This window comes from Conger conger, chromosome 8 (genome assembly GCF_963514075.1).
Source record: "Conger conger chromosome 8, fConCon1.1, whole genome shotgun sequence".
NCBI lineage: Eukaryota > Metazoa > Chordata > Actinopteri > Anguilliformes > Congridae > Conger > Conger conger.
In genome coordinates, this window is record NC_083767.1 from 50,997,841 (window position 1) to 51,069,929 (window position 72,089).

The 72,089-nt window shown below is 42.4% G+C and overlaps 3 protein-coding genes across 5 annotated transcripts; 2 read left to right on the forward strand and 1 right to left on the reverse strand.

The window, feature by feature from the left end:
• Positions 1-938: 938 nt before the first annotated feature.
• Positions 939-30,780, reverse strand: poc1b (POC1 centriolar protein B). 3 transcript variants are annotated; one of them, XM_061252108.1, is made up of 12 exons: positions 30,732-30,780; positions 28,899-28,983; positions 28,606-28,777; positions 27,954-28,133; positions 27,202-27,309; positions 26,078-26,193; positions 25,555-25,688; positions 25,043-25,111; positions 24,666-24,818; positions 24,078-24,155; positions 2,430-2,636; positions 939-1,534 (listed from the first exon to the last, which is right to left on the reverse strand). In XM_061252108.1, exons 3-12 carry the CDS (start codon positions 28,749-28,751, stop codon positions 1,391-1,393), a joined length of 1,335 nt encoding a protein of 444 aa, XP_061108092.1. In that variant the 5' UTR covers positions 28,752-28,777; positions 28,899-28,983; positions 30,732-30,780; the 3' UTR covers positions 939-1,390. The 3 variants fall into 3 exon arrangements, with proteins under 3 accessions (XP_061108092.1, XP_061108091.1, XP_061108090.1); XM_061252107.1 differs by lacking the exon at positions 30,732-30,780 and adding an exon at positions 29,867-30,039 and having other exon boundaries at positions 2,430-2,633; XM_061252106.1 differs by lacking the exon at positions 30,732-30,780 and adding an exon at positions 29,867-30,039.
• Positions 30,781-30,870: 90 nt separating this feature from the next.
• cep41 (centrosomal protein 41) lies at positions 30,871-37,039 on the forward strand. Its single transcript, XM_061253103.1, has 11 exons — positions 30,871-30,989; positions 31,555-31,618; positions 31,901-31,948; positions 32,742-32,803; positions 32,988-33,045; positions 34,026-34,149; positions 34,898-35,067; positions 35,201-35,268; positions 35,534-35,648; positions 36,166-36,375; positions 36,750-37,039. The coding sequence occupies exons 1-11, from the start codon at positions 30,957-30,959 to the stop codon at positions 36,866-36,868; spliced, it is 1,071 nt and encodes a 356-aa protein (XP_061109087.1). The 5' UTR covers positions 30,871-30,956; the 3' UTR covers positions 36,869-37,039.
• Positions 37,040-39,695: 2,656 nt separating this feature from the next.
• Positions 39,696-48,229, forward strand: tes (testis derived transcript (3 LIM domains)). The gene is made up of 7 exons (XM_061252102.1): positions 39,696-39,901; positions 41,897-41,982; positions 43,644-44,106; positions 44,736-45,176; positions 45,686-45,901; positions 46,243-46,401; positions 47,350-48,229. Exons 1-7 carry the CDS (start codon positions 39,875-39,877, stop codon positions 47,539-47,541), a joined length of 1,584 nt encoding a protein of 527 aa, XP_061108086.1. The 5' UTR covers positions 39,696-39,874; the 3' UTR covers positions 47,542-48,229.
• The last annotated feature ends 23,860 nt before the right edge of the window (positions 48,230-72,089 follow it).

A 72,089-nucleotide genomic window follows, 5' to 3' on the forward strand; every position in this document is an offset into this window, starting at 1 on the left:
CCTTTCAAGGGCTGTCAATCATGCCCCATCCCAGCCCAGACATCTCCACCCCCTTCTGTTGCCGTGCAACACTCAAGAGCTCTGATCTCGGGGTCAACACAATCGTCCATCTTCCAAGTGACTGAAGGCCTTTCTCTCTTTATGTAAACCCTCAGTTCCACAAACAGGAGATGACTGAATGATTGTTTGCATCAATCACAATGCCGGCAATGTTGTCAGTCTCTCCACCCAGTACTGTGTGAATGTCTCCAATAGGCTAGCCAGGGTAAGACTCCAGAATATGGTTACAGCAGGGTGTGATTCAGGGCAGAAACAATAAAAGTGCAGTCTCCCAGGGTTTTGTTTACTGTTTACTTACTCTCCCCAGGAAAAGGACCTTTATATGGACTGTCTCACCAATCAGACAGAATGTTCTATAATATAATTACAATTTAAAATGTCTGAGTCATAATTCAGTCCTCACATTTGAGATCATGCTTTTCATGTTAAAACAATATATTGTTATTATATTATTCATACCCAAACATAAGTGAGTATCTCTTATAACAAAGTTGAAATTAATTCCAAGTACTCAATGGACAGAGTGATGAGGCAGCCATAAAGCATATTATGCGAGTTGAGCTGGCAGAAAGCCCGACTGCTTTCCTGTATCACGGTGTGCAGAAACGGACTGTGTGTTCTGCTGTTCAGCGGTGCTCCGTCAGCAGCGGGCTCTGACGAGGAAGAGCGAACGCGATGGGCCACTGGCGCGAGGAAGGATGTGGTACAGAGAACACACATCTCCCACAGGCTTTGTGTCTCAGTCCTACTGCTTCCGTTCAGCACCCACAAGAGGGAGGCCACGTTTCTGTGGCTGCAAACACAACGGCACGCTGAGGACTCAAGAGCCTGGAAAAGCAAACACGCCCAACACAGTCGTATAATAAATTTGTCACATTTTATTCATTTATGTACAATTCAAATAAAAACGGAGACAGACGAGGACAGAGGAGAAGGCGGGGATCCAGATGACGGGAGCGGAAGGGTCAGTCACGCTGAACTTGGAGCGGATGCAGAGGAGGGAGGGCGAGGTTACCCGCCACTGTACTGCAGCCTTGAGGAATGTACCCACCCCCCAGCCCCCGCTGTCCAAACCAGGTGCGCTGTTTTCATAGCTGCAGCTGTCTTCCAGGAGGAGTTGATGAATTTTGGGGTCTCTCTCAGACAGGCAGAGGTGGTCCAGGAGGAGTTGATGAATTTTGGGCTCTCTGTCGGACAGGAGGCGTCTGTTTTGGTCCTGCAGCTGGGTATCTTTAAAAGCGTGGATAGATTACGTGTGTAATGGGTGATCCCCAAACTGAGCCGGTGACCTGGAGTCTGGACCACCGCGCGGGCAGGCCGATAAGAGGCCCTACGCAGAGGAGCCCGGAGACGCATTCTCCGCCGCTCGCTCCTCCACCCTCCGCGCCTGCACTACCATGCGTGCCTGGTTGTCCAGACACTCCTTCAGCTTGTCCTCTGTCAGGGACAGACGCTCTTCCAGCACGGCCACAGTCTGAAAGAGAATCAGACCCATTAGTCTTGTGCAGTGTTACCCAGCAAAGCACAGCATACAAGAACACATTTAAGATAGGTCATGGAGACCAGTTAGACAATAAACTGATGTAATAAAGCTGGCTCAAAATGGGTCCTTGGGGAACCCCGTATAGATCTGAGTGGGGTTTTCTCTTGGCACCATTTTCTGGAAGTTGGGGGAGGAGTGGACCTTCTAAAAATCACAAGAGAAGTTATCGCTCCACTTATGCTGTCAGTAACACCACTGCAAATCAACTGAGCTATTCAGAGCTAGCCAATGTAGCCAAGAAGTACCAGGGTCAGGGGGGCCTGCCGCTCACTCTTTCTTTAAGAGACATAAACCAGAGCTGGAGAGGAGGGGGAACTAAACCCACGGGCCATTACGGAAAATCCTGTCAACGCTGGACAGCACAGGCCTCTGAAAGCAATTTCTTTTCCCTTTCAGATGTGCCAGATGTGCCCCTCAGCTGGGTGCAGAAGGCGGAGGGGCTTCCGGACCCAGCATTAATGATGGCAGCATCAGTCACCCTCTGTCTCCGAACAGCTACACCGCAAACACCACTGCACTCAAGCACAGCACAGCCACACAAAGGCTGAGCTAATACTGAGGCCGCACGCACAAAAGAATACATAAAAACATGGCACACATCCATGATCTGATATATCCGGAGCCTTTGAGGAAAACAAAACAATACCAAACAAACCAGGAGGAAAGCAGAAGTAGAATCCCGGCTGGCTTAAGATGATATCAGCAAGGCCCGGCTGCCTAAAGAAGAACAATATCACTTTTCCTTTTAAGAATGATACAATCATGCCCCCATCTCCCGCTTCCTGTCCTGCATGGGGGAGGGGGAGGGGGGGGAGGGTTGACGGACCTGCGTCAGGACGTCCAGCTGCTGCACAATGTGTTCCAGAGTGGAGGAGAAGCCGTGAGTGAAGCCGGACCTCTCCTCCAGGGCATAGGTCCGGCCGTACGCATGACCCTCGTCCTCTGCCAGCACCCCCGACTCCACCGAAGCCTGGCCACTCCCAGCGCTGGCTCCGCCCCTGGGCACGCCGTTTCCATGGCTGCGGCCGCCCTGCTGCACAGGACAGACAGAGGAAAAGGCTGAGTACGGGCAGCCCAGCGGGGACACATTCCTTCCTGTTCTCGGCGTCTCACTGAGGTGACATTTCCTCTCAAACGGATCTCTAATCAACTCTCAGAACTCTCAGTTTGACAGCACTAAAGTTTATACTGTCAACATCCTGCTTTTTTATCATCGCCGTGACTAAAACAGGGAGATCTGTCAGACTCAAAATAATGGTAATGTGCGCCATCTTAAGAGAAACAAACTCGTGTTTTGTCAAAAACGAGACAATGTCAAGACATGAAATTAACAAAATATGTTTATTTAGAAATGCATAACTTTCTTCAATTACTAAGACTGAAAGGGAAAATGTTCTGCATTGTACATTATATTTTAGTATCCAGCTGGAAAGTATTTTACTCCTTAAAATCAAGGCTGACCACATCAGTTTCTGGAATATGTCCAAACAAACAGAACAGTTGCCGATTGAAGGTTCTCCGGTTGACATGGTGTGCAACTTCTTTGGAATACACACTAGACAAAACAAAATGTGGTTTAGTGGTTACGCTTTTCCACAGTGGACTGCCCGTTACATTTCAGATGGGATGCTACTATTGGGCTCAAAGGCATAGAACCTGACCGTAATTGCTTTATTACATTGCTTTTTTGTTATGCATATATTCTCATGAAATGTGAATTCCATAAATGTCTCCCTGTACATGAACATCAGCTAAACTGATAATTGAACCGTTATCAAATTTGAAAGATGAATTACAAATGGCATAACAGCCGCTCGTTTTAATTATCAGGGCCTTAGGGCAAGTCCACAGGTACACAGACATGTGACATTGGGTATTTTACTGTGGCCGCATTTTCTGTCGTTTGCCTGTAACTTCTGCCTTGAGTGGTTTTGGGTGAGGGCAGACACAGGCCATCCTCACACCAAGTCCCATGGCAGTAAATTCTGTCACTGGCAGGGTGGAATGCTCGTTCAGACACCGTGGCACCAGAAAGGAAACCATTGGGGGCCTCAAACAATAGCCCCAATGCGCTGGCTTACAGCAGGGGGTGGATGGACCCATCAGTGCCTGAAGGGCAGCTCCAGCATAAATGACCCATCAAATGCAGGGTGCAGCCACACCCTCCATCATCCTGCCACACGTGGACTTCACACACACCAAAACCTTACAACGTTTATCTGTCTAGCTTCTGAATACATAATATTATCCGGTTAGTATTTTTTTTTTACTTTCCTTCATATTCAAATTCAATAACATGCAAATCATTATCACATCATTACATGTAAAGGCACAGAGCATTAATTTGTCCATATTCAGTATAAAAACTGTTTCTGGATCTTTTCCTTTCCTCCGGACACAGACACGGACGGACAAACTGAAGCGTGAGGCTTCCGAGGTCAGCGGGAATCTGGAGGAGTGTCGGATATGAAAGAGGGAAGATGTCACACATTCCAGGTTAAAGTGTGCAAAAAGAGCCCGCTCCTCAACCCCCACAGCTTCCTGTGCGGTGTCAGACATCCAGAGCATCCCGGACCTCAATCCGCCGTTTTTTGGGGGAGTGGGTTCAGGGTCCCAGCTGGAGGTGAACAAAGATGTCACTGTGTGAACGTGGACGGACACATCTGGAAAACATCTGCTCATCCCATTTGCAGTCAATGGAGCGGACCAAGGTCATTTTTCCTCTTCAGGGAAGTTCAAACGCAGCCAGACCACAGCAGCTGTGGCCCTGCTTTGCCCTTGTGCAAATCAAGCCCCCTGGCAGGGACAGCTCAGTCAAGGTACAACTTAAAAGCCACTTAATCAAGGGACATTTTAAATGAGCCTAATTACAGGATGCTGCAAAATTACCTTAATTACTAGTCAGCTTAAAATAAGTGTAATTGCACGACAGTTTAAAGACAAATGTAACTGCTAGTGCTAAAATAGTTCAATTGCAGAAAGGTTTAAAATGGCTAATTATGTGACAGTTAAAAATAGGTTTCCTTCTCGTACCCCACAAAACAAGATGTCCTACCCATGGCTGATGTGAGTTCAACAGAGCCAATATTAATAAAAAAGAATATGAACAACTAGGAAGCCTGTTACGTAAGATTTAAGGGTGCGCTTTTTCAGCCGGGCCTGGTTCAAATGAGCTGAAATTTCCAATTTTCTGTCTGTGTCGAGTAGAAGTTTGACAAACATCAGCCAGCTACTTATGTATGGCTATAAAAATAAAAATAAACTACTTGAGCAATTCAAATTCAAACAAGTAAATAGGTTTGGCTGAAAGACACGACATTGGCAGGGTCAAATAATTTGTAAAATCGTGATTGTAAATACTATACAATTTATTTTATTTGGATACATCTCCCACTGACTGGTTTTCTTAAGTTGGAGATAGCCGTATAAAGCTTTGGGGGGTCTTCAGGGCCCTGTCTCCAGGCCTTGCATGGACATGGGCTCGTTCGTGGCGTTGGCGTTGATGAGTCAGCCGACTCTCGCTGTGGTTGCCGTGCACTAAAGCACATGCAGGTGGGTTATTAGGTGGGTAAGGACTCCAGCCCACTCTGGCCCTCATCAGAGCACTGCACCATAATGTATTCCTACGGGTCCAGCAAGCTCTAATCACACACGCCATCTCGTCCCAGCCTTTGAGAATGCTTATGAGACGCTCGTAAGGACATGGGGGGAAAAAAACATTATCTTTGAATTGACTCTTTATGCACAAATGGCCAGAATAAGGCATTGATGAAGGGCCACACTCATCAGCTTCTCTTTGTGTCTTTTTAAGGACCGTCTGCTCCAATTCCCCATCAACGCTGATTTACAGGCCCAAAAAAGGGGCTGTTGACACAGATCCAGAGAGGCTGATGCACTTTAGCAGACGGCCGTCTCCCCAGCCTGTAATGGAGGTAAGAAACAAACTCCTAGTCACAGGATGCCGTGTGAGTCCATTAAGTACTTTTCCCCTTAGTGAAATGAGAGGAGGTATGAGGGCCATGAAAGATTCCATTCATCAGGTTTTGTTTTTATCTCTCTTCGGCGGATCCAAATCCGGTTCCTGTTCCTCAAAGTACCTGTTAAAGCTCTGCTAATGGAGTTCTTAATGGTCTCCTGGCTGAGCGGAGAGCAGTCTGAGATTACACTCCATCCGACTCTCCCGCTTAAAAAAAAAAAAAGGGAAAGGATGTGTTTCCTGGTGAAACAGCCAGGGCCTTTCAGGGTTGTGTTCTCATCTTTGCTTCACCGAGTCAATTTCGACAGCAGTCAGCAATAATGGAAGTGCCCAAACAAAAACAAACAAAAATCTGACAAATCAAACACATAAGACCCAGGAGTTCAAGAGGCATGGCAAATGAGATTTATCAAAGTGTAAGGTTTGTACACTCGCTCGACCAGGTAGACCACAGGTGCTGGAGACATGCAAAAGCCCAAAAAATAAATCAATAACCCCGCAACACTCCTGCTGCGTTCGCAACTTTTACTGATTGAAAAAAATTACTTATGAAGGACAGAGAAGTACGAAGCAAAAGTAAAATTTTTCAATCAATAAAAGTTGCAAACACAGCAGGAGACACAGTGTTGCGGATTCCTGGTTTTACTTTTAAATGGGATTCATCATGAATGATAATTAAAATGTTTCAGTTTCAGCTTCCGACGTGTGCGTGTCCAGATCGAACCGGCCGGTTGCCTTAGTAACTCGCAGCAGTTGCTGCACAGACAAGTGTGTTTTAGAAAGTGGCAGGAAGCAGCGGCAGAGATCATGTGAGGGAGTAAAGAGTGAGGCCGCTTCCTCTGTGGTCAGCAGCACTCCCTCACCTCACACTCACCACCTGCACTGGAGTCACCGTACGCAAAAATACTGCATCCCAGATGTCATAAAAACCTTTCACGAACCGCCCTCTGACTAAGCCGTTCTCATTGTGATCAAGTGAACACCTTTAGTGAGTACACTGAGCAGAGATTAAAGTAGCACTGTGGCCCTGCAGTCAGTGCTAATGCGCAGACAGTCCAACATGAAGGTCAAGACTTCCCTAATTCAGGGAGTTAACTTGCTGAGGCAGGGATTCTTAGTCTTTCTTCGCCCACGGCCAAAGAGCAACCACATCTTCTGTGACCCTGTCACTTGCTAAAATACAGCCTAACGTATGCTCAATATATACAGAAATAACATGTTTTTCACAAGTATCGGACAACACAAAGTGTACGTAATGAGCCCAGTGCTCAATTGGTCCATTTAAGAATGAAACGTATACTGCATGCAGTCAACTTTCTCCCCCTCAGGGGAAACCATCCCAGGACCCAGCTGTGAAATGACTGGTCTAAGGCCTAAACAGTGAACCATCGCTGGCAGATGGATGAAAGTAGCGTTTCCACTATATGCTGCAAACAGCACAGACGGAGGGGGCATTTCTATGGTAATGACAGTGTTTGCTGAAGGGGACATCCTTCCAATGGGGCTCTGAATGAGGGAACTCCAGATAAGGGGGGAGACGCTGGGCTATGGCGTTCTGACCCAGTTCCTGGACTGAGAGTGACTCTATCATGTCCGTCACGCAGTGCAGCAATGAGTCACCCCTATCCCTTACAGACCGCAACACCCCAAGCCCTACAAACGCCACTGGTACACCACCTACTGAGAGCAAGATCCAGAGTGTAAATTAACACGTCCACATTTTTACAACAGAAATCTGTACATTAAAAAACATGCATTTTAAAATGGCATTAAAAAAAAAAAAAAGAAAATATAATAAATGAAGTCTGCAGTCTTTTACATTAGCATTAGCGAGGTAATACTGTTAAAAAAGATATTGGCACATAAAATACGATAAGATCACATCTTATGCAACACACATCAGCTTCGGCATTCAGAGGCAGACAGGTAATCTTCTGTTCTCCTGTAGCATGACTCACTGTGATTCAGTCATTCATTAAACGCAATTTAGCTCAAAATGTTCATTTATTAAAATGTTCATTTACAAGTCTCTGCTCTGTCTCACGTACATGTTTGTTTGTTCCCTCTCCGGTAGGATGCAGGGTCAGAGAAGCAAGCAGGTGTCATCTCTTGCATAGCTCCAGAGGAAATTTAGGCAGTTATGTAAAACATCATGCAATGCTGAGTCACAGCAATAAAGCATAGATTAACCCTTGCAGGGTATGACATGGCAGGTTGGAGACACAGGTTTTCATTGGCATAGTTGATCGGCAATTTACTCCAGGATGACCACAACACTGAGACTTAGAGGAAAGTGTTGGCACTTATTTTCAATGATTTCTTAATCACAGAATGCAATAAATTTGCACTTGGCTTTAATGATGCAAAATAAACATAAGAAAAGGTTTTCATTGAAAACAATAAAAACGCACACAAGGGGACTGAATGTCCACCACACCTATGCTCTAATAACAAATAAAAAGGCTGTACCAGGACCCAACAGTTGAGATTTAATATGGAACCAGCGGATATAACTATTGTTGATGCTGGCCACATTTAAACTGCCAATTGTACATTACGGTTCCAAAACTTAAACACTGGCTTTTAGACAATGTACCCCAGCAAAGATAGTTGTGTAGGAAAAGTAGCTGATGTTACGGACTGTCAGAGTGGTAGGATATGAATTGTGTACTCTGGTCTTTGGTTAGAAATGTTGTTGTTAATGACTAAAGTGTACATGCTGCAAATGTCTTGCTATATAATTCACGCACATGCGCACGCACACGCAAACAGACACACACACACACACAAACAATATGTTATTTTAATTGTGCAGGTACATCAGAGATGTAACCATGTATTTGTCCATTTGAAAGTGAATTGTCAAATAAACTAAACTAGTTGGATTCAGACCTACTGGGAGGTCCCTGAGGGAAGAATCTCCTAATCTTGCTGTGGACAAGGAGAGATGCACCGGAGCTGATCTCAGGTCAGCCGGCACTGGCTCTCTGTAGCAGACACAACCCGACACGCGGCAGCAGAGGCCTAATGCATGGGCACAGGAAGCCATTAACGTGGCATTACACGGCGGATGTGCGGCAAGAAATTACATTTCGCAGGCCTCCGAGAACCTTATGTCACAGCCCTCCCTTTGGGTAATTGATTATTACTGCCCTCTTTCCGCAGGGGTGGGGGGAGTGCAGAGGGCACAGAGTGCAGCAGGTTTGTGGGCGAGAGGCACTGCAGTCGGCACAGGAAGCAGGAGATCCAGCTGAACACATTTTCCGCAGTGTCGCAGCCTGCAGTTGGCTCCTCCGTAGCACACCGGCTCGTATATCTGGTCAGGGTGAGGAGTTTTCTGGGAGTTTTGCGAAACCCAGCTGCTCGGAGGACAGGTTGCTTGTCCTCACTCCACGTTGCAAAGATAAGCAAGTCACGAGCTTGTGTAAGGGAATAGGAAGTTCATGAACTCAGTAAACTTCTGTTCCAAAACGCAGACAGAGAGGGCACTGCAATGTTCCCCAGTCTGGCTTCAGTGCACGCGACTGAATATTCAGCCGGTTTACAGTGGATCCAAACAGGAAACACCCTGAGCCAAGCTGCTTGAAGTTAGCCATTTGTCCAGCAAGGCTATCTCAGGTAACAAAGTGACATGGGCATTTTCAGAGCATAGCCGTGTTGTTAAAAAAATAACCTGCTCGCAGCAAGACAAAAAGTGAACCAACAAGTTACAGGTATGAGCCCAGCTGGGGAAACTTCACCCAGTGACAGAACTTAATCTTCACACCTCACAAACTGTACAAAGGGAACATCATTACCCTAATCTCTGGTTAATATTCAAACGACAGCCATTGTGCATAAATCATTAACACAGATATCAATAAAAGTGCTTTGAAAAAATGAGTCTCTGTAGAAAGGGGAACGGAGCCAGTGGAGGAAGGGAGAATCTTTTTCCATTGTTCCGTCTACCACTAATCTTGTGTCAACAGAACGTGAGGGGCCGGTTTTCCAGTGATCAGCGGACCGTTTATCTGCACAGAAACAGATAAGAAAGGCATTACCTGGCCACCTGATTGACTGCCTCCGAACACAATGTTCTGGCAAAGCCACGCCGGGCTCTGTTCACTCATTCAGCTGACACTCGGCAGAGAGGTTCTAAATGAGGAGCTTAACGATGAGGAGAGTTTAAAAACAGAGCAAAATGCCTGAAATTATGGGGGGTAAACTGTATTAAAAAACTGTGTAAAACTGCATTTACTGCAATTACTATTAATTAATTCATTGCCCACAGAAAACAAAGCCGCCACTAAAAATCCAGATCAATGTCTAGTAAATCTGAATACAAGTTAGGTATCTAAATGTGTCATAATCCAAATGTGGCCTGCATAGGCTGAGGGTGGGATGTGGTTGGGGCCTCCAAAACTGACAGGGGGAATCAAAAATATTAGGGCATAGGATTTTCTGGGGTGATGGGGCCTAATGTGAGAGCTAATGTGAGAGCCAAAGTCCCTCAGGGTACCCCTGGTTGGGGGTGGTGGTGGCAGGCAAACCGCTGAGTTCTGAGTCTCTTAAAGTCTGACTAAAATATTGCCCTTTCTACAACAGACAAAAGGCCTGATACAGGGCCCTTCCAACACAGGTCTTGGGTATGCTGGTTTTTGCTGTTGCTCGTAAAGCACGTAAAGTAGTTGATTGCACAGTTGAATCGCCTCACCAGGGTTCTGGAGCCTGAATTGGTCGTTGATTGTAACTGTTGTTGTAGTTGACCCTGAGGTCCACTAGGCCTAGTGCTGGGGAGCCCTTGTCTAGTACTATGGTAACTCATCCTCTGTGAGAGGAAACTGACCAGTCCTGGCCTAGGATCTCAAGGGCTGCAGTTTCATATCCTGACAGGCGATACTGCTGTTATGCAGTAAAGGATATCGTATTTCCAGTCCTACGTCCGAACACGCAAAACCCAGGTTACATAAGGACATTCGAAATGCGACTAATCACTTCAACCGAACCAGGGGGAGGATGAGAAGCAGCAGAGATCAGTGACACCTCCAGGTCTTCTGTTAGAGCGCTGCCTCCCCCCGCTGGCTGCCGCGGGGGGTGGGGGGTGGGGGGGGGATGACAATGGAACAGCAGCAGCGTGACAGGGGGCGGAGCAGGGGAAAGGTCCGGGCCATTGATTGGCGGGGCAGGAGGGCAGGCGGTGAATGTCACCCGCTCTGCTGGCGCACAGAAGCCCCGTGCGGCGCCGTCAAAAGGCTCAACGCCTCCGCGGCGGGAGGCCTCTGTTCTCGCCCCGCACGGTAAATATAGCAGCAGACCTGTTTGTTATTTCTCTCAGAAACGCCGCTCCGGCCTTCGCCAAAGGCGGGCGGGCATTTCCTGAGTTTGCGGTGTTGGTTTTCAGAGCGATAACAATTCCATCTCCCACCTCCCAGTAAACCAGGCCACCTGCATCTCCCTATTAAAAAGGTAGGAGCATAAATTACCACCTCTATAAATGTATGTTCCCCTTTTATTTCTCCTTCTGTATCGTTAAGCTTTCAGTCTTATGACAAGAATGGAGCGGATAAATACAATGCATTCTTATTAATATACAAATGGGACATTGGAGCACATTACCAACTATAGCCTCGCAGATAAAGAGTAAACCAGGTCTCAGAACAAGCTTTAAAAAGACAAACGAGCCACAGGCACTTTCTCTGGTGTGTGCCAGGCTCTCTGGACAGAGACCAAACCGCTAAACGGAGCCGGCACATCCGCCAGCGCTCATCGAACATTCCGGACATGGGAAGCAGCTGGAGGCCGTCTCCGGGACACCGCTGAGTGGAGCAGGTGAGAGCGCTCTGCTGGTATGCAGCCAGAATGTCAGCCCCTGTATCGCATCCAACTGACCCTCCCTCTATGTCTGCGGACATCGCTGTGGTACTAGACTGGTCCCTGGAGTTTGCCAACAGCAGGGCCTGCATTAGCAGGCTTCACCTGTACGTTCTACCTGGATATGAAATAGCCAGTCAAATATCTGCTTTCCACCGTGTTCTTGGACCAAAGCCAAACCCGGCTCAAACTGAATGTCCCAACGCAGTACAGTCATGCTTTAGTAACACCATTGCAAAGCAGGCCTGTCACCGACTTCTAGTTGTGTGCAATGGAATGATTGTGCCATTACAATCTTTGTGAAAACACATAAAAATTGCCCACGTTTTGCACTGCAATCTCTCCTGCATATACTTCCCTGTTATTGCTTTCAGTTCCAAAGTGCACTGAACTTGTGTTGTCATGATGAGATCATGCCAATAGCATTATCAGCTGTCATAAGGGCCTGCACCAGAGTGGTTTTGAAGGCAAATCATTCCAGACTCTTCCATGGCTCAGAAACAGAGCTGAACTCACTGACCCAGTGAGGCCTAATGCACTGGGGCACTGCAGGTTCTCAAAGCCGTTTCAGCTTTGAATTACCACAAGCATGTGTCAGCGGTAAGCTGATGCGCAATTTGGTTTAGCAGACGTAGGCCGAAACAATGAAACGTTCAGTTTCCCACGGAAAAGCCTTCCCTTTTTCTGGTGCAAGCTGATTAATGCAAACACAAACCGTTAATTGGCCTCTTTTCTTAGAGAGGGCTTAAAGACAGGGCCTCTTTCCCACCTTTGTGTTCTCCAGAATGTCCACAAACTGCAGACATGGGGAGCGCTGACTGTAAAAGGACCTGCCATTGTTATGGAGAATGTTCCAGGGAATTTCCAAGAAATAACATTAACCGTCTGAGCAATATACAGACAAATACCACTTGAAAGCATAAACTTCATTTATAATGCATATGCAGATGAAAGGTGCCTTTATTGCTAAAAATATCCCCAGGCATATTAAGCACAGTGCATTTGAGTATTATAATAAACACTGTTAGTATATAAAGCAATGACAATATGTTACTGCATTATACAAATATACAAAAAACCCTGTTTGGAGTACCTTACTATGAAAAGGAATTATTTTTGCCATTTACTATAAAAGTGTATTTGTCTATTTGCATTCACCACTTGTAAATACGAAACAGCAGAATTAACAGTGTTATATAAACGTTATACAAGTCCGTTACTCTGTATAAATGTATGTGTAGATTGATAAGTACTCTTACAGAGCCGATTTAACACTGCACAATTTGCTGTGCATAACACCGCAGTCTAAGTACTATACTGCAATTAAGAATTAATTGTGCCTTCATAATTTGTGTAGGAGCGCCTGCTGTTCCTTTATCCACAAGCCCCCTATGGAAGGTATGAAAGCACAGTGGAGAAAAATGAAGTTCTGCTACAGAGAGGAAGTTCATTATACAGTGAGCAGCCAAAGCAGTCTGAGCACCACCACCCCTCCCCCCCTCCCTATCCGCCTCCAGAGAGCTGCCTGACACATTGGAAAAGTGTCAGAGTGCCTTCGCCCATCAAATACTTCTCAAAAGGTGAGAAATGCTACCCCCCCCTCCCCCACCCCCGCGACACCTAATAATAGCCCCCTGGGGAGCAAAGGAAGGCAGGGGGCACTTCCTAAATAAGCAGATAGCGCACAATCGGCAGGAAGAGGCCCACCGTGAGTGTGGCATCTCAGCCATGTGATAAAGCATCAGCATGAATTCTGACACCCGGCTTCTGCGCCTCCCGCCCCCTCCCTTTGACTGACAGATGGATGGGGGTGTGAGAGCCGAAACCACCCGATCGCCTTCTACCTCCTCCTCCTCAGGAAAATGGAGGCACATTCCTGAGGACTTCAGTGAGGAGGTGAACTGATCTTGGATCATTAGACAGAGGTGAAAGGTCACCAGGGGTCAGCAGAGGGGAGGGGAAGATAATGACAGTGTGGAAGGTGAGAGAACACTCTAAAGTGTGAGCAAAATGCTGCCATTTGCTCCCACTTAAAAAAAAATACAGGTTACACTTTTAGTTCAGGACCACTGTTGCCACACTTTTCTTCAATTCATTACAAACAGCATTGTAAAATATTTGGCAGGCCACCAAAATACAATTGTAAGCCACATTAAAAAAACATCTTAAACGGATTTTAAATGTGCTTCAAAATTGAATTAAAATAAGATTGTGATGCGGTGCAGAGTTGGGATGGTAATGGATGCCAAACCCACCAAACCAGATGTTTATAGCACAGGACAGCCACTTCAGAACACTGTACAACTGTTTTGCAGCCATTACAATTTGAGATTTGGCGGGTGAAGTGCACCCATATATATAAGTACAGAGTACAAGTACAACCAACAAAGAAACACTTGAAGTGCATTATCATTGATTTTTATTATTTTTAATACATCAGAAAACAATATCAACTTTATTTCACATTATTTCAATGTACTATAAGGGGCCAAATCCATTCAACTTCTCTGGTCCTCTTTGCCATAGTAAAATGAATAAAATGTAATTTAAAAAGCTAGAGAACGCATAAACTAGGATATTCCTATGTTACTCTGCGCCAATAAATGGTGTCTATCAAAGCATAGAAATGGGACAGAAGTTGGTATCGGTGTGTTACGTTACATTACATTAATGGCATTTGGCAGACACACTTATCCAGAGCAACGTACAGTTGATTAGACTAATCAGGAGACAATCCTCCCCTGGAGCAATGCAGGGTTAAGGGCCTAGCTCATGGGCCCAACAGCTGTGCAGATCTTATTGTGGCTACACCGGGATTAGAACCACCGACCTTGCGTGTCCCAGTCATTCACCTTAACCACTACGCTACAGCCGGTGTTAACTGGGAGGACACACAGCCAGACCTTTCTAACTTTTATTATTGGCAAATTTAGATAAATTTCGGTAATAGGAAATAAAATGCATATGCCGTTCACGCTGTGGGGCACTCCTAATTTTTCAAGATTTTAAGAGGAACACCAGTGCTCCCTGACAAAAACCTTAAAGTAGAACCTTAGAGAAGTAAATATTCAAAAGCCTGCTGATGAGAGACAGAAAAACAAGACGAAAACCATCACTCCATTTTATTCTCTCCTGCATTACATTACACTACATGGCATTTAGCAGACGCTCTTATCCAGAGCGACGTACAACTTGCTCCACGACAATTCCACTACTCTGTTGCATGCCCCACACTTCTGCTCAGCAAGGTAAAGGGGAGCTGTAGTGTATTCTGCAACGGAACATACCAGAAAAAGAAGACTCATGTGTCATGCCTTTCAGTTCACAGCTGACAGTGTGATTTAGTGTGTGGGGTAACTGAGGGAAGTTATGTAAGATAATCTCACTTTGTGACTGGAGTTTGTATTTTTGCTTTGCGCTCAAACTCATAATTAACTGAAGTGGCTCCCTTCAGACATCTGACAGAAAGAAGAGCTTCATTTTGTGACTGAAGAGTCCTCTCTTAGCTGATTGGATAAATAAAATGCTTGTCGCGTGGATCTGCATATATTCAGGCATGGCATGAGCTTCTGAACACAGATGTTTCAGAAAGTACCATAACACTCTTTCCTTTACAAAAACACACAAAACCAGCCACCAGTGAGGATCAGAACAAATTACCTCCAAACTAATTAAAGCCACGGAATATTGAACCGGGCAGCATATTACTGATGAAGGCCAACTCAAAGCCTTAGAACCATCATAATCGCTATAGTTATTTGTGTTTCATCGTCACTCATTCTATAATCATTCAGCCGTCATTGGAAGTAGTGAAAACATTATCTACAGTAATAACACGTATTACCTAAATGTAAGGACTGCACAGGCTATTATTCTGTGCTAGAGATTAAGGTGGAGCTTATCTGCCAATAAGGCTACTTAAAATGCTATGGTAACCCTATGTTCTTTGTACCTAGTAATTACTTTGTACTAACATGTTCCCATGAATAATTTACTCACAGTCAACAAGAAATGCTACTTCTAATTTTGAAAACGTGTGATGCTGTTAATTCATAGAACATTCCAGAATGGAACATACAGTGCTCCTAGGGTAGAGAGGCTGTGTCACGTGTCACTATGGCCTTTATCTTGATGTGTGAGTAATGTAATCTTCATACATCTTTACAGCATGCATCCGAGATTGGGGAAGAACAGTGACACACGACTGACTCCAGTGTTACCTCAGTTCACCTCACAGTGACCTGTAATGGTCGGTTCTGTGGACTGCTGTACAATCACAACAGAAGCACAATACAGAAGATCCAGAGCATCCTGTGGGGCTAAGGCCGCAGGGCCTCCTAATAAGAGGAAATGCTGTCAATTTTATAATTTTATTTTATGTCAAGGCATGCAGAGAAAGATCAAAAACATGTGACCCCCCCCCCCCCCCCGCCCCCCCCCCGCCCCCCATACCTCCTCCCCCAGGATAAAACTGGCTTTCCCCCAGCTGAATTCCATGAGAAAATGCACCTAATTTGATTCCAGCTAATTTGATTGATCCACTGGAAGCTAAGACTTTGCTGATCGGCTTGCTTTGCACACATCCGGAATGGCTCTCTTTAACCTATGCAAAACCCTTCAATAACTGAACCTTTGAAAGATACTCACATTACAAAGCAACACTTGAGGAAAAGGGGTTAGAGGACAGTCAAATGATCGGTCTGCGGTCTTTTGAAGTACAGCGTACAATGCCCCAGAAATGGCACCCAGAGAATCTATAAATAAAAACATCAACGGGGTGGAAGTAATTAAAAAGCGTGACTTCCTGTTAAAGGACCGAGCTCTCCATCTCATGCGCCAGGGAGTCACATGGAGAAAAGCACCGTGAGAACGATCGATGGAGCCACGGGCCTGCCTCACAGAGCAGGTTTATCTGATATCTCAGTGCGTACTGCGGCAGCGGTCTGAGAGCAGGCTAGTGCTTATGCAGGTACTCTATCAGATCCTGCTTCTGAAGAAGTGCGACTACAAAACCTTCCATGTTGGTAAAAGGTTGTCGGAAATGCATCGATTTATTCGGTACGTTTTGATGTTATTCTTTTCCAGTCCAGGCCCTGGTCCATGTAAGGAAGCCCTGTTAACTGTGAGCACCCTTGACCAGTCATCGATGCTCAGTGACCAACACTATCAACAGGAATGGATCTAGAAAGTACTTGAGCAGGGGGAAAAAAAATCCCCCCCCCGTGTGCCTGTTGTACCCCATCATCTCCACCCAACTGACCGGTAGTTCCTGAGCAACTTTCACACTGTGCATCCACGAGAGCCAAAAATTGAGGGATGCACCAGATGTATATTGAAGAGATACCAGGAGTACAGTTACGCAAAGGCCCCTGGGAAACAGTCTGAAGGCACACAGCCGGGGAGGAGACAAGCAACTGTGAGCGACTGTGAGCAACTGTGAGCCTTCATATCTCTGGCTGACCTAACTCAGAAACTTCTCCACATTTACCCAGAAGAACCTGGGCAACAAACCCTGGTGCCGACATTTCATCAAAATAACTTCCTGGAGCTAAAGAAAATCTGCCACGGTAACAGGAATTTGTGTATGAGTGAGCTGGTAAGAATGCAAGAACCCTGCATATACATGGAGGACAGCATCAGGCAGATAAGAGTATTTGTGTGTATACAGAGAACAGCAGGGCTGAGGGAAATGTTGATGGATGCATGGAGGCTGCCATTCATGGGTCTGAAGGACAGAAAGAGGTCAATCTCAGGTGAGCCAGAGAATACCGGCAGAAGAATGATTCAAAGCCTTCTTACTGCAGAGAGGACGGCTGTTCTACCAACCCCTCGAGCTTAATGGACAAACAAACCATGCTGCTAACAGCAGGCCACACACCTCTAATGGACACAAGGGGTCCCTATGAACCCTAAAATCATATCTGTAAATAGCAATGGCTCAAGGCCAACTTTCAAAAGTAAACAACTGAGTACTCTTGGGTGGTGTGTCCAGTAAAAGCACTGGGTCCCCAGGCAGTGATGAGCCTCAAGGCTCAAATAAATCCTGAGCGGGCCAGTGGTCCAAGAGAGGGCTGAAATTCACCTCTTACTGCACAACAATGGCTTCTCTGGCCAACTGGTTTTAAGCAGTCGGCCGATGCCAGCTTTGTGGAGGAGTCCTGCAGTGCAATGGCTGCACAGCACAGCTGCTGGACTGCACACTGCACAGACTGAAAAGGCACAGGAATACCATTGTAATTAGGGGAAAACAAGTTCCAATGATTGAAATTCACCACAAGAATCATGAAGAGTATGGATCTGAAGCATTCAAGTCCCTGAGGCAACGCACAGGAAAATGAGACTAGTTTTACTTTCCAAAAAAAAAAAAAAAACCCTGCGTGCAGACTGTGAAGCTGTGTAGACCCGTGTTAAGTCTCTTCAAATGAAGACCCTTATCTAGAGAGCTTTCGCTTGGGCTTCTGACCAAAGGGAAGCAGGGATTGGTCATTTGATCTCTTGGATACTGTCCTATGGTCAGAGCTCCACATCTGTAGCTTCTGTCCTCGGTGCAGCATGTGCAAGGCCCTGGGGACATACTGCATGGGCTGGCTCTGAATGGAGGCTAGCTTCATTAAGAGATAATTATATTTTCAATTCATTTTTCTAAAGACAGCATCAATTTATGAACTGAGCAGGCAGTTCTTACTCTTTAAATAAAACAAAGCTACAATCGGTTATGACATCCTGTTAGAAAGAGTCAACACAAAAGCAAGTGAAGTACGTGAGTGAGTGAAGTAAATTCCTGTGAGTGAAGGACAAACACACAACAGGAAGTACTTTAACATCTAAATATAATATATAAATAGGTCTATTACCTGGACATAATGTCAAAAATCCATGGCCACATTAGGGCTGCACCGGGGCCCCAAGAGAGTGAAAGACACGGCCTTAAAAAAACAACACATGACCCCGCACTCCCTATCCGAACATCCCTGCTGGCCTTGGTTGGCGACAGAAAGGAAGTGGTTGGCAGGTGGTGCTGATTGATGGAATAACGGGTCAGGGGCCACAGCATTCCCCACATGCCTGCCAATCAGCTGTGAGGACAAGCTGACAGCACATGGTATGTGGTGTCCATGGAGACCAGAGGCCTGAGGAAGCAGCTGGGAAGCCCTGGGAAAGGGATGGAAAGAGGGCTGGCATTCCACACCGGACACAGGCAAATTCCAAAGGCCAGGAAGAAAGATGGACTGACAGACTGAAGGGAAGCAAGAAAGAAAATGACAGCCAATAAAGTCCTGAGCCATTCCAACAGGGAACACGAATGCCCTCCGTCCAGAATAGAAATACACGACTTCCTGAATCCTAACAGGTGCGCTGGCTTACTGCTCCACTGATACAGCTTGCCCTTTGACCCCCTGGGTGTTTGGTTACTCTGACCCTCAGCTAACTCCAGAAAGGACATGGATTAATTTTCCCTCCATTTCAGAGTCATCCATACTGGAACCTGATTTAATGCACTTTCCTGGACATAAAATAGATTAAAATATTTTGCTATTCCACTTCCTGTTGGTGTAAACTATGGAGTTCCTGCATACATTTTTACTTATTTATTGACTTTTTGTACAATTAGCTATTATACAAGGATACCAGAAAACCACATTGCTATGTTCTGAACTATACCTTCTTTTTAGAAGTCACTTAACTCTCCAAATTGTAATACATATGTAAATCTGAGTCCTTTATTCCAAGAGCTTTGAAGCAGCACCTCCATTGCTCATATACAGTGTGCTAAAAACAAAAGATTCAAATGACATTAATTGTTATTTTTATTTTTTATTTTTTAAACGGCAACTACATGGTCCCTTTAAGAAAGCGGAACGTAAACAATGACAAACTACCAATACTAGCAAACAGGCCATAGCACCTGGAATCTGTGTATAGCATAAATTTATACACGGTAATTACATAAGTATCAACTTGAATAAAACTGTGTCACATTCATGCAAGGAATCACTGTGTAATCTGTGTAAACTGCAATGCAGTACTGATATTCAGCATAGTGTTACGCTAACATAAGGAAGCTTATTGATGATTTTAGCTTGGCAGCTGAAACCAATGCAATTCTGTTTCCCCATTAAAAATTCACACTTGCTTGTAAAGACGCAGTTTGGTAATGCAGCTGAGCGATATGTACAGCCGTATAGAGAAGGCTGGAGAGACAGGAGGATGGAGACGAGAGAAAAAGAGCACATCACATCTCTGCCTGTGAATTCCCTGATACCTGTAACAGGAAGTCTGCTATTTTTAGCCCGCATGTAGAGTCGCTGTCAGTGTATTTTTAGCTGCTCCCAAAGGCAGAGCATTATACCGCTGGATAGACTAAATGAGAGGGAACAATTATTGGCGTACAAAGACCATGCTGGCTCACAGTAAACACAGTTGAGCCACTGGCTCCAATTTACTGCCCCTTATCTGAAGGTCTGAGGTCATATCTATGTACAGAGCAGGAAATGATAGTACCATGCAGTGTCAGTTGGCCAAATCCTTCCCCACGTCCATATACCACCTCTGCAGTGAATCGCAGATGTACTGTGGTAGACACTTCTCAGGCTAAAGTATTTATTTCCTGAACAAGTCAAGCCATCAATGGATGGTCTACACCAAAGAGGAGGAATATACTTGGGAATGCACATAAACTGCACTGAGCAGTTCACAAAGCAACGGAAACTGAAGTTTAATTACAGTTTAATTACAAGGCAGGGATCAGGGATCCATAGACCTATACAGTCCCTTCAAAAAGTACTGGAACAGCAAGGTGAATTGCTTTGTTTTTGCAATACAGTGAATGCATTTTGGGCTGAGAGAAAAATATGAACACAAGACAAGAGTTCAGAATTTCAGCTTTTATTTCCTGGTATTTACACCTAGATGTGTTAACCTACTTATAACATAGCAGCTTTGGTATCCGACGACTCAAATTTTAGGTGAGCAAAAATATTGGAACAGAGAGTATAAGTAAATCAAAGTAAATAAGTTAATATTTGGTAGCATATCCCTTGCTTGCAAAAACTGCATCAAGCCTGCAACCCATTCAGCAAACTGTTACATTCAAAAAATTTTATGCTTTTACAGCCTCTTTCAGATGTTGTTTGTTCCCGGTTTTTTTCCCCTTCAATCTCCTCTTCAGGAGGTGAACAGCATGTTTGATTGGGTTAAGGCCTGGTGATGGGCTTGGCCACTTTTCCTCCCTAATGAAGTCCTTTGCTGTGTTGCCAGTGAGTTTAGGGTCATTGTCTTGCTGCATGATGAAGTTCCTCCCAATTAGTTCTCCGTAAGCTGGCAGACATAATGTTTTTGTAGACTTCTGAATTCATCCTGCTGCAACCATCATGAATTACATTGTCAATTAAGATTAGTGAGCTCATTCCAGAAGCAGCCATGCAAGCCCAAGCCATGACACTTCCTCCACTGTGCTTCACAGATGAGCTTGTAAGTTTTGGATCATGAGTAGGTCCTTTCTTTCTCCACACTTTGGCCTTTCCATCACTTTGGTAGAGGTTCATTTTGGTCTCATCAGTCCATAAAACTTTGTTCCAGAACCTTAGTGGCTCAACTCTGTACTTATTTGCCAATAGTAATCTTGCCTTCTGATTCTTATTACTGATGAGTGGTTTGCATCTTGTGGCATGACCTCTATAATGCTGTTCTCAGTCTTCTTCAATTGGTTGATTGAGATACCTTCACCCCTGCCCTATGGAGATTGTTTGTGACGTCACTGACTGATATTTTGGGGTTTTCCTTCACAGCTCTCACAATGTTTCTGTCATCAACTGCTGTTGTTGTTTTCCTTGGTCGACCTGTTCGATGTCTGTTGCTCAGCATTTCAGTGGTTTCTTTCTTATTCAGGACATTCCAAATTGTCGTACAAGCTATTCCCAATGCTTGGTTTATCTTTTCTAACACAAATGCAGTCTTCACAGGCAAAACCCAAGGCTAAAACCAAGAGTAGAAATCCATAACTATATATTGTTTAACCAATCAATCAACAGGACACATCTGGGCAACAAGAAACACCTGTCAGTCACATGTTCCAATACTTTTTCTCACCTAAAAATTGGGTGGTCTGATACAAAAGGTGATATGTTCTAAGTTGTGTAACAAATCTAGATTAAAAAAAAAAAACACCAGGAAATAAAAGCTGAAATTAGATCTGTCATCTCGTACATATTTTGTCTTCAGTGTATAGCAAAAAGAAAAGAATTGACCTTGCTGTTCCAATACGTTTTGAAGGGACTGTACATTCAGCAATATGGCCACTGCCTGAGTAGAAACTATACACGTCCCTGTTTTACTGCCGTTTTACTGCCATACTTCGTCTTTCCTGTGTGCTATAAAACTCCAGACCAGTGTGTACGCCTGGCTGCCATGACTCCCTGTAAGGAAATGTCACACGTCAAGCTTTAGAATGAAAGCAAACCTCACCTATCTTTAGAGATTTCCGTCACAGAGTGTCATTCAAGATCACCTGGTATCTGCACATCAAGGCCATTTAATACACTGCACTGAGCTCCACAGGATATGGCCCGGGACACACACACACAAACACACACACACACACACACACACACACACACACACACACAAATTACTCTGTTAATTAGTGATACAGCCCGGCGGGGGAAGTAATTATGTGAAGGAAGACCCAAGAGACTCCACACGTGAGCTTGCCCTCCACAGCAAGACTACGATAGATCTGCATTCAGAGTCACTGACAATGCACAGTAGTTCTGCACGTTTTTAAGATCACTCAGAAACCGAGAGGCACCCCCCCCCCATCCCCACAGCAGAGGAAGCACACCAGGGAGACAGTTTGATGGGCAGACCGGATGAGACCCCCATGACAGGCATTTAAATGCCATAGCTGCCCCTAACCCCCCCCCATGTTGAGAAGAGGGTGCAGCATGCTCTGGGGGGCAGCCAGCACATCGGGGGTCCTATTAATAGGCAGCGCCCCCCTCCTGACGCAGAGCCCCTCCAGCCTGTGAGAGCACGTGCCTGAATGGAACTGCAGGAAGGCATGCCCCAGCGCCAGCCAGGCAGGGAACGCAGCCAAAAACACACGCCAGGTCCCAGGGCCCGGAGGGGCCCCTAAACACAGGCCACACAGGGGCCCACACGGCCCAGCTCCCCGCTCCTCCCCAGTCTATTTTTACAGTCTATTCTACAGCCACAATGTCGGCATTTGGTGAAAACATGCACCATTTTGGGCCATTAATACCGCCAATGTGAACATTACATTGTAGTGCTGAATGGTTTAGTGACAAGGTGACTGTTGTCAAGACACCACTTTGCAGGACATATGTGCAGAACACCTGTAATATAGAGGGGGAGATTGTGATCTTGGACCAGGTTGGTACATTGCGATCACAGGCTGCACAGAACAACAAATTGTTTTCCAGGACATTGAAAAAATGTCCTCATTATGTAAGACTTTTCCATGACTGGAATTCCAGATTTTCCAGGATGTGGGAACCCTATCATAATCCAGTTTTGTTGGATATCAAGCACATTTGTGTTTCTGAGCTGGAATGGGGTCAATAGAAAAGACCTGGCCACCTTTTGGCCTGATTGTATCTGTAGTCATAAATGAGTGCGCCTGTGCATAGCGTGTATGTGCGTGTATGTGCGTGTGAGGCAGTCCCTAGTCACATGCATGGCTGACCACTGACACCACCCTCTTCTCGTGCTCTTAGGTATGTAAGCTCTACTGATATAATTGACCTTTTACATACAGTGACCGGTGAGGTTTATAGCCAGACTGTTTCATGCATCGCAATATGTATATTCATTGATGACATGCATCACAATCCATTCATGGCAAGTGAGCAGAATCTCATTTAAGTCTTCATATCACCATCAGACAATAATTTACCTCAAAAATGAGACATATAATAACTCTCAAAATCACATCATACTCATATATGTAAATGCATACACAGTTGTATTACATTACTGGGGAGTGAGATTTTCGGTTGTTGAATCAGCCCAAGAACACACAATAAAACACAAAAAATGTTAATGAATGGATTAAAATGGTAAGCAAACAAACCCACTCAGGGCCAGCTTGTCAAAACTATCTAAAAGGTCTGCAGCACCCTCTGGCGGATACTGTTGGTGTTTTAGGTTAGTTCATACGAAGACCTAATTCTATCACATCCATGCACATTACAGATTGGGTAATTCTCAAGTGGGTTTAAATGTTGATTTCATGAATGTACATCCCTATGGTGTCCAGGATATTTGTTGTGTATGTAATAAGCATGCCAAAAATGAATAAGGATACACGGTGTCGTTCATGTGAAGCAGCATTCAGCTACTTTAGTGCAAATAGCTCCCCCTTGTGGAGAATCTTCAGCCTGCGAAATGTGAGTGAGTGTGTGTGTGTGAGTGTGTGTGAGTGTGTGTGTGTGTGTGTGTGTGTGTGTGTGTGTGTGTGAGTGTGTGTGTGTGTGTGTGTGTGTGTGTGTGTGTGTGTGTGTGTGTGTGAGTGAGTGAGTGAGTGAGTGAGTGAGTGAGTGAACTGCATAAGTGACTTATCGTGTTGGGGAAGAGAACGGGGCTGAACAGAGGGTGTACACGCATGGGTTCAGAGCATGAGAGACTTACCGTGTAAGGGAAGAGGACTGGGCCCACCTCAACGATCTGCGGGTCTGCAGACTGCGTGTCCGCCACCGTGGGGCTGATCTGAGGAGAGGGAGGGGGGTGAATAACCATACAGCAGGATGCCAAAATGGAGCAGCTGCTCACAGACCACACCATCACACCAGGAAACATAGCTCTCACACTGGGCTTCCCCACTGACATCAGCAGGACATCGGGCAGGAGTGGGCTTTCTTTTCTGTTTTATTGGACAGAAAGCATACTTAGTTCGAGGGCATTCAGTGCAAAACCAAGCTCAACAGCTTCAGTGGTGGCTCAATATATCACAATTATAAAAGGCTTAGCTGACAAAAACAAGCCATTTGTGGTGCCTGGCTCCACGGACATAATACAATTTGATTAGAAGAGTCGAATAAAAGCCCTTTGAAGATTATTGAGCGTGTTCAACTTTTTTTCCTAATTCTTTGTTCTAGCAGCCAAAGAAGAAAATGTATACAAATCGTGTATCGGTTTTAAGCAAATCTACTTTGATGTAGTGGGGTTTGATCCATTTCCAACGGAGAGCGATCAGAGGAGGGCGGATTCATGGCTCACCTGGATGGAGCTGGATGGCGCGCTGTGCAGGTGGGAGCTTCTGGGAAAGATGTCGTTGACGTGCGGGGACGGATCTGGGTTCAGCCGCCTGCGGTGCCCCTTCAGGACCTCCTTGTAGTTGAACACGTCAAAGTTGGTCCGCCACAAGAGAACCTGGAAGAAGCACTGCGGTGAAAAGCCAAACCTGTACAGACAGCACTGCGGTGGAACATGGCCAGATGAACCACTGGGGCTCTTTGGAGGGACTGAGCCCTCACTCATTCCACAGGGAGTGGAAGAAACAACATTCATTACAGTCATGTCTGCAGGTAAGGTAAAATTGCTTCTTGCAGCAGTCCCGTTTCAGTTACATGGTGTGATATTTTCTCCCCTCTTACCTCAGAATCACTGCCCCCAGAAGCGAAGAGATCACCCCGGCGAGAAAACTTCACTGTTAGGACGGGACCCTGAGGAAGAGGACTGCCATCATGATCATCAACCTCCAAAGCTTAATAATCACTGAACAATTTGCCATTCAAAACCATGTAAAAAAAACACTTGGCATGCTGTTTAGATGGATAATTACTAAGTTTGCTGACACAGCTATCTTGTAAGAGCCTTATCATTAGTACAGACAATGGGCTGAGCTGGCACAGATAGCTTTTGTTTGACTTGATATTAGGACACACTGGAATTGGACCTAGCTCTACAGTAGGACAGGGGTATAATGAGCAAGTCTGGTTCCAGCTCTAGAGTGGGAAACTGGTACAATGAAACAGCTTTGTGTATTCATCAACAGAATCAAATCCCCTTGAATCAAATAGTTCAGAGGAGTTAGTCAATCTGTGCATCAGTTACTTGTGAAATAAACATTTGGCAAGAGTCCATATTGACAACACAGTACCAGTACCTTGTGCCCATGGAGGGTATAGATCAGCCGGCCCTCAAGCAGATCCAGGATCTTCACTGTGCTGTCACTGGAGGCGCTAATGAGGTAGTTACTTGATGGGTGGAAGGAAAAGCAATTGATCCCCGCACTGTGAACTGATCCAGAGCAGGAATTCAGCATCTTATCACTAATCAAAATGTCAAGAAGTAAAAACAGAGCCATTCACCAATTATGCAGTCAATGCTGCCATTTTGGAGCCATTATATGTGCAAAAACCAATGGCCGTTGAATGTTTTCCATTGGTCAGTAAAGAAAGAAGAATGTTGGAAAATATATTCATAAACATAAGATCATGGACAAGTGTTTAAATTCAGTTAAGTTCTGAGCAAAGTGCCTAAGTATTTCACATTTTGTGTCTTAATTCCTTTAATATGCCACACAAACAGGGATGGATTAATGCACACAAGAAATCCCCAAAGGAACAGAAACAGTGCTGAAAGGCCTCCAATTCTCCCTATAGCCCATGTTTTTGGCTGGTCAGTACCTTGGTAATGTTGCAGTAGTTTGTTGGTGCGTATATCCCATATTTTCAGCGTGTTGTTCGACCCCGTAGAAGCAATGCAGGTGCCGCTGGCATTGAAATCCACAAATGTCACAACTCTAGAAAATCAGTAGTGAAACAATTAACATGGACATGAAAGCTCATTTGCTATTTCATTCACAAAATGAAGGGCAACCGTAATGTACGCATTGCAAGCAGTAACTAAAAGAATGATGACCCATGCAAAACAGCTCATAGGTGTATTAGATATAGGAATCACCCAAGCGTACTCATCTCATGAAAAACATTGGAGCAAGTAATCATTCCTATTCAGCAGCTGTTTAAAGACACCACATGTAAAAACATAATACTTCACTTCTGAGATTATTAATTATTAATACAACACATGCACACATAATGCAAAATAATTGTGTTTTTTTGCATAATAAAATAGCTAAAGGCATTTTGAGCCACTTTCATATGTGATTACATACATTCAGATTCAGCAAGAAATTGTAATGCATTCCACTTCATAAATTAATCTACTTCATAAAATAATCTGCTTGGAAGTCTACAATCTTCCAAAACAGATGGTAGTCTTACAGACATATTGTGCCAGACTACCTAACAGCGCCATCTCATGGACATTCTGATTATACACATACATTCTGGCACACATATATTCTGGCACACTTCCAGCTGATTAAAGAGGAGCAGCTGTGCTCAGATTAGCAGATACTTCTTGTTTCCTGTTTAAACCCCAGTCTGTCTGCATGTGTCAACACCACACCATGGACAAAGGAAGTGATGTAGCCAACATATTAATCCTCAATCAGATATGCATTATGTTCAACCAAAGGCAAACTCAGAAAAATACAATCCAAAATAAGTGCACAGGGACCTTTGTCTTGCGTTTACTATTTTGGGGCTTTAAGGAAATTCTATGCACATACATCTTAGACTATGTGCTGTATTACGGACAAAGCCATCATATATAAACTGAATGTCCCCAGATTAAAGCATGGAATTAGTAGGAACAATATAAACATGTCACATGAAGTAGACAAGTTTCATCCATTAATTCTGGCAATCCTCGTGCTGCCACATGATTAAAATCCGGCCCCTACCCTTCACTTTCGGTAAAGGTGTTGATGCACTGACGCGTGTTGGTGTCCCAGAGGCGCACGGTCTTGTCGTCACCGCAGGAGACGATCAAACGACCGTCCGGTGAAAAGCTGAAAAATGAGAAGGTATGAGATCACAGAACCTGCTCTCCTTCAGGCCAGCGGGAAGCCAGAAGCGGTCCACCACAGGAAATAAATCCTTGACAATTAATAAACAACATGGCGTAAAAGGGGACAAAGCAGAATTCATTGTTACATATATTTTTATGTGGTGCATTAAACAATGGGAATATTACAGGGCACAGTGTCATAGGGCACATAGTATCATGTAGAAACAAAATAATCAATAATAAATGTTGATGTGGATAGGGGTCATTGCTAAATGACTAGATGGAAATGCTATAATGAAAGTAATGTGAAAGGAGGCAATGTTGCTTTAGTGATGGAAAAAAAATAAGAATTCTGTCTGTGCTACTCATTCTGCATAGGGTACATTTAACAGGCAAAATGATGGGAAACCGTTCTGAGGAGTTGTGGTGTCAATTCAATTGAATTTGAAGGCAATCGGACATATCCAAGTTCATCAGCACACCATCGCTGCACCCAGCATTGCGTTATCCTGATCATACGACCTGATATGATCAATAAATAACCTTATTTGACAGAAAATAACAAGTGGTATAGCTGATGGCGCACCAGACTAATCGCTAAATGAGTCAGAAGAAAGCAGGACGGCCTGGAGCTGGGGCTCTTACCGGGCGCAGCGGACCCAGTTGGTGTGCTGGTTGAGAGAGAACAGGAAGCGTTGCCGGTGCACGCTCCACACCTTCAGGGACTTGTCATCAGAGGCGCTGACGAGTCTCTGGCCATTATGGGAGAAGCTCACGCTGCGCACTGGGGCCAGGTGAGCCTTGAACACTGTTGATTCCCCGTTACTGGAAGAAACACATGCCCATAAAAGACTTGAACAAAGAGTGGGAATAAATATGCATTTTGGGCCATTCAGCTTTGGTGCCACACATATAAAATAGTGTAAATTTTAGCAGTGAATTAAGAAACCCTGACCTACTTCAGTCACAAAAGTTACATACTACTCTTTTCTGTCAGCACAATTCCAAATCTGGAAAGAAAAACGCTCATTCAAGGTCATCCAAGAAAATGTCTTACAATGTAGTGTAAGTATGTATGTATCTGAGATTATCTGAGAATTTATACACAGTTCAGGGAACAGTTTCCAATTTATACAACAAATTTGACTTATTTTCAGGTAGAATCTTTTGAAAAGTGCTACATACATTGGTGATGATGCACGTAAAAGATATCATCACCAAATTATCCAGCTAGACACTGTATCATGGTTCATCATATTTAGCCCAGCAATATCTTTCCAAGTTTACCATAACTCACAAGCGGGGTGTCCACAGTCGGACGGTTTTGTCTTTGGATGCAGAAACCACCAGATCACCACAGGGGGAAAACTGGACACTTGTGATGGCATCACGGTGTCCAACAAACCTCAGCGCCTTGGCCTTGGGATTCAGGTTCCAGATCATGAGGTTTGTATCCACTGAGCCTGTAACTGTAAATAGAGAAAGATGAGAATGAGATTGAACAGGGAACTGTGTCAGTCTTGGCAGAAGCCACATCATTTTGCATGGGGTCTAAGTAAGGGATACGATGCTTTCTTAGAGCCAACATACCCACTTGGTTGTTGTTTGGACTGAAGTCAGCAGACGTGACAGCACCCTTATGACCTTTAAATTGTCGTTCCAGGGAAGGATCCTCCTAAAACAACAACATTTTCACCATATTGGTTTACCAAGTCATATATTCAGTTAGTTAACCTTACCTTGCTGTACGGTGCCGACTCGTACACTAGCTATGACGTTAGTTACATGACATCTGATTGAACAGTAAGGTATCCAATATGAAGATCGAATAACATTCAGTTCGGTGTCAGTGTAAAATTCACAACTAGCAATGCCATTAGAAAAAGACGTACACACTTTGTCGAATGTACACATTGAATCTGCAAGCAAACTGCTGTCTAGTTATACACACGGGACTGTTGTCCATTCATACAGGTTAGCCATATAGCGTTACAAGGTTACAGCTACGATATTGGAAAGAAGTTAGAAATCCTCATTCGCTTGCAACTTCTTTTCAAACATTTTTATTTAGGAAATTGTAAGAAGGTGGTTAGTTTGTGGTAACGATAACATAAAACGTTATGCCTTTCTAAGATCGTAGCTAACATTGTTCCAATAATCATATTAACATCTCGCTAGGTAACGATTGCATGCTCACAGAACTGGCAAAGTGTGGATGCTAACTTAGCTAGTTAGCTAGCACTTGTTAACTTATCTAGATAACTTAGTTTGCTAACGTTAGTGATCTAACATACAGACGTTTTCCAAATTAATATTAACACTGCCTAAGTAGTTCGTAAACTGAAGCAATTGTATTTTGGTTAGGGCTAACAAGTAGCTAGCTAGTTCAGTGGAACCAAGCTAATTTAGCTGTGTTTATCATCTAAATCCTCTTAAGGAGGCCTGAGCTAACTTCCTATAATGCTAAACTGCCTGCATGGATTTTAAAATGGAAGTGAGCATAAGTCAAAACTAGGCCAAAAACATGATATCGCTTGCTACAAAATATTTGTTCTTACCAAAACAGATGCCATTTGGTTGATGCACTATTTATTTTCATCGCACGGACTGGAAAATCAACAAGGAAACCATTGACAGCTCTCCCAGTCAAACCGAGCGCGCTTTGGCTTTCTCAGACTAGACTAATAGAACGCCAGACACTGATCGGGCTGTTCAACTTTGGCTTGCACGCTCTAGCTTGAGAGCGGCTTAGTTAACAATAGCTGTAAAGTTAGGGGCTTTCATATAGGGATAGGTTGTTGCACCTGCACCTTTGTGTATATTTTGGAGATAGATTAATGAGAGCGCTAGCGATCTAGTCTTCTAGCCCCATTAATTTCCCCCATTCATACACAAAGTCAATATGGCTAATATTTAACTTACCTAGCAAGATAACAAACAAGTTTGGCTAAATGATGTCGCAACAATGACAGCAATCGCTAATATAGCTAGCTATAGTGTTAATTGTAATTGTATGCATGTTTTGTGTACTAACTAGGAATCTAAAATACTGGTTAGCTTGCAGGCTTACTTTGCTGCTATATTTTATGTGTACATTTGCTATTTCGTTTTGTACATTAACGGCGTTTGGCAGACGCTCTTATCCAGAGCGACGCACAGTTGATTAGACTAAGCAGGAGACAATCCTCCCCTGGAGCAATGCAGGGTTAAGGGCCTTGCTCAAGGCCCAACGGCTGTGCAGATCTTATTGTGGCTACACCGGGATTAGAACCACAACCTTGGGGGTCCCAGTCATGTGCCTTCACCACTACGCTACAGGCCACCGTTAAATCATCAAATATTCACTCCTCCAGCTTCTGCAAATATGTTCTGTGAAATATATTTTACCAACAATTCCACAGCTTACTTTGTTTCATAATTTACCTTAACCACTACGCTACAGGCCGCCCACTTCGAGATATGTGGTGTACAAAGAATGACTTTTTATTGTGATTTAAAATGGTGGAAAAGAATGTGCGTATGAGAAGGCAGTGTCAGGTGCTGCTAAGCAACCTGGTCTGAACATGATTGGGCAGCATATATGGTCAATCAGCGAAACGTTTGTTGACGCCAGTCATGTCGTTTATTTTTGTGGTTTAATTTGAAAAGATGTCCACTGCAAAAAGTATCGGCAAAACGGAGGTGAATGGCGAATAATGATGTGTTTTTTGTCAGTGTATTTCATATGATAGTCAGTGAAGCCTCTGAATAATTAGCTAGCTAGCCTAACGTGGGATCGGTAGTCTAAGTTAGCTTGATTACCTTTTAATGTCAGTTAACTTATAGTTAGCTAGCTACGTTAGCCCGCCTAGGTAGAATAAACCAACAGCAGCTACTAACAAAGCTAGTTTGTGGGGGTACGCTTGGACAATTTAAGCATTCCTTCATTAACATTTGCTAGCGACGGCTAAGTAGGATCAAGTGCACGATCGGAAACCCCCAAGCATGTAAAGAAGTTAAGTTAGCCAGCTAAATGTGACAGGCTACATAATCAGTGCATTGTGGCGCCACTTCAAGATAGTTCCCCATACCACCACCAATAATAAAAAAAAAAACGGAATAACGTTACCTTACACCTGGATTTTTATTAACAATGTTGTGTCACAGTAATAGACTTAGATTGTGTTATTTTACTTAATTTGTTGTTGTCCACTTCATATAAGTTACCTCAATCGACATTTATTCTTATTATTTGTTAACTTTACAGTACATGAAAAAGAAAGTTCCGCGGAACCCTAAATACCATCATGTGAAACCAAAGGTTGACACAGGTATGTTAATATTCAAAGACGTATTGTCAGATAAGGGCCACACAAGAAGAAAAATCTTCATGTGGCAAACGAGCTGTACTGAACCGATACAAATGCATGCATGTAGCATTGGTTAGAAAGAAATGTCTCAATTTTACTGCTCAAGACATGTCAAGCTATATTGGATCGTTTAAATCAAGAATCAACATTCTTTAATGGTTTCCAAAACGTGTATTGTCTTGACACCTTACAGCATGTTATAGGGAACATCCATTAGAATTACATTTGTTTTTTGTTCAATAGGCTGCAGTCTGATAAGGTACATGGAGAGAATGGAGGAGCTCAAGAAAAGTAAGTCTAGTTTAATAAGAATGCTGTTGGGAGAAATTGATGGTGCATGTGAGAAGTGTCACTTCAGTTATTGTGCAAGGAAATGGGGCTTTAGAGATCCCTAATTTCAGTGTGAATGCCTTTACAATAAGAATGATCCACATTTTATTATTTCTCTAACCCAATGATCCTTTAGAGGCAAGGATTTTGTTTTTTAATAATAGGTAATATAATGCTTTGCCTATGCATTGGAGACATATTTCAGCTTGGAGGCATGGTTTGGTTTCTATTTCCTTTCTTAGGCAGCCAATAAAGCGTTGTGCTGCTGGTTGTGGCTTCAGCATTAAGACCTTTCCCAGGACAACATTCTTGTCATGTTGTCCCAATTTCAAATTGCAGAGAAACAATGATATCTTAATAAGGAATAAGGGTGTTTTGTTGCTCACAGACACTCTCTTGCTTGTCAGCCTTATGGTATTAAGGTAAAGGAATGTATGTGTGAGAGTTTGTTGGAGAGATGGTGAGGACATTAATGGATGGACTTGAAATTACCTGTGTGTTTACTCCATGTTTTTTATGGAAAACAATTCAACATGGCTGTCATTTCTGTCATTTTGAATTGGGAGATGGCCAGTCTGCAGTCTGTGCAAACTTGTACATACATTTTCCCAGTGGAAAAAGCCACAAAATAAACAGAAAAATGTATTATGCGACTTTGTTCCATATAATCTCCTTGGTGTCAAAGGGGAAAACGTGTTTTGTTGGGCTGGAAAATAGATTAAACCGGAGAAAAATTTATGTTGCTTTCTTTTAGATTACCGATATAGAAAGGGTGAACTGTTCAAAAGGCTCAAAGTGTCAACATTTGCTCAGCTGGTAAGTTTTGAATATATAGGAATAAAGCTTATCTGTGTGCTTTGTAACTGGTCATGTCAAACTTCTAGACATTTGAAGGAAATAAATTATGTTGTTACTACGATAAATGCTAATTTGAAGCAGGAGAAGTTTGCAAACAGTATCTGTAGGTCCTGTCCGATTGTTCTCATTTAAAATGTTTTAGGTAATACAGGTGGCCTCAGTGTCGGATCTGACTGACATGGCAGGGGAAGAGCTAGAGGGTAACAGCTTTCTCTTATCACATCTATTCAGAAAGGTTTTGTTTTGTAAATTTGGGGGCAAAGTTGCCCTGGCTACAGCTAGACTGTATTTCTGACTGTATTTTACATTTGAATGTCCTGTCACTGTTTAATGCTGCTTTATGAAATACACAATTTGGAAAGATATACCGTATTGTGCAAAAGTCTCAAGCACCCTGGATTTTTTAAATATAAATTTGGTTTATTTTTTTCTGCATTAGTGTGTCAGTATAAAAGGGCAAACATTTCTAAGCATCAATTTTACCAAAAAATGAAATGTTAGAGTTTTTTAAGCAAATACTTTTCTGATAAAAATCTGATCACTGCTGTCTGGGATTACCAAGAGTGTTAAAAGAAAGTGAGACAGCCAAAGTCTGCAGAAGAACTGTGGCAAGTTATCTCATATGTTTGAAACAATGTCCAGCCGATTGTCTTATAAAACTTCAGGACAATATATCCAAGAGAATTGATGCAGTTTTAAAGGTGAAGGGTGGTCAGTAAACAAAGGTTCTAAATATCACAAAATTTACCATTTACTGACCAGTAAACAGGAATCAAATCAATATCTGTTCTGACCACACATCACCTTTAAAACTGCAAAAATATAAGTAAATTGGTTGGCAGGTTGTTCCGAACATAATCGAGAACTTCTGCCACAGTTCTTTTGCATACTTTGGCTGTTTCACTTTCTTTTAGCTCTAATGGTAATTCCAGACAGCCACAATCAAAAATCATAAAAGTGGTATATTGCTTAATAGGTTACTTGAGTTTATGTTAAATTCTCTGTAACATTTCATTTTTGGGGGAAAAATTAATGCTTGGAAGTCACAAATTTGCTCTTTTCTACTAATTCAGAAACATCAAAGACAAAATTTATATTAACAAATCTAGGGTGCCTTTGCACAGTACTGTATATAATAATCACAGATAATGAGCAGACATGTGGGCTCTCCATCCTGCAGAGAGTGTATCAATTCTGTCAGAGACAGACACGGACCGGAACAATAATTCTCCAGATGGGATGGCAGTCCTTAGTGAGGACTGTGAGTCAGAGTTTGGGCTCTCCCCAAGGTCCACACTGCAAAGGTAGCGCTATCAAACTCCACCCACCATACTTGCTCACCATGCACTGAGACAATGGGTCTCATGAAGAACATTTTCGTATTCTTATACATTTCTTGTACTTTCTTCGAATGAAGGGCTCATACGAGTGTGCCGCGTAAAATTCACAAAATGCACCTAACTTCAAGCTGTTCGACATGAAAATGTCCTTTATAACACAGTATATACAGTACTGTTGGTGGGCTCCATTGGATAGATAGCCAGTGAGGTTAACTGATGCCTGCAGTTCCTCATTTTTGCCAAAATATAATAATATGGTAGAAACATTTGAGGCGCGATATAAGCAATGCAGTTGCTGACTCGTATTTGATCTGCAGTGCCTAGTTTGAAAGTTTGTTCTGAGGTTGATGCGCCAGGCAACTGCGCTGACATGCAGGCTCTTTTTTACATGACAGGTCCGGACCACTCGTAAATTGTGCTCCGACTTATTATTAAAAATAAGGGAAAATTGAATGATCTTGCATGAGGCCCATTATTCTGAATCTGACCATCTGTCTGTGGGAGCATTTGTGTCACACAAAACCACCATTGTCATGTCAACAAGTTGGTTTTTCACTGTGCTAATTACCCCTCCTATACATGACTGAGTAAAGGCTGAAACTCAATACAAATCTGCAGACGGGAGGAAATTGCAGGGTGTTAATTAATTGCATAGGGAATGTGGATGCCCTCTTTGAAACCAGGTGAAAATGGTGTACTTGTGGTTAAACAGTCTGATAAGCGGCGTTGGAGAGCTGGACATGGATAAATACGGACGGAGACATAGAAAAGCCGCACCAGTACACAGCCCCAGAATCAGCGAACAACCCTACCCTGACTGTCCCTATGTTCTACTGGACGTGCGGGACAAAGAGGAATATGACCAATGCCATATTATCAGCGGTAAGGGCGATAACATCAGCCATGTGGTGATGGGTGTAGGATTAGCCAGTTAATAGAAAAATGATTTAGTGCTGTTTATGTGAAATTGCTTTAGAATTTTGACTTTGCTGTAATATTGCACTGCGTTTTTCAGCATACAGTTACCCAATTGCAACTTTATCTCGGACAATGGACCCATATACAAAGGAAGTGCTGGAATATGTATCCTTAGACATACAGCTGCTTTTTAATTTATTCCTTGTCACCACTTTACCAAGAAATATTGCATAATATTTAGTGTTATGCATACATGGTGTGTGTATATGTGCATGCATTGACAAATTATGGACTGTCTAATATTACTGTTATTACTTGACCAGGAAAGAACTATTAGAAATATATGTATATATTCCGACTTCAAATGTGATACCGGAGCACCATAATGCACTGTTCATCTTGAAAAATAGACCACCTTAACGAACAACAGAAAAATGCTTCTGGAAAGATAATCATTTTGTATGATGAGGACGAGAGGATAGCAAGTATTGCTGCAACTACCATGTTTGAAAGAGGATTTGAGAATGTATTCATGCTCTCTGGAGGTGAGGTCTGATTCTAAACAGCTCTCATTCCACAGTATGAGGATAAGTCACCATGTTTCAACAGCATGTTAACATTGGGATGGGTTACCACATTTCAACAGCATTTTAGCATGCGGATTAGTCACCATGTATCTCCAGAATGTTAACATCGGGATGGGTTACCACATTTCAACAGCATGTTAGCATGAGGATAAGTCACTATGTTTCAACAGCATGTTAACATTGGGATGGGTCACCATGTTTCAACAGTAGGTTACCATGCTGAGCATGTTTCTGCTAGTTCTGCTTCATGACCCAAGAGAATTAAGAATTAATCAACCTAGCTGGTAATATCAATTTGACTTAATCAGGATAATTTGATGATTTATCAGAAATTACAAAATTGTTGTCATAACATAGCATGTTTATACTAGACTTTGTTTTGTAGGGGTTTCCTAATCCTAAAATAATTTGTGGTTAAAAAAAAGTGCGCAGGATGCGTTATAAGCTTATTAAGCGTGGATTCTAACTCTCATAGGGCTGAAGGTGATCGCTCAGAAATTTCCAGAGGGCATGACGACAGGCACTATCCCATGCCTACTGTCTCCCATGGCAATCCGGAGTCTGAGACGCAGCCAGCTTGGTCAGGGTTTATCTCCTGCTGAGAAGAAGTGCCGATTCTCCTTCCAGGATATCAGAAAGATCCAGGAGCTCCAGGAGGAGATGCTGGTTCCCTCGTCATCCAGTGGTGAGTGACCATTTACACAGAGCAGATGTGTAAGCTTCATTTCAGTTGCTGCATGTTACCAAAGTATTTTAACTGACAGGCATTTCCTGACAGCAAATCAAGATGACATTCATACCTAAAATTTAAACCTGGGTGAAAATCCGGTGCTGGAACCACTCTGCTGCCATACAATAAGGAAATTGTATACCATGTTTCACCACGTGACTGTTATTTAGATGAGTTCCACATTCAGTGCAGATTATGTCATTTATGTGGCAATAGAATTTCATCCAGATAAATACAAAGGTTGTACTCAACTGACATTTGCAATATGTGCTATGTGTTAACCTGAAGGGTGGATGTGTGTAGTAACAGTGCATGTGTGTGTGCCCTAGTGTCCGTATTATCCAAGAGCAGCTCCCTGTCGAAATCCGCCAGCAGAATTAGCCAGAGGACTCCCTCTTTGGCAGGGACAGATGGCTCCAGGTCACAGAGGAGTCGCCCCTGGAGATGAAGTACTCCAGCTCCAAGCCTTTTGAATGTTGTTCTGAGATATTCAGTGTCATTAAGTGCTGGCTCTGTCCACTACTTCTTTCCTGGATAGTTCAAATGGGTTGCTTTTAAAAGTGTAGATATTTCTCATTCAATTGATGAGTGGTGGCCAGATTTATTTTGATGAAATACCTGTGTGCAGAATATCCAGTGATATAACATTTTTAGAATAAGATATTGTGATATTTTTATTAAATATTTTATTTAAATCTTCATTACAATAATATTTGCCAAATGCTGTCTGTCCATAGTACTGTCTGTTTGACAGGGTGTATATGTGCAAATTGTAAATAATTAATGACCTCTCAATGTCTGAAAGAACCTTAAACTATACTGGAGAAACTTTACTGACAGTGATCCACTTGATTTTGTGGTTACCTACAGTCATTTCATTTGAGAATGTTTTCTAAATTTAAAATGTAAAAAATATGCAAATATGGAACTTCTGTTTACAGCAGCTATTTGTATTTGTTCGTTGCACCATTATGTGACAGGAATTACATTGTTTATGTCAGGCATATTCTCTTTTTAACTCCATTATATATTCCCCGTTTTCTATTTCAAACCTACACCTACTGAAGCCAAAAACAGTTAAATCTATCCATCCATATAAACTGCATACTCTTAAAGATCAGTTACTGTACATCCACATAGTCACTGCCCAGTGTGAACCCACCCAGAAACTACAGATGAGGAAGTAGGGTGATGTTGAAACGGCTTCCTGTGTGGGCTTGTTTGCTGTATTATATGATATTTACTATGTTTATACACATTTCACTGATTGGTTTATGTATTGCATTAATGCTTGATTATTTTGTACAGTTTTTCATCTGGAACACAGAGCAGTACTGACCCAGATTTGCAATTTATAGTAGTATTGATACAAAGCTGCCAACTAATCTGTGAAGAACTGCCTTGACATTTCAAAAAAATAATATACAGTATACTTATTAGTCACAGTTTTGTGCAAGTCTGGTGTTTGGAGTTTTTCTTTGTTGGAAGGCTAATAAATCAAATAAATACACTAGCTGTTATTCTCCTTTTATAATACATCCATCAGTTAAATATACAAGCTGCACATCCACCTAGCTATGTTCCTTATTTTCTGATGCATCAATCATCGATGTATACGAGTAACAGTAACTTGTGGAGAGTGAGGGGTAGAACCTTGGCATATACTGGCCTACACTTTTGTACATTGGTCTGTTTCTGTGGAAGGTCCTTGATTCCCCATGAATCTGTGAATCTGAGACAGTTTACAAGAGTCCTCATTCAATGCATATGCAAAATGCAATGCATAATACAGTGCAATGCATAATAATACTTGACATCTCAATGCTTACAAAAAAAGGAATATTGGAAAGCAGTATTACATCATAAGGATTAGACTTATGATCTTAGATCCTAGGAATTTGTCAACAGGACTGGCTGTTGGTTAACCTGATATTGTTCATAGGTTGTATTTCAGTAGATTAGATTCTAGGCTAGCATTACATTATTACGAAAGTTTTTCACTGGAAGTCTGTTCATGACACTGAGCGTGCATGAGTCATACATTTACACAATGAAGAGGTGGCCTTTATTCTTTGCTTATGATGGTGGCTAGAGTGAGTAAATGGTGAGTAAGCTTGTTTGCAGTCTAGGGTGTTCACAGCCAGACACTTAGATGTTAACAGTACAGTCAAGTACAAAGAGAATACAATCTCTGCTACCACCCATCCCAAACAAGACATTTTCTTGGCCCCGTTGCTATAGCATACATGGCACATCTTTTTATTTAAAAATAATTTACAGTATAAAAAGAAACCCGCAAGAGAAAGTAACAGTGAAAGGGTAGAGGAAAAGCTGTAAAAAACTGTAAACTGTAATGGCTCACCTGGATAGACTATCTTCTAAATAAGTAGTAACAGTAATAAAAGTTGAAAGTATAGTAGCATGGTAGGAATGTGTATTGGGTATGCTGGAGGGGTCAACCCCCCCAGGTAATCATGTGACCGCCCCATGGCACAAAAGAGAACCAAATGGCCCTCAGCTTCTTGCAGCCCCTCTGGACAGGGCAGTGGGGCAGTTGCTTCTGGTGGCATCTTGGAACAAGCACCCGGTTAGTAACGATTTCCACACTCCACGCACCACACATCAGGCCAGACCACTTCGGTGACATCATCCACCTACCAGACGTGTCCCACACAAGGGCCACATTTTTACTGGAATATTCAAATACACTGAGTATCATTTTCATCAATATACAGTGGGTCCCAGAATTATTGGCACCCTGACTGACTGACTTAGCACTTTCTGACTGATTGTCCAACAAGACAATGATGCAAAGTATACCTCAAAATCCACAGGGAAATGGTTCTGTGACAACAAAAGCAATGTTTGGCAATGGCCCTCTCAGGTGTAGAATCTCAATCCAATCGAAATTATTCAGGTATCATTATAATGACCGTGTAGGCTAATGTAAATGCAGTGGAATTTAGGCTTGACCAGCACTTTTTTTTTTCTTACCAAATTAGGTAAAAAATGTAGGCAAATACATAGCGACATATTTCAACGAACAGATTTTATTTTTTTATTACCATAACATAAAACCAAAGATAGGTCAGCTGGAGTTCTACATTTGTGCTTTATCAGTGACTTAACGGCAAATTCCGACAGAAACTGTTTACTTTTCAAGTCTTTATCTGGACTATATGTGTTTCTGGTCAGCTGTGATTGGCTGCATCGTTCCTTGCCGCATATTGTAGATTGCTATTGGTTCAGAGTTGCACATCAGGGGATAGCGGAAGTCCTTGTTGGGGAACAATGAAACTGGGCTGTTTAGAAGTATGTGATCGCAGTCCTGTAGCCGAATTAAGGCGCTGCGTGGTAATCCACCTGAAGTTCAGTATTAGCAAGTTACTGCACTAATTTATTGATATTAGGTGATCACGTTGTATTACTTCTTAAACATACCGAGGACTCTATCATGGAAGTGGAAAAGGAAATTAAAAAGGTATGTATTTCCTTGGCGTTTCATAAGAAAAACTATGGCAACGCCCGAAAAGGTTGCTAGCACTGTAACAGTTACTAGCCCGCCAGGTAGCTAGCTTCACGATTTCTGGGCGATGCCACAGTTGTCTGACCGGACAATTTTAGCATTATAAATGGATGTAATTTTTAGTCTTTTCTAAACTTGAGAACTAATTATATATATATGCCTAAGTTAAATTGATTCACTTGAACACTTAACGGAACTAGAATATCATAATGATGCATGCTTAGCGTTCTTCTGGCAGCCAAAAGGTAAACGTGTTTTTATCATTCAGTCAATTCAGCACTCTTGCTTTTGTGAGTTAAGGCGAAATTAAGACCCTGGTGTGTGTGAAAATATTTTATCAATACAAGATAGAGCAATTGTACTGGAAGCGGTGACTCATAGCCTCTATAAATAAATAAAAAATTACAGTAGTATGCGTTTTATGACGGTGCACTGGTGTGACTGCGCGTGCACGACAGTTGGTCTGCGCCTGGTCGCAAGTGACAGACCACAGCTGTCCAGCGTACACTTCGTCCACCAACGAATGGTTAATTGATATAGTTTCAAACTAGTCGAGTATTTGGGGCTGCCTTGATTAATCGCATACTGTATTATGTTTAAAAGGGAATGCCGAGTGCTCCCTTGGATTTTTCCCTTGCATGGCCTTGACTTTCTGCGTTATGTCTAAAATACAATGAAGGTACACACACAGTAAAATATCCAGTGCTAATTAGACTCTAACAAAGTCGCCGAGTACAATAGGGGCCACATGTACTACTGCCTGTTCTGAAAAATACCATTATATACACTTCAATGTCTTTAGAAATAGGCCAACATGGTAGAAAGAAATGCCTAGATTTAGCCAATTTACCTGGGAAATGGCTTTGAAGAGCGTTTTTTATATTCGGAATTTAAAAGTTTGAAAGAGCACTTCACAACAAGTAAAACACAGCTATGTTCTGTTTTACAGCTAAGCCTATTTATAATGATATGAGGCAGGCAGTGCTCCAGGAAGGACTCCGATCACAAAACCATCTGTAGCTGGGCAATAACTTCTCATTTCATGCAGAGGAAAAAGGAATTATTCACTGATATTTATGCATTCAGAGACTCAAATAAAAGCTCAGTTTTCTGTTCTGTTCCCAAATCTATTGGACTGAAGATAGCTTAGATTTACAGAGTGACCTCACCTCAGAAAAAGTGAACCTCATTGACCGATTTGCTGCCAAAGTATTTTGGGTGAATGGAGTGGGAGAGATAGTCTAAACATTATTTACAGGGCTACACTTTTAAAAAGCCTGTAGTCAAGACTCACATTCCATGGAGTCACTTTCTTAACGGCAGGATCCCAGTTCTCCTAGGAGTGTGGAGCATTTTCTGCATTTCGGCAAAACCCTCCAAAACACTGGAGTGTGCTGTGTTGCTGCTGTCCTTTCATCATCTCAAAATACTTTCCCATATAAGGAAGCTAGCTGAGGCAGTGTTTGGACAAGGCCTCAGACTGAATGGGGCTGAAATGATAGATTAACTGAGAATCAAGACTGAGTCTTGTTCATCTTTGCAGCCAGGTTTTCTGTATTAAAGTTGTCCTGCATGTAGCTGTTATGGAAAGGTTGACAAGTTTATGAAGAGCAGTGAAAATTTATTTTGTGAGAAACTTACTCCGAAAATAACAAATTATTCAGATAGTAGAGAGCCATTGGTTATTGTGTACCCACAAAGTCCAAAGTTTCATGTTTGGTGTAGTGTCGTATTGGTTCTAATTTTAATGATCTTCAACTTTTAAAACGATGGTTGACTGTTGTATTCCCAGATGGTGAAGTGCTATTGTACCCTCTAAAAAAGCCACTAGCCCTTACTTCAGTAAATGTACAGTAATATAATATCAGAAGGCCACCCTGGGTAAGTGTATATACTCAGCAAATGAAATGTGAAAATAATAACTAGTGAACTCCATCCAACTCTTCACAGATGACACTGGGCCATGAAATTGGTGCCGGAGCTCCCTGCCTGAAGTGTAAGGAGAAATGTGAAGGCTTCGAGCTGCACTTCTGGAGGTTGGTGTCATTCATTTTTGTAACGAAGGCTTTGAGTACATGCGTAATGTGTATTTCATTATTCTGTTTAAGCTAGCCTCTTCTTTATACCAGGGATGTTATAACCAAACCTAGCTGCCAGTTACAGTAAAGGGTTAAATAATCAGTAAAACAGAATACCAGCATTATCATTCTGGTGTGGTATAGCTGGACTTATGTATTAAATCTGAAGTTCTGTGTTGCAAATATGTTAACCCTTTAACTGCCAGCTTTCCCACATGAATGAGCAATTTATTGCCATTCTTTTCACATAGTTCCAGAGCCCACATCTTACAATGCAGTCTTTATCTACAAACTAAATGGTGGTAAAAGTTATTTACATCCACACTGGGAAGACATTCTCATTCCTCCCACTGTTATGTACACTTAGGTAATTTTCTTGAAGGGGGCACAACAGGTGTCATGCTTCCCACTGTGGATAGTCTCCATGGTAACATTCCCACAATGCCACATTTTTGTCCGACCATTAAGAAAGGCTGCAATGAACCCATTGTGTGGATAGGAAAATACGTCTCTAATATGGCTGGCCATGTGGCCTTGGCGGCAATGACCTCACTCTTGCTATTTGCTGAAGAAAATGTGACTTCACTTTTAGCAGAATCCCAAAGTTGTCTTCCCATCCCCCCGCAGTTTTTTTCCCATATGGATCACTGCGTTTTCTGGCTACTAATTCATTCATTTAAAACCCATCTTTCTTTCCAGAAACATCCAGTTTATAAAGTCATATGTTAATTTTAAAAATTCAGATTGCTGTTTCACTGTAACGAAAAGATGGTAATATTGTCATCACTATCACAGTTCTCATTGTATATGTACAGAATACTGACATATATATTTATATTCTTGTTGGTGTGTGTTCTCAAGCCAATACATGCCTTGCAGTCCTAAGTTGTGATGTAATGTCCTTGATATTGCAAGTCTCTGCCCGATCTACGCAAATATTCCTGAGACAAGTTCAAACTTTATTATTGCCTTCTCTACTGTTCGCTTCTGAGTATAATGCCTTTGCAATAGGCCAATGTATCCAATGTGTTCAAACTTGGGGAAAAAAGTTTTAAGCCTAAATTTGTCACAATGTCCATAGACTGAGATCATTATCACTCAGTGTCAGTGATGCAGACAGGAAGTCTGTACTGAACCGCAGCTAAATTTATAACTTCCTGGTGAGGAACATGCCAAAAGCCAGGTTGGAAATGGTGAAGCTCTCTGATGAAAGCTTTATGTCGAAGACCTTAGCATTCCATACTGCAGTGAGACAAAATGGCAGATGAAGGTAATTTATGTAATGATAGCTCATATTTCACCTTTCATTTCTCAAATTTAGACAATTACTAGGCAAAGTATATGTCTGGTCTGAAATGGATGTGTTGAACAAAATGGCTGTAACATTTTCCTGGAACTTACTCCACAAGACACTTATGGTAGCTCAATATATGACTGAGCTACCATATATTTCCAACTTGGACAAAAGTCACTGAAGCCTTGAACAGTACTATCACTCGGTTTTATGCGATAACTTATGTAATTGATTGTTTTAGTTGGTATGCCTTAACCATTATGTTAGCAACAGCTATCAGTAGCTCTGAATAACCGCACCCCAAACCACCCCATGCCCCACACAGGAAGATCTGCCGGAACTGCAAATGTGGCCTGGAGGACCATGATGTGCAAATGGGCACAACAGAAGACCGGAAGGTGGGGCGGCTGTTTGAGGACACCAAGTACACTGGTCTTATGGCCAAGCTGAAGAAGGATGGGGTGCCCAGCTACAGGGGCGCTATGGTCACCCTACCCATCTCTGTGCCGGTCAGCGCCATACCCGTCAGCACAGCCCATGCCAGTGCCGTGCCCGTCAGTGCTGCATCTGCCGGTGTTGTGCCCGCCAGCGGTGTGCCGGCCAGTGGCATCCCAGCCAAAGCTGCATCTGCCAACACCACGCCTGCAAACACAGTCCCTGCAAAAGCTACGCCCTCCAGTACCATTCCTGTTAATGCCACACCCATTAGTGCCACACTTGCAAAGAAGGACATGCCCTTCAAGACCGCCACCTATGAATGGGTTCCACCAGTGGCCAACCAGTGCCTGGTACAGTTCTTCTATGGTTATCTACTTGTGTCTAGGAGCATATCAACAGTTGGAAACTGTTTCTTTTAGTTACAGCTTACAATTTGACATTCACCTAGTAAGAGATCTACTATAGCCTGGAATTGTTGAGTATTCTTCCTGCAAAGTTTTTCCATTCTGCTGACTCTGGGTTAAATCTAATCTCAAATGTGAAAATATTTTGTGAAAATTGAGACACAAACACTTGTTTTAACTGCAGACACTACATGTAACTTCTTTTACTAATATAAATGGCCCAATCAGCTGTGAATTAGCCAATCAGCACTGCTCCACCAGTAGCCCTAGAAGTTCATTTCTAAGGCAGTCACTTCACGCCAAGTTCATTGGTAATAATGAGCTATATGAAGGTTGATTCCCCTTGATGTAGAAATCAGGGCTTTTATTCCCTATACTAATGTTGTCAAGCATTTATGTGAAGTTTTATATGTTTGATGTCATGTAGTTGTTGTCCCTGACTATGCTACTGAGGTCTTTCACCTCTCGGAGCAGTCAGGGTCTTTATTATGATCTCCAGATAAATCAGTGTCTAGACACCACATCCATACCCCTTCTTCCATGAGTCTTCCTGACCACCCTGACTGTCCCTGCAGGTGGTGCGCTACATCGAGCTGCTCCCCCCGGAGAAGCGCCCCATCGTCGGGTCTGAGGGCGCCGCCTACCGCAAGAAGCAGATGGCGAAACAGCTTCCAGAGCATGACCAGGATCCCTCCAAGTGCCACGAACTCTCGCCCAACGAGGTTCGACAGATGGAGCAGTATGTGAAGAAGTACAAGCAGGATGCGCTGGGCATGGGCGATCTCGTACTGCCCGAGGAGATGAGCCAGGTGCAGGCCCAGGCCGGAGGTAGGGGTGGGTCTGGAGCTGGAGTGGGACCAGGAGTGGGAGCCGGAGATGGGCCTGGAGTGGGAGTTGGACCTGGGGCTGGAGTTGAAGCAGGACCCGAAGGTGCAGCTGGAAGCAAGGGCATGACTACTGCTGTAGGGGCACTGGGAACCCCAAGGGCTCCCGGAGCTTCAGCAGGACAAACCTATGTAAGTGTGCCTTGTCTTCCTACCACAGACACTGACCTATGCCTTTATAACAGCCTTTGGTTAGATGTACAGTTTAAGTTGCATTCAGATGGAAATCTATTGCTAATGTTTCAGAGCACAGTATTTAGTACCCTATTTTTATCCAATTTATTGAATCGGATCCACTTGACTCACTCTTTCAGCTCATTCCTCACTGAATTGCACTGATGCCTGAATTGTGTCACAAGAGGGAGCTGTGTAGACATAATAGTGTAGATTTTTACTACAGTTAAAAATCATAAGTTTTGCAGTTCAGAATATGTTTATTTACTGTGGTCCTGATTTAATGGCCCTGATGTTCTGTTCTGATGTGCTGATGAACACCAACCAGCCCATCACGGATGGATACCTTTTCTGTCCACTACATTTACCATGCTTTTTTAAACTGTACCATAGATGTTATTTGTCATGTACCACAGATATTCAGTTTCACTCATATGTATTCATGGCATATGTTTTCTGTCTTCCAGTCCTGCAACCACTGCCAGAAGCCCATGAAGGAGGGCGAGCCGGCGGTGTACGCAGAACGGGCAGGGTACGACAAGCTTTGGCACCCGGCTTGCTTTGTCTGCTGCACCTGCACAGAACTGCTCGTGGACATGATCTACTTCTGCAAGAAGGGAAAGCTATACTGTGGCCGTCACTACGGAGACAGTGAGAAACCACGCTGTGGAGGCTGTGATGAGGTACTGTAATACAAACGGGAAGGGCGAGGCTGATTCAATATGCTTCCTGTTAACACAGGAAGTGCTGTGAATATACCAGGCACAACGTGAGAGCTCTTTCCTTGAGCTTCCTGTTAACACTGTTCTACATGTTCTACTGATACAACTTTTATATTTGCAGCATAATTTGTATTTTAGAAGTGTAAAATGTGTACTACCTAGCAGGTGAACATTCAGTTTTCTAAGGTGTCTTACGCAAATGCAAATTCACAATAGAAGAAATTTGAGAAAATGTGTCTTACATTTAGACACTTATCAGATGGTTTTAATGAACAAATGGTTCTTGGTCCTTTTGTCCCCAGCTGATCTTCAGTAATGAGTACACCCAGGCTGAAGGCCAGAACTGGCATCTGAAGCACTTCTGCTGCTTTGACTGCGACTGCGTGCTCGCCGGCGAGACCTATGTCATGGAGAATGAGAAGCCTGTGTGCAAGCCCTGCTACATGAAGAGCCATGCTGTGGTAATGACCGTCTCTGGCATGCTGAACACCTGTCAGACCATTCACTTCATATTCCATTTTCCCGGATATTTCTCTACATCTCAACATTGTACGTGTATTTTCCCAAGAAGTAGTGTTGTATTGGTTGTATTATTTGGAAATGCCAGCATGAGGCCCAACAATTGGAATGTTCCAATGAGGATGGGTGAAGGATAACTTTTCACCACAACCCCACCACCATGAAAATGGCCTGTTCCAGGAGGCCCCAGCTGAGCACTTTCCTTCTGCACCCTGCATTCTGAAAGCCCACAGCTAGGAGCAGTCAATCACGTCCCAACCTTTTGTTGTGTCTCTGATTTATGCCTTGAATCCTTGATATGCTGCGGCTGGGCAGAGTGCCTGGCATGCACTTAGGGAGGGCTATTACGGAGGAAAGCGAGACAAAACGTGAGGCTCAGGGTACGCTCTCTGGCCTCGCAGAAAAGCAGAGTCCCTTCAATCTTCATAAATGTCAGTGTTGGTCTGCGGCCGGCCGGGGAATGATGGGGCTGTGGTGACTGGGGACAAAACTGGCATTTACACAGTGGGAATTCCAGACAGTCAACAGCGTGTGATGTGTGCTGTTGCAGCAGCAGTACTGACCTCCTTCTGTAGCTGCCAGCAGAAACAGTTTCACAGCCGCGCTCTCACTCGTTATGGTATGCAGTGAACTCAGATCAGCTTCAGGACACTTTGAGATAAATTTTTTTTTTTTTTTTACACCGCTGATCTGCTGCTCTTAAAGAAAACAATATAAAAGGGTTTTTTGCAAGCTTTTCTAATATTTTACAGGTGTAAAATATGAAGTATGTATTGTGTTATGTGTGTCTGGAATGTATGTCCTCTGAAGAGTGAAGATGGCCAAACAATTAAATCAGTTTTTGTGAGAGTTTGATTAGATGGATTCTAACATGCCCCTTCCCCCCACAGTGCTGTACTGCCTGTCAGAACCCGATTGAGCCAGAGGCCCAGCGCGTTTCCTATGGAGACTCCCACTGGCACGCTGAGCCTGACTGCTTCCAGTGTTCCTGCTGCTCGAAGTGCCTTATGGGACAGCGCTTCATGGCCATGCAGGGCATGCTGTTCTGCTCCGTCGAGTGCAAGAAGAAGACCATGGCTTAGAACAGGGATGACTACGCAGTCACCACCAAACCGTCTTCCATAAATCAACCGGATGGCTGCCATCTCTTCATGGAGCTTTCTGGCATGCAGGGGCATACTGTTTATGTAGGCAAAGTAGTTTTTTTATTATTTAAGACAGGGCCTTTTTGTCCAGGTGAATGTTTTCAAGGCAAGGTATCTGCTGCCTTGTCCTACTATATCCCCAAAATGGATGCCAGCTGCTCTTCAGTGCCACTTAAGACTTATAAGGATATACTTTCTATGTTACTGTATAGCCAGGTCTACTCTTAATGTGAACCCCAGCAGCAAATATGACCATTTTCACCTATGCAATGCCTCTCTCAGATCAACTGACTGATTCTGACTGATTGTACTCCAGAGCAACCTGAATTAGACCAGTCCAGGGTTTGCCTTCCTGCAGATGGGATTTGTGTATTATTTCTGTCTGGGTGGGGGGAGTGGGGTTAGGAGAGTTGGAGGGTTACCAAAGCAGTATAAAAATGTGCTTCATACAATTAGGAGGACTAAGACTGGTGATCAATTCTCTTTGCTTTTACCACAGAAACAGACTAATGTGTTACCATGGTGATGCTTCTTCCAGTTTCAGTAGTTCAATCCTGTTCAGTCAATTGCACTTTATGTTGTCTTAGCCACATTCTATAACTTAATAAACTTTTACAGCAAGAGATGTTCCTGTTTTGTGATTTTTGTTTTTTTATAACATGCTGTATACAGTATATTTGGAAAGGATGCTGGATTTAGTTTATTTTTGATTGAAAGGAGTAACTGCTGAGTATCTTAAGTAACTTTTGCCATCTGAGCAAGCCAGCCTTCCCCCCACTCTATTCAATCCAAACTTCACAACCACACTGTATGTACCAGAAGCAATACTGAAGGATGGAAGACAAACTACTGCTAGAGGTATTTCCAAAAACGTTGGACGGAGCTTTCTCTATAAGTACATTCAAATTACTTTTCATTGTAAAAGTAAGAATTAAATGGTGTGCAGGCCATGTCTTCAAACAAATTCTCTCTGATTGTTGCATAATAATATGCACCTCATTACAATTTCCCCCCCGAGTATGATCATTTTGAAAGCAGTAATTGTGCCCTCCTACCATGTGGTCAAGATGGAGAATATACCAAGCATACTGTATTGATGATCTCAGGTTCTTATTAGAGAATACATTTTATAAGTAATCATTTAAGGTTTTGATATTAATAATGTTTTGTGTTTGGAATAATTCCTGCTGAAAGCACCAAATGCACATTCCTGTCTGAACTTGTTTGCTGTGTCAAGACATACTGCATTCAAATATGTTGTATATATATATTAATTTAACAAAAAGTTTTTTGCTTTTGCTTTTTACAAATTTTAACAATTTTTTTTACAACTTAAAAATAGAAAACAGCAGCTGGTTGTCTTCTCATCATCTTCAGCATACTGCCTTGTAAAGTCATCTGAACTCTTGGAACTGCCTGAATTCTTCAAACTCTTTCTTCTTTCCTTCCGGCTCAGAATTCGCCAGAGCCTCCTCCAAAATGTTGGTGATTCTGCTTCAGCCAGGTCTGTGGCTCCCTCACCTTCAGGTACAGAAGCGGTTTCTTCTGTGGCCATTACTACACTCACGTCTTCAGCAGTGGCTGCCCTCTGCTCTTCAGAGCCAGCTATTGTCAGCTCTTCATGAGTGGCTACTCTCTCTTCTTCATAACCGCCTTCAAACTCATCTTTATTGGAGGCTGCTAGCTCCACGTCAGCAATGGCTGTGCTGGGACTTTCATAAACAGCTGTGCTGGCTGCTTCAGAAGTGACTGCTCTGTCAGGTCTGACAGTGATTTCATCATCCCCTATAGTAGTTGCTGCTCTGTTCTCTTCATATGTAGCTGCTTTCTGCTCTTCAACAATGCCTACTCTCTGATCTCCAGAAATACCTGCTACTTTCTCCTTTTTGACAGCAGGGTCGTACTCATCTTTATTAGAGACTGTCCTCACTTCTTCAAAGTCTCCTGGTCTCCCCTCTTCATAAGCAGCTGCTTTCTCCTCCTTGGCTGTGCCGGCTCTCTGCTCTCCGTAAATAGCTGCGCAGCAGTGGCTTCTCCTGCCTCTTCCAAAGAGGCTGCTCTCTCCACTTCAGCAATGGCAGTGGTCTCATTTTCAAAAGTAACAGTGTCCGAATCACCTGCTGCTGTATCTTCATCAGTAGCTGCTCTCTGCTCTATCTTCATAAGTATCTACACTCTTCTCTTCAGAAACATCTGCTCTCTCATCAGAAGTCCCTGTCCCTTTCACTTCAGAAATGGCTGTGCTCACCCCTTCATAAGAGGCTGCTCTATCCTCATCGTCAGAGGTTGCTCTCTCATCACACATCGCTGTTTCCACCAGAGCAGTGACTATGGCCTCCTTTTCAGAAGTAGCCATGTTCCCCTCTTCAGCAACACCTGCCACCATATCTTCAGCACTGGCTGCTCTCTCATCGCTGGCAGAGACCTCTCCCTGCTCTTTATTAATGCAGGCCTCAGCTGCTGTTCTCTCACCCTGAGCCATGGTTGCTGCTGATTGTGCTTCAGCCAGTGCTTCAGCTCTAAATTCTTCTGCTGTGGCTGATGACACATCTTTGACAGATGTATCCTCATCAGTGGTTGTAGCCAGTCTCACGTCTTTAGTGTTGGCATTCGTTTCATCAACATTCCTCACATCTGCTCTCCATTCAGCAACTATATATGCTTCTTTCTCCTTTTTAGCTAAAGCAGCCTTAACAAGGCCCAGGAGATTTGAACGTAACCTATAAAATCTCACTTTGGCACATACACAGCAGAATTAGGCTGACAGGTATATCAGTCAGAGTACTGAACTCAACAAGGAACTCCATAAGGTCAAGAATCAGGTCCTTCAGTGACTTGGTACTTTTTCCATGATCTTTGGCTTTTGTTGTGTTACAGCGCTCAGAGACACCGGACATTAACTCGTCAGCATTGTCGAGCAAGTATAAAATAATTACTTTGCCAGTCATCTTGCTAACTGCACTGAGTCGCCTAATTTCACGTCTGATTTGGTTTACCAGATCGTGAAGGCGAGCACTTGATGTTCCCGAAGCCATAGTTAGGCCTTGAAGACGTTTTTTGTTGGGTAGCTGGTAAAAACGATCCGACGTTTTCCGTGTAATGACACATTCACAATACTTGAATTTGTTACAAGAACCACATTTTACATTGATTCTACTCGTGCGTCATATATGCTGTAGCGCGCGGTTCAGGTAATGTCCCTACCAATATTTTGGGAGGACAGAATTGTCCCAACCAATATTTGAGAGAATTCATTATCTTTGGAGTGAAGTCATATTAGATAATTCCGATATGCCCTCCCAGCGGCAACGTCCCCAAGAAGACCAATTTAGCCATGCTAGCATTAGATGCTAGCACCTCCACCAAAAAAGATAAGGGACATCAGGAGCCTTTTCACCACCCAGACTAGCGTAAGTAATAGGTAGGAAACTAACTAGCCAAGAACCACGTTGATTTAAAATGAAAACCTGCTATCTACCTAACATTGTCTTAAAATTTCTTCTTATCGTGAAAATCGACGACTTGCTTACATTCTCTGTCAACGTAAATCTTATCGCCACGGCGGCACTTTCGCCACAAGTGCAATTATATCGGGAAATGTCCTCTTTGAAAACAAATAAATAAAAGAAAAAATGTATGCTGTCCTATTACTGCCTACCAGCTTTTTCCAAAGCTGCATCATAACCTCATAGCGCGGACATTTCAAAACCATAACAGCGCGGAAACCCTTAAAAAAAATCGAAATAAAAACCGTTGGCTACATATAGCCTAGCCTATGCCTATGATAACTGGGACTAAATAGATCACGTTTTGTTTAATAAAACTAGCTAAAGTAAGCTAAAGATATCCACTGAGCGCAAGTGGCTTACACTAGACTAAGCCTACTAGGTCACTTTTTAATACGCTCTTTTTTTCTGTAAGTATAAACTTTGAAGTTCATTTTATTATTATTATTATTATTATTATTATTATTATTATTATTATTATTATTTAAAAAATGAGTGGTGATAGATTTACGTTAACATCTGTCCGAGAATGTAAACAAGTCGATTTTCACGGTAAGAATACATTTAATGACAACATCCCCAGCCTTTTCCACTGTGGAAATTTGTCCACTGATGTGAGTTAACCATGTTCGCAAGCGTTAAATAGCAAGCTAACCCTAGTTTTGTCATCTGTAGGCAAGCAGTCAGTTTGCTAGCCGGAGTAAACATAAAATGGGAAGATATATCTAATTATGAGTTGAATTTCAGTCTAGAAATCTCATGAAAATGTCACCATTTAATTAATTTGTTTGTATGCAGGAAACACAGCAGCAGGCTAAGGCTAGAGAGATAGAGCAGGCTGAGGAGGAAACAGGTGCCTCTTCAGGGTTTCAGGTGAGGTCCTAATTATGAATTATAGTTTGGAATTATAGAGAGGTATCAGCATTAGTTAGTTAGTCTTGGGGTGTTTTTATGCATCTTATTCATTCATTCATTAATTATCCTAACCCGCTTATCCTGAACAGGGTCGCAGGGGGACTGGAGCCTAACCCAGCATACATTGGGCGAAAAGCAGGAATACACCTTGGACAGGTTGCCAGTCCATCGCAGGGCACACACACCATTCACTCACACACTCATACCTATGGGCAATTTAGACTCTCCAATCAGCCTAACCTGCATGTCTTTCTACTGTGTGAGGAAACTGGAGTACCCGGAGGAAACCCACGCGAACACGGGGAGAACACAGAGAGGCCCCGGCCGACGGGGATTCAAACCCAGGACCTCCTTGCTGTGAGGCAGCAGTGCTACCCACTGCACCATCCGTGCCGCCCCATCTTATTCATCAATGCATATTTTTTTTTACACGTAGGAAACTAAGAAATCTAGTAAAGATGCCTTAGGGCAGGTTGAGGGAGAAGCAGCTGGACCTGTAGGGCTTCAGGTGAGGTCTTAAAATGATACTGCTAGTAAACAGATGCTATTATGGATGAATTGTAAATGACCAATTTACATGTAACCATATTTTGATGTTAACTTAAAGATGTTAACTTAGTTGTAAGTTATTATAACACAGGATGCAAAAGAATAATGTTGATGTTGAAACAGACCATTTTAAGTTTGGTTTTCTCTTTAGGAGACAGTGTGAGTGATCCTGAAGCAAGTCAGTGTAGCAGTGCAATGGACATGGGGAGTAAGCCATACCAGCCTGATCCAAAATTCATAGAAGTACAGCAACTTCCTCACAAGATTTTGCGGTTTCAGGGGAACTGGTACAGTCAGTATACATGGATTCACTAAAACACAGGAAGAGGTGAGGCACTGTATGGAGAAAACAATGGGTGCTGTAAGGTATCTTGCTAGGCAGGGAGTAGCATTCACAGGACATGAGGCAAATTAAGGGAATTTGTACCACCTTGTGAAGTTACTTGCAAATGATGAACCTGTTCTATTCACTTGGCTCACCCATTGCCATTGTCATTGCAGCAACAATCAGGTCCTTACCCGTGGCTCAGTTTTCAGTTATGATGGATGCCACTCAGGATATACAGGGAAAAGAGCAAACGTCCATATGTTTTAGATATGTGGACCAAGACCTGGTGCCACAGGAAGTCTTTGTGGGATTGTATGAGGTGCCAGGGACAACTGGCGAGCAGATAGCCAGACTAGCTATTGATGTGCTCTTGAGATTGAATATTCCAATTTCAGGCTTACGAGGCACTTTTTTTACAAAAACAAAAATCACACAAAAGTTTTTCACACTCATGCTTTGCTTCACCTCTCTGCCCTGGTTCCTGCCAATGTTGAGACCAAACCTACGCCCTTGCATAGGCCTGTAACTTTATTAGTTTGAACTGACACAGCTATTATTTGCGGCCTCATGAATCTAGTTCTATAGAAATGTAACGTTATATTCCGTTCCGTTAATATATCAAATGAACATTTTTAAGACTTTAAACATTAAATATCAATTTACTTTTCGAAACGACGGGTCTGGAATCCCGGATCAAATGGATCACACTGATAACTCGGCGTAGTTCATCGGGTTTGAATTGGGTAGTGATTTTAAGGTGAAAACAAAAATCACAAGAGGTAATGTGGAATTAATTTCCACATCAATTGCGTTGTGGGTTTAGAGTCAATTATATTCACTCCCAGGTGGCCACCACCAGAATGTATGTATAATCTATTGGTTGGCAATAGAATGAGGTGAGCACAAAATTAAATTATTATATTGCCATTTGGAAAGTTTTGGAATTCATGAAAGGAGCTGTTCCATTGTATGTTTGCTTCATTATTTTTTTGTTGTATCGACAGTAATCCAGTGGGATATAACTGTGTACAGATGGTATTGTGTTATCTTCACAGACGAGTGTCATAGCAAGTACTGTAGACCTGTCCCATCCTCTTGAACATTGCCAGTGAGAAACGAAAACCTCCCCGCTATGGCCTGTGTTCTTTTGCATTGTAAATGTAAACCATCAAGTCAATAGTTGAATGGCAGTTTTGTCATAGTTAAATTAAGTTACTTGATTTATGGAATATAGACAAGTAGGGAGATTAGAATTGAATCAAGAATTTAAATTGTGTTCACAACTGTAGTATTGCTGCAGCATTTTCCTACATGAAAACAGTCATTTTAAGTATTTATATGCCTACTTATTGTGGTTATCCGAAGTCTTGCATATCTACACATAGCCACTAAGGGGTGCCATTTTCCTATTTCTGGGCTCAGTTTATTGTTAATAGAATGCATTGACCTCTTCTACTCAATGTTTCTTGTGTGGAAGGTTTTTTTAAAACATTTACATTGTTTCCTGAAGCCAGATTTTCATTTTGAGGAAATAACAAAGAAGAGAAGGGAGGTTTTGGAGAAGAGAAGGGAAAAAATGTATACTACTTTCTACCAAACAAATAGAATCAGTGTTTGTGAAGTACCATGGCCACGTATACTGAATGCAATTCAGTTAGTACCAGCAAGTGCAAGCACTATATATCAATAAACATCACATGACAGAAATACAGATATGGCCAACATTCCTTCCAGTGGAAGAGATATTTGAGGAATGTCAAGCAACTTGAGCCAAGAGTTTGAGGAGAAGAGCTAAATCTGTCCATTGTTATAAGTGTAATGTTCCAGGATTTCCTTGAGCCTTTTGAATCATATGGTGTATTGGACAGAGTCTGAGTAAATGTAGCGGGCTATATATTAAATGTAAAATATGTTTTCTGCTTTGATGTTCTTGTGTGATCCTTTGGCATGAATATGCATTTCTCTATTTATGCAAGGGTGAGGCTTTTAGAAATTATTATTCCACCATAAACATGTTCATTCACAAGGTGAATGTTTTCTAGGCAAGGTATCTGCTGCCTTATCCATATCCCCAAGACAGATCCCAGCTGCTCTTCAGTGCCACTTAAGACTTATAAGGATATACTTTCTATGTTACTGTATAGCCAGGTCTACTCTTAATGTGAACCCCAGCAGCAAATATGACCATTTTCACCTATGCAATGCCTCTCTCAGAGCAACCTGAATTAGGTTTGCCTTCCTGCAGATGGGATACATGTATTATTTCTGTCTGGATGGGGGGAGTGGGGGCTAGGAGAGTTGGAGGGTTACCAAAGCAGTATGAAGATGTGCTTAGCAGGATTAAGACTGGTGATCAATTCTCTTTGCTTTTACCACAGAAACAGACTAATGTGTTTCCATGGTGATGCTTCTTCCAGTTTCAGTAGTTCAATCCTATTCAGTCAATTGCACTTTATGTTGCCTTTGCCACATTCTATAACATAATAAATGTTTACAGCTAGAGATGTTCCTGTTTTGCATGCTGTATACAGTATATTTGGAAAGGATCCTGGATTTAGTTATTTTTGATTGAAAGGAGTAACTGCTGAGTATCTTAAGTAACTTTTGTGTGACTACCTGGCATGCCATCTGAACAGGCCAGCCTTCCCCCCACTCTATTCAATACAAGTTTTTATATTAATAATGTTTAGTGTTTTGAATAATTCCTGCTGAAAGCACTGAATGCACATTCCTGTCTGAACGTTTTTGAACGTTTGTTGTGTCAAGGCATACTGCATTCAAATATGTTGTGGAGATAATAACAAATCTTAAATTTAACTATTTTTATTTAATTCATTTAACAAAAAGTTTTGTTTTTTTACAACTTAAAAATGGAAAACAGCAGCTGGTTGTCTTCTCATCATCTTCAGCATACTGCCTTGTAAAGTCATTGGAACTCTTGGAACTGCCTGAATTCTTCAAACTCTTTCTTCTTTCCTTCCGGCTTAGAATTCGCCAGAGCCTCCTCCAAAATGTTGGTGATTCTGCTTCAGCCAGGTCTGTGGCTCCCTCACCTTCAGGTATGGAAGCGCTTTCTTCGGTTCCCATTACCACACTCACTTCTTCAGCAGTGGCTGCCCTCTGCTCTTCAGAACCAGCTATTCTCAGCTCTTCATGAGTGGCTGCTCTCTCTTCTTCATTACCGCCTTCAACCTCTGTGCTGGCTGTTTCAGAAGTGACCGCTCTGTCAGGTCTGACAGTGATTTCATCATCCCCTATAGTAGTTGCTGCTCTGTTCTCTTCATATGTAGCTGCTTTCTGCTCTTCAACAATTCCTACTTCTAACTCATTCGAGGTTGCTTTCTTCTCAACATAAGGAGCTATTCCCTCTGTTTCAGCAAATGCTGAGCTGATCTTTTCATGAGAGTTTGCAGTCAGCTCCTCAGAAGTGACTTTATTAGTTGCTGCTCTGTCCTTTTCATTTGTACCTGTTTTCTCCTCCTCAGCAACATTTGCTTTCCCCTCTTTGGCAGCAACATTTCTCACCATTTTGGTAGTGGAGGATCTTCTCTCCTCATCATCAGTGTCTTCCATTCCTGCTGCGGCAAAGACAGTGTTCAGCTCTCCCAAATGGACTGCCTTCTGCTCCTTAGCTGTGCCTGCTTTTGGTTCTTTGTAAGCGGCTTCTCTCTCTTGGGCAGGAGGTTCGCTATCCTTTTCAAAGGAGGCCACTCCCTCCACTTCAGTCATGACGATGCGCGCCTCTTCAAAGGTAGTTGGCTTCTCTTCATCAGAGGTTGTTCTCTCGTCACACATGGTCGCTGTTTCCACCACAGCAGTGACTATGGCCTCCTTTTCAGAAGCAGCCATGAGCCCCTTTTCAGCATCACCCGCCACCTTATCTTCAACACTGGTTGCTCTCTCACCGCTGACAGAGACCTCTCCCTGCTCTTTATTAATGCAGGCCTCAGCTGCTGTTCTCTCACCCTGAGCCATGGTTGCTGCTGATTGTACTTCAGCCAGTGCTTCAGCTCTAAATTCTTCTGCTGTGGCTGATGACACATTTTTGACAGAGGTGTCCTCATCAGTGGTTGTAGGCAGTCTCACTTCTTCAGTGTTGGAATTTGTTTCATTAAGAGTCCTGGCATCTGCTCTCCATTCAGCAACTTTATATGCTTCTCTCTCCTTTTTAGCCAAAGCAGCCTTAACAAGGCCCAGGAGATTTGAACGTAACCCATTAACAATCTCACTTTGGCATATACACAGCAGAATTAGGCTGACAGGTATATCAGTCAGAGTACTGAACTCAACAAGGAACTCCATAAGGTCAAGAATCAGGTCCTTCAGTGACTTGGTACTTTTTCCATGATCTTTGGCTTTTGTTGTGTTACAGCGCTCAGAGACACCGGACATTAACTCGTCAGCATTGTCGAGCAAGTATAAAATAATTACTTTGCCAGTCATCTTGCTAACTGCACTGAGTCGCCTAATTTCACGTCTGATTTGGTTTACCAGCTCGTGAAGGCGAGCATTTGATGTTCCCGAAGCCATTGTTAGGGCTTGAAGACGTTTTTTTTGTTGGGTAGCTGGTAGAAACGATCCGACGTTTTCCGTGTAATGACACATTCACAATATTTGAATTTGTTACAAGAACCACATTTTATATTTTATTCCACTCGTGCGTCATAGATGCTGCAGCGCGCGGTTCAGGTAAACGTCACAGCGAGTCAAAATACGTGACAGCAGGTGAGAGTTCGTTATTTTAAACGACTCAATTCTATCCTAAAGTAACATAAAATGCACACTAATTGACTTTATTGAATAAACGAGGTCATTTAATTTACAAAATTTTAACCCACTGCCCAATTACCGCGAATAGTCCAAAATAGCGCATTTCCATTTTCACCTTTCGCAGTGTAACCTATGCTATAAGTTCAACAAAATGCGTTCTGAATAAGCTATAGGCCTATAACATTATTAGCTTGAACTAACACAGCTATTATCGTGAATCTAGTTCTATTAGAAATGTAACATTATATTCAGTTCATTAATATATCGAATTAACATTTGCAAGACTTGTCAATTTACTTTTCAGTTACATTGTGGCATTTAGAAATTGTTAATGGAATCTGAAAGTTTTCTCAGCCTACGTTTGGCAAAATCGTCTATAATATTATGCGCGCACAATACCTAGTCTCAATGAAACGGCAATGTGTAAACTACAATTAGCCTACACTAACAAGTTGACAATCGAGTGGTCTGCAACCCTCGTCCTGGAGAGTCACTGGCTCTGCTGGTTTTCGTTGTTGGTCCTCACTTAAATCAAATGGATCACACTGATAACTCGGCGTAGTTCATCGGGTTTGAATTGGGTGGTGATTTTAAGGTGAAAACAAAAATCACAAGAGGTAATGTGGAATTAATTTCCACATCAATTGCGTTGTGGGTTTAGAGTCAATTATATTCACTCCCAGGTGGCCACCACCAGAATGTATGTATAATCTATTGGTTGGCAATAGAATGAGGTGAGCACAAAATTAAATTATTATATTGCCAATTGGAAAGTTTTGGAATTCATGAAAGGAGCTGTTCCATTGTATGTTTGCTTCATTATTTTTTTGTTGTATCGACAGTAATCCAGTGGGATATAACTGTGTACAGATGGTATTGTGTTATCTTCACAGATGAGAGTCATAGCAAGTACTGTAGACCTGTCCCATCCTCTTGAACATTGCCAGTGAGAAACGAAAACCTCCCCGCTATGGCCTGTGTTCTTTTGCATTGTAAATGTAAACCATCAAGTCAATAGTTGAATGGCAGTTTTGTCATCGTTAAATTAAGTTACTTGATTTATGGAATATAGACAAGTAGGGAGATTAGAATTGAATCAAGAATTTAAATTGTGTTCACAACTATAGTATTGCTGCAGCATTTTCCTACATGAAAACAGTCATTTTAAGTATTTATATGCCTACTTATTGTGGTTATCCGAAGTCTTGCATATCTACACATAGCCACTAAGGGGTGCCATTTTCCTATTTCTGGGCTCAGTTTATTGTTAATAGAATGCATTGACCTCTTCTACTCAATGTTTCTCATGTGGAAGTTTTTTTAAAAACATTTACATTGTTTCCTGAAGCCAGATTTTCATTTTGAGGAAATAACAAAACCCATTGTTTTGGAGAAGAGAAGGGAAAAAATGTATAATACTTTCTACCAATCAAATAGAATCAGTGTTTGTGAAGTACCATGGCCACGTATACTGAATGCAATTCAGTTAGTTCCAGCAAGTGCAAGCACTATATATCAATAAACATCACATGACAGAAATACAGATATGGCCAACATTCCTTCCAGTGGAAGAGATATTTGAGGAATGTCAAGCAACTTGAGCCAAGAATTTGAGGAGAAGAGCTAAATCTGTCCATTGTTATAAGTGTAATGTTCCAGGATTTCCTTGAGCCTTTTGAATCATATGGTGTATTGGACAGAGTCTGAGTAAATGTAGCTGGCTATATATTAAATGTAAAATATGTTTTCTGCTTTGATGTTCTTGTGTGATCCTTTGGCATGAATATGCATTTCTCTATTTATGCAAGGGTGAGGCTTTTAGAAATTATTATTCCACCATAAACATGTTCATTCACAAGGTGAATGTTTTCTAGAGAAGGTATCTGCTGTCTTATCCATATCCCCAAGACAGATCCCAGCTGCTCTTCAGTGCCACTTAAGACTTATAAGGATATACTTTCTATCTTACTGTATAGCCAGGTCTACTCTTAATGTGAACCCCAGCAGCAAATATGACCATTTTCACCTATGCAATGCCTCTCTCAGATCAACTGACTGATTCTGACTGATTGTACTACTGATATGTACTCCAGAGCAACCTGAATTAGGTTTGCCTTCCTGCAGATGGGATACATGTATTATTTCTGTCTGGATGGGGGGAGTGGGGGCTAGGAGAGTTGGAGGGTTACCAAAGCAGTATAAAGATGTGCTTAGCAGGATTAAGACTGGTGATCAATTCTCTTTGCTTTTACCACAGAAACGGACTAATGTGTTTCCATGGTGATGCTTCTTCCAGTTTCAGTAGTTCAATCCTGTTCAGTCAATTGCACTTTATGTTGCCTTTGCCACATTCTATAACATAATAAATGTTTACAGCTAGAGATGTTCCTGTTTTGCATGCTGTATACAGTATATTTGGAAAGGATCCTGGATTTAGTTATTTTTGATTGAAAGGAGTAACTGCTGACTATCTTAAGTAACTTTTGTGTGACTACCTGGCATGCCATCTGAACAGGCCAGCCTTCCCCCCACTTTATTCAATACAAGTTTTTATATTAATAATGTTTAGTGTTTTGAATAATTCCTGCTGAAAGCACTGAATGCACATTCCTGTCTGAACTTGTTTGTTGTGCCAAGGCATACTGCCTTCAAATATGTTGTGGAGATAATAACAAATCTTAAATTTAACTATTTTTATTTAATTCATTTAACAAAATGTTTTTTGCTTTTTGCAAATTCTTTTTTTTTTTACAACTTAAAAATGGAAAACAGCAGCTGGTTGTCTTCTCATCATCTTCAGCATACTGCCTTGTAAAGTCATTGGAACTCTTGGAACTGCCTGAATTCTTCAAACTCTTTCTTCTTTCCTTCCGGCTTAGAATTCGCCAGAGCCTCCTCCAAAATGTTGGTGATTCTGCTTCAGCCAGGTCTGTGGCTCCCTCACCTTCAGGTACAGAAGCGGTTTCTTCTGTGGCCATTACTACACTCACTTCTTCAGCAGTGGCTGCCCTCTGCTCTTCAGAACCAGCTATTCTCAGCTCTTCATGAGTGGCTGCTCTCTCTTCTTCATTACCGCCTTCAACCTCTGTGCTGGCTGTTTCAGAAGTGACTGCTCTGTCAGGTCTGACAGTGATTTCATCATCCCCTATAGTAGTTGCTGCTCTGTTCTCTTCATATGTAGCTGCTTTCTGCTCTTCAACAATTCCTACTTCTAACTCATTCGAGGTTGCTTTCTTCTCAACATAAGGAGCTATTCCCTCTGTTTCAGCAAATGCTGAGCTGATCTTTTCATGAGAGCTTGCAGTCAGCTCCTCAGAAGTGACTTTATTAGTTGCTGCTCTGTCCTTTTCATTTGTACCTGTTTTCTCCTCCTCAGCAACATTTGCATTCCCCTCTTTGGCAGCAACATTTCTCACCATTTTGGTAGTGGAGGATCTTCTCTCCTCATCATCAGTGTCTTCCATTCCTGCTGCGGCAAAGACAGTGTTCAGCTTTCCCAAATGGACTGCCTTCTGCTCCTTAGCTGTGCCTGCTTTTGGTTCTTTGTAAGTGGCTTCTCTCTCTTGGGCAGGAGGTTCGCTATCCTTTTCAAAGGAGGTCACTCCCTCCACTTCAGTCATGACGATGCCCGCCTCTTCAAAGGTAGTTGGCTTCTCTTCATCAGAGGTTGTTCTCTCGTCACACATGGTCGCTGTTTCCACCACAGCAGTGACTATGGCCTCCTTTTCAGAAGCAGCCATGAGCCCCTTTTCAGCATCACCCGCCGCCTTATCTTCAACACTGGCTGCTCTCTCACCGCTGGCAGAGACCTCTCCCTGCTCTTTATTAATGCAGGCCTCAGCTGCTGTTCTCTCACCCTGAGCCATGGTTGCTGCTGATTGTACTTCAGCCAGTGCTTCAGCTCTAAATTCTTCTGCTGTGGCTGATGACACATTTTTGACAGAGGTGTCCTCATCAGTGGTTGTAGGCAGTCTCACTTCTTCAGTGTTGGAATTTGTTTCATTAAGAGTCCTGGCATCTGCTCTCCATTCAGCAACTTTATATGCTTCTCTCTCCTTTTTAGCCAAAGCAGCCTTAACAAGGCCCAGGAGATTTGAACGTAACCTATTAACAATCTCACTTTGGCACATACACAGCAGATTTAGGCTGACAGATACATCAGTCAGAGTACTGAACTCAACAAGGAACTCCATAAGGTCAAGAATCAGGTCCTTCAGTGACTTGGTACTTTTTCCATTATCTTTGGCTTTTTCTGTGTTACAGCGCTCAGAGACACCGGACATTAACTCGTCAGCATTGTCGAGCAAGTATAAAATAATTACTTTGCCAGTCATCTTGGTAACTGCACTGAGTCGCCTAATTTCACGTCTGATTTGGTTTACCAGCTCGTGAAGGCGAGCACTTGATGTTCCCGAAGCCATTGTTAGGGCTTGAAGACGTTTTTTTTGTTGGGTAGCTGGTAGAAACGATCCGACGTTTTCCGTGTAATGACACATTCACAATACTTGAATTTGTTACAAGAACCACATTTTATATTTTATTCTACTCGTGCGTCATAGATGCTGCAGCGCGCGGTTCAGGTAAACGTCACAGCGAGTCAAAATACGTGACAGCAGGTGAGAGTTCGTTATTTTAAACGACACAATTCTATCCTAAAGTAACATTAAATGCACACTAATTGACTTTATTGAATAAACGAGGTCAAATTTTAACCCACTGCCCAATTACCGCGAAGAGTCCAAAATAGCGCATTTCCATTTTCACCTTTCGCAGTGTAACCTATGCTATAAGTTCAACAAAATGCGTTCTGAATAAGCTATAGGCCTATAACATTATTAGCTTGAACTAACACAGCTATTATCGTGAATCTAGTTCTATAGAAATGTAACATTATATTCAGTTCATTAATATATCGAATTAACATTTGCAAGACTTGTCAATTTACTTTTCAGTTACATTGTGGCATTTAGAAATTGTTAATGGAATCTGAAAGTTTTCTCAGCCTACGTTTGGCAAAATCGTCTATAATATTATGCGCGCAGGATACCTGGTCTCAACGAAACGGCAATGTGTAAGCTTCAATTAGCCTACACTAACCAGTTGACAATCGAGTGGTCTGCAACCCTCGTCCTGGAGAGTCACTGGCTCTGCTGGTTTTCGTTGTTGGTCCTCACTTAAATCAAATGGATCACACAGATAACTCTGCGTAGTTAATCGGGTCTGAATGTAATGTGGAATTAATTTCCACATCAATTGTGTCGTGGGTTTTCAGTAAATTATATTCACTCCCAGGTAGCCACCGCCAGAATGTATGTATAATGTATTGGTTGGCAATAGAATGATGTGAGCACAACTTCTAAATTAATATATTGCCAATTGGAAGGTTTTGGAATTCATGAAAGGAGCTGTTCCATTGTATGTTTGCTTCATGATTTTTTTTGTTGTTGTATCGACAGTAATCCAGTGTGATATAACTGTGTACAGATGGTATTGTGTTATCTTCACAGATGAGAGTCATAGCCAGTACTGTAGACCTGTCCCATCCTCTTGAACATTGCCAGTGAGAAACGAATACCTCCCCGCTATGGCCTGTGTTCTTTTGCATTGTAAATGTTAACCATCAGGTCAATATTTGAATGGCAGTTTTGTCATAGTTAAATTAAGTTACTTGATTTATGGAATATAGACGAGAAGGGATATTAGAATTGAATCAAGAATTTAAATTGTGTTCACAACTGTAGTATTGCTGCAGCATTTTCCTACATGAAAACAGTCATTTTAAGTATTTATATGCCTACTTATCGTGGTTATCCGCAGTCTTGCATATCTACACATAGCCACTAAGGGGTGCCATTTTCCTATTTCTGGGCTCAGTTTATTGTTAATAGAATGCATTGACCTCTTCTACTCAATGTTTCCAGTGTGGAAGTTCTTTAAAACATTTACATTGTTTCTTGAAGCCAGATTTTCATTTTGAGGAAATAACAAAACCCATTGTTTTGGAGAAGGGAAGGGGAAAAATGTATAATACTTTCTACCAAACAATTCGAATCAGTGTTTTTGAAAAGTACCATGGCCACGTATAGGCTACTGCATGTAATTCAGATAGTTATAGGAAGCACTGCCATCCCAAAAAGTTCATATAATCACAGTTAGAAGGAGTTTGCTGTAACCTTCAGGAGATACTTATGTAAACTCATATCAAGATCATATATATTTTTGCCTGAATCATATGGTGTATTGGACAGTCTGTGTATTGGAGTCTGAGTAAATGTAGCTGGGTATATATTAAATGTAAAATATGTTTTCTGCTTTGATGTTCTTGTGTGGTCCTTTGGCATGAATATGCATTTCTCTATCTATGCAATAAATTATTATTCCACCTAAAGATGGTCATTCACAATTTAATTAAATAATTGCATTTGGAAACCTGCATCAATCAATGTTGAAATCTTTAAACCTAAAGAGAAAATCTATTTTATGTTTAAAATATGATACTATGTCACCATGCCAGTAACAGGGCCATAGTGTAATTAAGTATACATTTTGGCTTCCTCGTTTGCAATGTATGCACTGGTCACCTTGGTTCTGTTTGGTTTTAAATTGGCAGACAAACAAGTGACTGTGTTACCTCTGAGGACTTCTCTTTTGCATTCTGTTGAACACTAGGCCTTGCTTCACTATTCCTGCCCCTCCCTAATATAATAAAAGCGATGGCAAAGTGAGACATCCAAAAGAGTAAGGAACAGTCTAGGGAAATTGTGATCTAATGCCCACAGGTCCCAGGGTCTTCCCAAACCGAGAGCTATATGAGGTTTTCAGTGCAGTGTGATTTCAGCTTTTGTGTTTGTGAACATGTGTGCATGTGTGTGTGCTTTCTCTCTGAATGTAGCCATAGACAGAGGGAGACTTTGAGACTTCAGTGTGGTAATCTTGTCATAACCCCAAGGCTTAAATGGCCTGTTTTATGTGTGGTGGGAGGGAGATGTGGGATCTGGAGTCATGCCCAGAAGCAGATATGGCATTTGAGTTTCTGTCCAAGCGTGAAATCCTCTGTGAATTTGCTTCTTCTGATCTCTGTATTACTCCATGTATCAGAGCACTCACGCATGTCTCTTTTAATGGTAAATAAATTGCTTATTCTGCGCTGGTTTTAAGTGAATGAATGCATGAAGAATATTAATCAGGAATGTATGCAGATTTAGTTTTCTTTGTTCATTTATATTGGTGTCCTACTGTATCTGGCTGCTTGAGCCTATGGTCTTGTTTGAATTTTTCAGGGGAAAAATAATAATAATAATAATGTGTTCTGTATTAAAATTACTTTGAATAAAAACATTTGATAAAAAAAGATGTATATTTTCATTATGATCTTGAACCTAGACCATCTCTATTGACTAGCTATCTGATGATGTGTGCACATCCTACAGAAGGCTTTACATGTTTTCAAAGTTTGGCAGCTCTTGGGTTAACTAAATTTGGATATCTCCGAGACAAAAAGATCTGAGGACAAAACATTTTTCTAAAAATATACAAAAATGCGACAGATTCTTCCAAGTTTTTATACTCTTAAGGACTGACAAGGGAGGACATCTGGGACCTAAAGCCATTATTTCATCCGTCATGGTGATTGTTTCCAGGGTGACTGATGCCTGAGCGGCCATAAGCGGAATGTTGTTACTCTTGGCCATTTCCTGCCATTGTCCCTTTAAGATTTTCCTCCACTGTGGTTCTCCTGCGTAGGAAATGGAAAGAGTTGTGTCACATACTGTACCATTCACATAAACTGGAAGTTTTTCAGTTTTTAGTTTGGAACATTTTGTTAAATACTCCTAGAATAATGGCATGCAACCAGTTCAAAACTAAGGCTCTTTGTTCACAAAATCCAGAGAATCAAATAAAACCTTTATATTATATTAGTTATATTTGTTTATGTAAAATCAGCTTGTGCATTGCCAGCAACTGTAGCTTTGAGTAAATGAGGCCAATCCTAGCAGCTTACCTTGTAAATAGTGTGTCTCATATTTTGAAAATGAATTTCTCAACTTAAGAGTGTTTAGTGGTTTGACATAAAATTCAGAACTTTACATTTTGATAGCTGCATCTAGACCTTAGCTTGGCCCCATAAAAACCTATTATTGTGATAACAAGTTTAAAAGATTAAAGAAATATTTTATTTGAAAATGAAAACTCGTTCCTTTGCTGAGATTGCTGCCATCTGTACATCTGCTCCAGTGTGTTCCTGCCATCTTGAACTGGTCACCATTCTGAATCATAAAATCCACTGCTCATTTAGCATTTCTGGCATACTTCATTGAAACTTGGCAACAAGGATCAGAATCAGGATCAGAATCACTATATTCACCAAGTAGTTTTCACATACAAGGAATTTGCTGTGGTTAGTGGGTGCATGCAGACAATATAAAGAATAATACTAAAATAGAAACATAGATATAAAATAAAGTGGAATGTAAATATAAATTTAAAATATATATTTACAATACAAGATGATACTGAAGCGGGGTATGTGAAGTATTATTATTATTAAAGTGCAAAATCTAAAGTCTATGGGGGCGGGACAAGAGTGTGACAATGGGGGGTCCTGGGCCTTGTTGTGGATATAGTAATCCACAACAATTCTTCACCAAATATGTTGCCTTTACTAGTCAATTAAAATCTGATACTGAAATTTGGTATATACACTCAGTGAGCACTTTATTGTACATTGTACACCAGCTTGTTAATGCAAATATTAAATCAGCTAATTATGAGGCAGCAACTAAATGCATAAAAACACTCAGACATGGTCAAGAGGTTCAGCTGTTTTTCAGACCAAATGTGGGGAAGAAATGTGATCTAAGTGTCTGACCATGGAATGGTTATTGGTGCCAGACAGGATGGTTTGAGTATCCCAGAGACTGCTGATATCCTGGGATTTTCATGCACAACAGTCTCTAGAGTTTGCAGAGAATGATGCGAAAAACAAAAAACATCCAATGAGCAGCAGGCAAAAACACCTTGTTAATTAGCGAGGTCAGTGGAGAAGGGCCAGACTGGTCAAAGCTGACAGGAAGGTGACAGTAACACAAATAAGCACACATTACAACAGTAGAAGAGCATCTCTGAAGACATAATGCGTCAAACCTTTTCAGTGGGTAGACAGCAGCAGAAGACCAGAAGACTAAATAAATAAGTCTAATAAATACCTAATAAAGTGCTCAGTGAGTATGTATGTACATCTAAGCTTTTAGTACTGACTTGTAAAAGGTCACATGAGTTGGCCTCATGGGGGCACTATGACATGAAAAGTCCTGTAACTGAAAGTAAGTGATGTATTTTTCCCAGAATGTAGAATGCCAATGGAGTTTAAAGGACTTTCCTTCTTGCATTGATACACTGTTTTGGTGGTAGAGAGCCCATTCAAAGTGACAAACAAGACCACAGACTTTTTTTAGAATACTCTTTGCTTTCCTTTCATCATAATTATTTAAAAAATGTACATATACATACAGACCCACAGGCAGACATACTGTAAGCCACAGGTGAGAATTCCACACTCTACAGACAGGGATATTGCAAGAGAGTGGAGAAACATTCTTGAGCCATTCACTGCCTGATATAGCATGTGTGTGTGTGTGTGTGTGAAGCCTGTGTATATGTATGCATGTTTGTGAGCCTGTGTGTATGTGTGTGTATGCGAGTGAATGGTGAGGCAGAGTAGAAGGGAAAGCTGTGTAGAGAACAGTGTGTTGATTATGGTAGTCCCTGGACTCTCCCACTCCCCGCTGCTGCATAGCTGGTGGGTGTTACTGACACCAAGGTGCACAGTGAGCTGGAATGTGATCCAGGGATTCCACGGGCGGACCATCGCGGCTGGTACTCCCTTTCCCCATGTGTAGAGACACGTCCCAGAGGCTGATAAAGCAGCACCTCCCTGCAGAATGAGAAATGAGCACCCACTTAAATCCCCCTGAATTCCATCTCTGCTGAATCACTAACCTGGCCAGACTCACCTTTTCTCCATAGTTTTCTGTTTTAAATCAGGGATGTCGTCATAAATCCATACCACAGCACCACCGTGCCCAGAGAGAGACTGAATATATGTCTTAGAATGCTGTTAAATTCCATTGTCCGATCATAAACCAACTTAAGAACTGGTGATCATTGACCCCTTGACCTTTAGCTGTTTGCCACACATTTTCCATTGCATAGTGGGCCAAAAATCTCCTCAAGCAAAAAAACTAAAAGATAAAATAATGTATTATGAAAGTACACATTCTATGAACGTCTCCCAAAGCATCTGTGCTAATTTTATTGAAAGGCTAATTAAATACACACATCTATAAATATGTGATAGAAATTCATTACAAGGAAGAACAACTGTGGGGGTACATGTAGCAGTGGGTTCCATGGGTACCAGGCTTCCATCCCTACCGCCTGTGTCTGGGCTCTGGTGCACCTCATCTTAGGCCTAATTGGGGCTTTTTTCCAGTTAGTGTTATGTTTAGTTGCATAGGCTTTACCATGGTTTTTACCATGTACAAATACAAGAACAACACGGATCGGATCACTCAGCATTATGCTGTCGGCAAGAACCCCTTCAGTTTTCCATCTTGAATCCCCTCTAGGTTCTCAACTGGCCATAAAGGCAGAACACAGGGCATTGTTTTATCCTTCGTGACTGGCACTGCGCAAAATGCCATTTGTGTGCTGGACAAGGCTTGCTCTGCATGGATTCCCACAGCAACATTCCTCTGCTTGCTTTAATGGAAATGGATACACTGATAGCAAGGAGCATTATCATCTAGCATTCCTTCTGCTGGCGCTAACATAGACCCAATGATGTGTATTATGTGCATGCTAAATTAAGCCCAGTGTCTATACAAATCTAAAAACATTTTTAGACCACAGAGTCTAAATATACAAAATTTACTATGGTGAATGTTCACAGAGTAAACGTGCATGGGCACAGCAGTCAAGCTGTGCTGTGTGATACCAGAATCCCTTTTGTTAGTGTCATGTGTTTCACACCATGCCTGGTGCCCAGACATCTCCCAATAAATACCCTATTCCCACCACCAGTCTGGGGTCCTGTCCCAGTCAAAAAGGTTCTTTTACCAGGCAAAACTGAGCATCGTAATTAGAGAGTCCCTGCCAAAGCTCCACTCCTCCTCCGCAGACAGCAAGCAGCCAAAAAATGCAGCAGGGGGTTGTGGTTCATGGGTATTTGTACAAAGCCGTTTGGAAAATGTCTCATTACTGTGGGTTTTTTTTTTTACAAAGAGGTATTCCCCAAAGTTCCTTTCCAATGAGTCAGCCCATACGGCTGGGCCTGCTATTTTCCGGGGCCCTACTCAAGGACAACCGGAGCCAGCATTGCTCCATTGCTCTTCTGACCACCCACATTCCACATAGTTATTATAATGGGCGTGACCAGGCCTATGATGTATGAAACTGTGTGAGCACACTTAAGGAGTGTGTGTCTGTAGGAATGGTCATGCTTTCAGTCATGATACCTCTCTTTGGTTTTCAATGTGGACACTATCATCTGCCTCTGGACGAGTTTTGAGAAGAAGACATTGGCAGCTTCTTAGAGCTTGAGCTCTGCTTGTCATCCACGTGTCCGTCTGTGAAACATTTCCCCCGGACCCTGCAGCTACTTTTCTCTGATCCATTACTAATCTTCATGTTAGTCTGAGAATCCAAAGAACAACCACACTTTCACATGTGAAAGAAAGCTCATTAAAGTCGGAGCTGAGTGCACCCTATATCTGTCCACTGGTCTTATCAGGAAGCCCCACTGTAATATGAGCATGGCTCATACCTGTTGCAGTCTTCTTGGCCACATATGTACACAGTATGCCCACTGTGATGGACATAAAGACTATATCTGATAGAAAACTTATTGATGAATTTGGATTGATGCATTGGAATGTGTTCAACTTAACCTCTTCTGGAACAGGCATTTGTCAGAGATAAATCAGGAATGTAGTCTAAGCAACACAATCCCTGAGCATCAGCAGATTTTGATGATATCCTAGCACTGCAAAGTAGAAGGAAATCCACAGGATTAATACAAACCAATCAGTTCCTTATCAATTTACTTATATGTTTTGTGAATGATATAACTTCTTTTCAGTTCAACTGCACAGTTGAATCTCATTTGTTTTACTGGGACGGTGTATGAATCAGGGTTTCATATCACTGGTGATGTCACTGGTCAGGGTTTAAAGGGCTTAATGTGGAGTTGTCTATTGGTTTGATTTAAAGCGTTATTGTGAGAACTCTGTCACACTATACTGATTAAATAATCTGTAATTTTGCTGGTAATTTCTGTCCACCAAAAATAGTGTTTTCAACGATCATCCCTTCAAAGCGGGCACTGACGTTTGATGTATTTCCTGCCACTCTGTCTCTCCTTCAGACTGCTTGTTTTGAGTCTCCACGGCAACCTCATTTTGGCCAATTAGCTCCATCTAGTGAGGTTTACACCCCTTGTCAGAGTTCAGTGGTTACCTACTACGTCACAAACATTGGGTTCAACCACTCTGCAGTGTAGGGTTTATCAAAGGCATTCCATGTAACTAAGCTTCTTTCCTATGAGAATTCTCCCTCATTTTTCTTCTTTCCAGTGACAGGATGAGGGGAACCACCTTCCCCTCTCATTGACTCTGAGCTCAGATGCTCTCAGTGAAGGCAACTACGTAATGGGACAACACTCCAAAGTGACTTTTGGCAAGTGTGTAAAAAAATGCAGCCGTTTCCTCCAGCTACCCAAAAGCTCAGTGTGCCCCTGTGTGCGAAGGCCTGCCTCTGGGCTCCGAGGAGAGATTTACGTCAGAGCTCTGTTTGTACAGGAAGTCCCGGCACCTGAGGCCCTCGCTCCGTGGGCCTGCGTGGCTTGGGGATGTCCTCCAGTAGTTGCAGCCCCTGACGGCTCACTCCAAATGTCAAACACTGCAGCCTTTATCATCAATGGGAGGAGTGCAGCTCATCTCATTGGATCACTTTCTCGCAGTTCTCTTGCAAACTCCAAACCACATGTTTGGGATTCTAATTCCAGTCCTGCCAGTGATTTTTCTAACTGCAGTTACAAAAGCTCACCGGCACAGAACATGTCATATCTTTCAAGGGTTTTCTGCCTTTTGTTTTATAGTGATGAATAATAGGTAACATTTCCACTGACATCCCCCCCTTCACTCCATACCTCTATCAAAACGATGTGCCTTTCAAACAGGAAGCCAAACTGGCATTATAACTCATTGAAATGAATCAAAATCTCCTCACTAAAATGAATGTGGATTTGGATTTAAAGTAAAAAACCAGTCAGTACAGGTATTTAATGAATGATAAAGGGTTCATCCATAGCTCCCTTACATAATTCTTCACATCTGACTGCAGGAAAGGAACAGGTCACAGCAGCATTATGTAATTCTGGAACTGTGCCATCATGGTACAATGATGCTGTTGGAGATGGAAGTGTGCCTTTGTGAAAGGTGGAATCTTCTGTGATAATGGGCAGTGATACCCTGTGTGCTTTCTTGAGGCCAGAGCTGGCCTAATCCCCAAACTATGCAGCTTGTCATCACTGTGCCTGTGAGCTCTGCCTGCCGAGGAATGGCATGAGGTCAATGTCTTTCCCCTCTCCAAAGACACTCTCACACACACACAAACACACTCACACATACAGTACATACACACAAACAGACATATGCCCACACACACATGCGCACACACAATCTGTACAGACACATTGAGGTCAGGAAAAGGTTAGAAGTCTTGTGCCATGGAAACCACTTAGCAGAGAGAGGTGATAAAATCTGAAGGGAATGATGGAACACAATGGGGTCTTGGATGGAGGGGTTATAAAATGCATCATAAGGAGGTCACTGGTCAACAGACGGCAAGGTCCAAAATTCCCATCTTATTTTATTTCATCATTATTTTTTTTGTCCTGTTCTGTGTTCTATTCTGATCTAGTGTATGGCCTCAAGAAAGTGTTCCTGCTTGCATAAACACCAGAGATGTGCGTCTGTCCCTTCCAGACAGATGTCCTAAGAATGTGAAAATATCAGTGATTTTCAACTTCAGTACAATGCAAAGTTAGACAGAGAAATGAGGGGAGTTAGACCATTCGGTCATTTATTACATTAATTTCATCTCATCACATAAGTCTGATGACTGACCATGTGCTTAGCACAGACAGTCCTTGGCGATTATGGGCATGGCAGGCTTGATAAGGGAGGAGTATGGTGGTATGCCCGATAATAAAAGAGGTTCTGTCTGCCCCTCTGACTCATCGGCAGCCTGTTTGTGTGTGTTTTATTGTATCCAGGCAAAGGCTGCTCCAAGTTTCCGTGCTCCTGCTTCGAGCAGCACTTTCCTGAACGGCAGCCAGGAAAAACTGCGTCGGCTTG

Coding starts and splice junctions, on each gene's coding strand:
- poc1b (XM_061252106.1), bottom strand. Junction 27,310..27,953: donor AACTGGGTCCGCTGCGCCCG/GTAAGAGCCCCA, acceptor CTCATTTTTCAG/CTTTTCACCGGACGGTCGTT. Junction 24,156..24,665: donor CGCCATCCAGCTCCATCCAG/GTGAGCCATGAA, acceptor CCCTCTCCTCAG/ATCAGCCCCACGGTGGCGGA.
- cep41 (XM_061253103.1), top strand. CDS start 30,957: ATGTCCACTGCAAAAAGTATCGGCAAAACGGAG. Junction 32,804..32,987: donor TGTCAACATTTGCTCAGCTG/GTAAGTTTTGAA, acceptor AAAATGTTTTAG/GTAATACAGGTGGCCTCAGT. Junction 35,068..35,200: donor CCAATGCCATATTATCAGCG/GTAAGGGCGATA, acceptor TGCGTTTTTCAG/CATACAGTTACCCAATTGCA.
- tes (XM_061252102.1), top strand. CDS start 39,875: ATGGAAGTGGAAAAGGAAATTAAAAAG. Junction 44,107..44,735: donor CAGTGGCCAACCAGTGCCTG/GTACAGTTCTTC, acceptor CTGTCCCTGCAG/GTGGTGCGCTACATCGAGCT. Junction 45,902..46,242: donor GCTGTGGAGGCTGTGATGAG/GTACTGTAATAC, acceptor TTTTGTCCCCAG/CTGATCTTCAGTAATGAGTA.